Genomic DNA, 72,089 nt, shown 5'->3' on the forward strand with positions numbered 1-72,089 from the left:
CTTGCAAAAACCGAGCGCTCCCGGCTGTTTTTAACCAATCACGTTAGGGTGGAGGAATCCTACCTGTCAATCACAGCTTGTGCACACGCTGCTGAGCGTGAGTCTGCCCCAGCTTGTGTGCGCGTACCCTGGTGTGAACTCACGTGCACAACCTCGTCCACAGAGGGGGAGGGGTTTGGGGGGTGATTCGGAGCTTGTTAGAGGTTGGGGGAGGGACCTGAGAGTTGTATCAGTTCAAATTTTCCGACTTTAGACTCGCAATTTTGAAAACCTGCCGACGGCAGCTTTAACAGAAGCGTCCAAGACATGTTCTTGAAAGTGTCCCCTGTCTGTAGGATAACGTTCTTCCCCCGCTCCTGTCCTGTCCAGCTCCTGTTCTGTACTGTCACTGCCTGACGCCTGTTTACCACAGTTTCGTCTGCAGACAGGTCACCTGCGCCACTGACTTCATCGCTAGTTTCTGGTTCTTTCTGTTGAGAGCTGCAACAAAGATTATACGAATCGAAATTTAGAATGAGCATCCAGTTTACTATAGGTCTAGGCTAACAAGCGCTAGTGTAACGGATGACAATTACCAACTAGAGTTTGGCGTAGAACGTTAGTAAACCTCCCTCCCGAAGCCTCATAGTTCTGTCGGTAGGCTACACTGTAACATGCTAACGTTCAAATAGCTAACACTTAGCTTATCTTGTGATTCTACTAGCAGCGATCATATTTTCAGATCTGTGTGATTATATGTATCTCGGTGGATTCTACATTCTACAATGAATACCCTTTCTATGTTGTTGTAGGTAAAATCCAACATGTTTGATCCTGAGCTCACACCTGTTGCATGGTTCTTCACAGTCGCCGCTAGGTGTAGATGTTGTTCTGTTCTTCTCACTGCTCTTGGTGGTAAACCCGAATTTGTCCAGTTTTGGCAGTTTTACCACCCTGTCCTGTTCCTCCCTGCGCTCCTGTCGCTTCTGGGAGCCGCTTTTGTGTTTGAAGGACTTTTGAGAAAGATAATGACAACAAACAATGGTGACCATTTCATTTTATTTCACCGGTTCACGATCTGAAATTTGGATAAACATGTAGGCCTATGCTTACATCTTCGTTCTTGTAGAGAACGGCCCGGCGGCAGCCGGCTTCTCGTGATCGTGCGGTTCTCGCGAAGAGAGCCGTCCGAGCGGCTGACAGATCATGAAGTGCTGCACGGGGTCCGCGGGACGTGCGGAGAAGCTTAAAGGATAAGACCGGTTTTTTGACATTGGGCCCTTGATTTCACATTATAACATGATGTTTATAATAAATAAAGCATAGTTTATAATAAATTATAAACTATGCTGTTTATAATTTATTAATTACTCTACACCAGCACTGATAACGTGGAGGTGCGTCGCTTACTTAAAAAAATCCGGGTTACTAATTTTGAATTTTAGCCGAATGAATAAATAGGCAGCAGGTCTGTGGGCTGTCTGTGGCAGTAGCACCACGATGACGTCAGTAACACCCACTTTACGACAAAAAAATCAAAATTACAATAACCCGGATTTTTTTAAGTAAGCGACGCACCTCCACGTTATCAGTGCTAGTGTACAGTAATTAATAAATTATAAACAGCATAGTTTGTGCCTGTATGAGCTTGCCCATAGGAAACCGTTTCATGGCCGAATATCTCAAGAGAGCAGCCAGACGCCTCGCGAATATCTTCGGAACAGCTCCAAATGTTCAACAACAAGCAGGGGTGATTAGAACATCATGCTATAATGTGAAATCAAGGGCCCAATGTCAAAAAAACGCTCTTATCCTTTAAGATTTGCTTGCGACGGGCAAGGTGACCGTCGCTGGCCAGGGTACTGAAGTGCCACTGACTGAGAGCTCAGCGGATGACGGGTGAGCGTAGAATAAATCCTGCATCGTGAATTAGGGGGGTGCCGAATTTCGTTGCACTGAAATTCCACCGAATGACAGCTCAGTGGAGAATAAACGGGCCCTGCAACGGCCACGGGCCCCGGTGCGGCTGAACCTGCTATAGTTACGCGCCTGACTACGGTTAAGTTTTTATCTCGGCTCACCTTTGTTGAACCCCTTTCACTAAACGTGCAGCTAAAAATTGTTCAAAGGACAAACTGAAAAGCATACAGACACGAAGAGGTGAAAGCAGCGAGGCGACGTGATGGTGGTAATATGTGTTTGGGGTCATTTTTGCTGGCGCGGTTTAGATTAATTTGTCTCTTTAGTGGGAAGGGCCGCTGCAAATTTACACTTGCAACATGTATCAAGAAACGTGAGGAATGACTGTCTGCAAACAGATTTCTTTTGGACAATGTTGAACCTTTTTTGTTACAAACCACGCTCGGCAGCTGTGCTGTTATCACAGTTGAAGGATGAGAAAGCATCTGTGACAGACAAAACAAGAGCCTTGGAGGTGGCTTAATTTCAAAATTATATAAGAAATAGGAGCACACTTTGTGCCAAAGCATTGTTTTAAAAAGACTTACTTTCTGAAGTTAAGATTTGAGACACATTTGAAGATACACCACAAACTTGAGGGCAAGTTGAAAAGCCCTTGTGTTCTGTATGTGTACAAAGAGCAAAGGTTTTTATCCTGCAGTGCAGATTTAATCAGTTTTATAACCATCTCTTTGAATTATTACATGAGTTTCCCATCATGGTTGCTACGCACACATTTTTCAGCCTCTTAATTTCCTGGTCCCTAACTTCAGATGCCAAAGCTAATCTTTGTACTCTCTGATTTCATAATACCAGAGAAATGCAGTAAATTCTGGCGTCTGCTGTTCTCTGAGAAAGTTGATGCGAATGCTTTTTTTGGCCCTAGGAGATGCATGTGATTCACAAATTCAAAGAGGACTTTTATGGGGAGATTATCAGTGTTGTCATGGTGGGCTACATCCGTCCAGAAAGGAGCTACGACTCACTCGGTACGCCTTGCCTTAAAGTTCTTATCTTTCACACCTTCGTATTTTAGTTGGTGTTTGGAGATGTTTTTGCTTTTGTTTTTTTTTCCTCCACAATGCCCACTCTTAAGTTTGTTCTCCTCTGCACATGTTTACCTGTCCTAACAGAGGCTCTCATTGTGGCCATCAACAATGACATTGAGGAGGCCAAGATGAAGCTGGAGCTCCCAGAACATCGCAAACTGAAAGAGGACAACTTCTTCACCAGCACGACCAGCTCGACTTCAGTCACACCCTCCACCACTGCATCCACGTCTCAGACTATTACGAACGGTCACTGACAGCTGGCAGTGACAGCAGCGCTTTGTGCACGCACTCACACAGACCAGATGAGCACAGTTGTCTATATACACACACACGCAGACACAGACAGGTTGTTTATATGCACAGCCTTATTCTGAAACCTGTCAGCGGGCGCAACATGCATATAATCATAAACAGCCAATCTGTTTTGATATATTTTTCTTTTTTCTTTGTCAGTGTTCCTGTTTGAAAGAGCTTGCTGGAATTATTTTTTTTTCCTTTTTTGCAGTCAATTATTAGATTACTGTTCTCTTCTCTTTTTTTGTTCATCTTCACACCAGACTGCCTCTTTGCATCTCATTGGTCCTGCTGAGCATTTTATAAGAGAACACTGGTAAATTACAGATTTTTGGCAAGATATCGAACAGAAAAAAACAGTTTTGTAATAGCGCACCAAACAGACTGTAAATTCAACTCTGTGAATGCTGTCCTCCTACCTTAAGGTGGTTGAGAGAAGGTTTCAGCATTATTATCTGTAACGTACTGTGGCCTCGAAGTCAGAAAATGTTGTGTAACATTGTCCCCCTGGTTTTCTCATTTTTCACCCCTCTTCTAGAGCCTTATTCATCACTTGCCCTGAAAACCTCTACATTGGACCAGAGATTTTATTTGTGGTTTTGAGGCATTAAAAATAAAAAATAAACGCTTGCTAGATAGGACAAATTCAATAACTTGCAGCATGGTTATTTTTTTATGAAAGCTAAGCAAATGTGTTTTGATAGACAGGCTTTTTTCCCACTGTTTCAGCATATTCATTTGCTGGATTTAAGTATCTTGACACTTGGTCGTTGATAATCTAAAGAACACAGTAAAGCTTAATAACAAAGCAGGTGCTTCTGCTCGTGGTTTATTCACTCACAGTTCTAGTGACACATTGGTAGATGGTAGTACGAATTAGAAAAAAACAACAACTCACCAATCCTGTTAGACAACCACAGGCTTTTAATTGCACGAAGAGCAATGTTAGAAAGTTGCTTAGAACTGGAAATTGTTCAACATGTATACGACTCCTAATAACTCTCTCTACAGCAAATATACTACACGTATGTTTTGTTCAGAGGGACTTTTCAAGTTCTTAACAAATATATTCCAAAACAGCTGGCAAAACCCTGAAGGAGTATCTCTTTATAGTGTGTGTGTGTGTGTGTATACTTGAGAGATTACATGAAATTGTCAAAGATAAAACTACAAGTCTCAACAGTTATTTGAACCCCCTGTAAAAAATAGTTTTAGGTGATAAAATATTTAAGTCTGCATATGTGATTATTGGATTTTAAGTCTGTTGGATTCATTATTTTTGTTTATTAAAGTGTTAAATAGGCAGCGAAAGATGTGACCACATTTTCTGAATGTTGACTTAATCATGCAACCGGAGGTGCGATCCTGTTTTTCGGCCGATGGCTTTTCTTCTTCTTCTTCTTCTGCTCTCCGTGTACATTGTTTTCATTACTTTCTTAACCAGCCAAATGAAAGCGGTGTAATCGGATGTGTCGCTTCGTCAAATCTTTCAAAGATTTGAAGAGGGCAGCGCTCGTAACCCTGAAACGTGTTACTTTACTTTGTCACTGCGGTGAGGCTCGTGTTTCCAGGTCCCATTTGTTGGAATAATTCGCTGTAGTTTACACAGGGACCGGGGTTGCTGCACACTGACTGAAAGCTCTGTTTTAATCCATCGTGTTTTACATCATTTTATTAAATGAAAAATTTGATCAAATATATTTCAAAGTTCATTTTTGATGTTTTTACATGTTAAAAAAAAAAAAAAAAAGAATGTAAATGATGCTTCAGGAAAAATGAACCTTATAGAAAATACTTGTGGCCTTGCTGTTTTGGGACTTTGCATCCACAGTTGAGACCTTTCTTTTAGCTTCTGCCATGTTGCACAGATGCGAATTATAGTTGATTTATTTTTTATCTTTTTTGAATATATAATTGAGATGATCGTCATCTTCCCTTTTATTTGTGCTCCTGAAAGGAACTGTGAAGTGGAACACTGTAAGCAAAACAGATTCCACTGTGTGCGTCGAAACAAGCGAAACAATGAAGTGCATTTTGCGTATTATGTTTCTAATCCAGACACGACAAGTTCTACTGGAAATCAGGTATTTCTAACTGGCAAAGCGAGATTAATGCACGTTTAACATGCACGGCTTAACAAAAAGTCAGTTGAAAAAAATATATAGTCATTACATAAAACATTCAGTTGTTCACAAAGGCAGAAATTAAATGCAAACAGAAAGAAAATAGCATAAAAACTACGAAATTATGAACCATCTCAAAGGGTTATAGGCTAGTTTGAAAAAGTGATCAAATAAGTGCAAGTGGCATACAACTTTAAATGATATATTTGAATATATATATATATATTGTTTTTGAACAACCACTACTAAAATGTTATGTTGTCAAATGAATGAATGGAATTAAAAAAAAAAAAAGAATAAATAAAAGTATCTCAGACCCATTTATTAACACCCAACACTGACATTTCATTACAGCCTCACAAACTTGTATGTAGCCGCCCGGAGGCTTCTTGGATCCGTCTGCTTTGTTGTAATCGCATCATTTCCTCAAATAAGTCAGAAAGCCGTTAGACTGACTAAAGTTCCTACAACCTCAGTGAACCAAGACATGATGTTAAAAGGGTCTGATTTATTCCAGTGTCTTTATCACGGTGGCAAAGTCAGGAGAGCAGTCTGAGAACATCTGAAAGGCTTTTGTGAAAAAACTATTTCAGAAGCCACATGAAATTCACCTTAAAGTTCTCGTTTCAGCACTTTTTGACGCCATGGTTTACTGCTGAGCTGTGTAAGGGAAAAATTAATTCCTATATACATTGTTTGAGTGTTACTCTGTATCACCCGGTAATAACTCATTTAAGACACTTGTTTTTCTCTTTTCTCCCTCTTTCAATGAGGGTATTGTGCTCTTATGATTTAACAACTTTAAGGAGTTTGACAGGGAAGATGGCACGGTACCGAGGTGCCTTGGCTGGAGAAAGGGAGGAAAGATAGATAACAAAGTCTTGAACATATCAAAGGAGTGACTACGTATTAACCTGTATATTAACTGACTTGTTTTCGCCTAAGAGTCAGAGCAACTCTGAACTCTGTTCTGTGTTGTTCTCTCTTGCAAGATATTATTAAAAGCATCTTATCTCCTCAGAAAATAACTGACTCTGTGCCTTACTAAAATTTCCGCAACAATCTTGGCGTCACCAACAGGATCCCTCGACTGGTTTACCTGGACCGGACCGCAGTGCCTGATCAGCCTGGACTGAAGCTCCAGCCTCATACCTCCAAGGCCTTTCGGAGAGAGAGGGCTGACGGGTCCGTTTCCTGGATATCAGCGCTGGGGTCATCTTTTGAAACACAGTAATCTGGGGCGGTAAGATTGCTTTCTGTTATTATTTGGAAAAGAGGGTTTTCCCGGTTGTGTCATTAGCGAGACAGAGATTTCACGGGTAAGTGAATCTTAAATCAGTCCGAAGAAGTGTGACTGAATCAGTCCGAGGAAGTGTGACTGAAGTAGTACTCCGAAGAAGTGTGAGTACAGATTAAGGTCCTCATTGGAGACGTCCTTTGAATGAAGGAATATATTCCCCCATTCCAAGTCCGAGAATGGGAAACAGTAAGTCTCGGGCTTCTGACCCTCCCGGGGGACCCAAGTATGATGAAATGATAAAAAAATATGGTCCGGAGAGTGTAAAATGGACTACTTATTAGATAAAAAATTGGGGTTTTCCCCCTGAAGGTTCTTTTAAAATGTCTGAAATAAGAAAATTAGAAGAGAAGATTTGCAAATGTGAGAAAGATATGAAAAAAAAAACAGTGAAGGTTAAACAGTGGGAAAAATTGGAAGAATGTAAGAAAGGTATAGAGTGTTGGAAAAAGGAAAGTGAAGTGAGAGAAAGAAAGAAAAATGCTAAACAAATGCCAGGACGGAATGATGATGATAATGCAGTATGTGGACGAAAAGATAATTTATCTCTGACTAAGACTGAATCTCCTTTTAAGCCACCACCATATTCTACTGGTAACATTTTTTCTTCTCCCTTTTCATCCGCACCTCTTTACCCTACACTGAGCGCTCTCGCTGTGCCGGATCCGGACCTGGACTCCTGCCCTCCACGACGCCTACAACAACAACAACTACAGCCACAACAACAACTACAACAACAACAACAACTACAGCCAGACACACCACAAACATCGGTTTATGGGAAGAGGGAAATTCTCCAAACTTCTCCAGGAGAAATCTCTCCTCACCCACAACATCTGTCACACCAGTCTGAAGATGAAGAAAAGGAGGAAGTTGAATTCTACAGTGTACCAGCCCAAAACCTTTTAATGCAAGTAAAAAAACTCCTCTCCCCACAATCTGGAAGTCGGAAATCTCAACGTGTGAAAAAACCAACCCAGATCCAAACCATGCCTATGGTTGAAGTTGCAGGTCCAGTTGGACCATTACTGGTCTATCGACCCTGGACTGAGACTGACATCATCGAAGCATCACGAAGTCTCCCGGATCCAGAGAATTCTGGACCCTGATTTGCTGACGAGTTGCGAGGCTTCTGCGCACAATTCCGCCCGACCGGAGTGGAACTGCGTCGCATATTGACAAGAAAGTTTAAACAAACCGACCTCTGCAAATTAGAGGCGGGTTTGCCACAACCGGATCTGCAACCTACTAACAGTAAGCCTGGACATAATGACAACATTCATTACGAAGCAGCCATCCAGAGACTGTGTCAAACCATCACCACTCAGTTTCCGACCAAAATCAACATGTCCCACATTTACACCTGTAAACAGAAACCCGGTGAAGGGACTGAGGACTTCATACACCGCATCCTCGAGGAGGTGAGCAAACACAGTGGTCATCAGAGACCAACGGATTTGGGCCATGAACCAGGACCATGGGAGAGTATTGCATGCGATGCAATAATTAAAGGCCTGATGCCAGATGTCGCCTCTGAAGTAAAAAACATCTACGTGGGATGGTGTGAGGGTCCTGGTCTAATTGACGTCCGCCGATATGCCCGACATGCCCAGAACCAAGTTGAGACCCGTCAAATAGCCAGAAAGGACAAGACTGAAAAGGAGCTGCATTTGGCAGCCATGAACATGTATTACGCAGTTGGTGATGTGACAGGTCACCCCGGAAACAGAGGACGAGGTCGGGGACGTGGACGTGGACGTGGAAGGGGAGGTCGACGTGGACCACACCTGAACTATGACTCAAATGTTTGTTTTTACTGTGGCCAGACTGGACACTGGAAGCAGGACTGTCCACAGCTGAGAAGTGATGAAACTGAGCAAAAGGCTGACTGAGGGTGGGAGGCGGGTTCCGGACGTCACACGCCAGCGGAGCCTCAACAAATGGGTGATAACACAACACACACACATGCTTTTCCTGCTCTGTGCAATGAAGAGACGCTTGCTGACTGTAACTCACATAGTAAAGTTTTGCATGCTATTTCTGTCCTAGAGCAAAGATGTTCACCTCAGGTGATAGGAACTTATGCTCATTTGACATCTGAAGCCTACAAGGCTTTTCCAACTTTTCAGCTTAGTATTTTGGGGAAACAAGTAACATTTCTGGTTGACTCTGGGGCTACATCATCAGGAGAGAAGTCAGGGGAATTTGATCGTCCTCCAAAGCTAAGTTGAAACTACGTCTATTCCATGTCTGCATCAGGTCAGGTTGTGAAGGAGAAAATGACAACGCCCATTGCGTGTGTCACTCCCGATGGGCTCTCCTTCAAGCACTCATTTTTGTTATCAGAGCTGTGTCCCATTAACCTGATGGGCCGTGATCTGATGTGTAAACTGGGCATTATTTTAACTTCCACACCAGAGGGTGTTAAGGTTATGTTGCAGCCTGAGAAGGTTTTTACAGCGGTGCAGTTTGACTCATCAGCACTTACATATGCTTATGAGTGGAAACTTCCCAGCTCTCCTTCCTCACAACAGCTCGTGGAGGAAGCAAAAGCTTTAGTTTCACCCCTTTCTGATTTCATGCAACCTGCTGATCTGCACTGTACATCACACATTTCTTTGGGGCCTGACTATGTCTATGAGAAGAAGTGGTTTCGCACTCCTTTTGAAAAAATATGTACGTCTACTTTATTTTGGAATTCACAAACTGCTGCACTGGCTGTGTGTCTCACTCCAGAGCAGTTAGAGTTTTTTAATGTTTGTGGTACTCGCCCTCACATCTCCTTGGCCAAACCTACACATTGGCACTGGCAGTGTGTGGGAGAGTTTTTTGCAACCTGTAAAAAAGAAACTGATTGGACAGTTTCACCTGCTGATCCAAATTTGTTGTTTTCTGAACGATTGTCAGCATACAAGAAAACCTTTTTGAGCACAATGCATTGTCAAAAAACTGTGGAACTAGTTTCCACTACAGAATCACATTTTGAAGCATGTTTTTTATCTGAAACAGATCTGTCTTCGTTACCCATGTTGGCTGAAGTGCCCACTGATCTTTGGGCTAAAAGCAAAAATGATGTGGGGTTGATAAAAGGCTGTGAACCGGTAATTGTCACCCCTAAATCGGACTTTCGCCCGTGTAAAAAACAATACCCTTTGAAGCCTGAAGCAATCAAAGGGATCAAGCCTGTTTTTCAATCTTTTCAGAAAACAGGCGTCATTGTTCCCTGTGAAAATTCACCTGTGCGCACTCCATTATTTCCTGTTAGAAAGATTAGAGATGCTGGCCAGCCAGATGAATGGCGTTTTGTGCAGGACCTCCAAGCAGTGAATGCTGCAGTTCAGCCACGTGCTCCCACTGTGCCCAGTCCACACACTATTTTGTCTCAAATTCCATCAGATGCACAGTTTTTCTCAGTTGTTGACTTGTCTAACGCATTTTTCTCTGTCCCTGTGCATCCTGACAGCCAGTTTTGGTTTGCCTTTGAATTTGAGGGGGAATCTTGGACTTTTACCCGGTTATGCCAGGGATATTGTGAAAGTCCCACTATTTACAATGCTGCCCTCAAAGCTAGTTTGGAACCACTCCAACTAACCCAAGGCTCTGCTCTTTTGCAGTACGTAGATGACATCCTTTTATGCAGCCCATCCAAGCAACAGTGTGAAAAAGACACAGTGGCCCTGCTCAAGCATCTTCATTCTTGTGGCCACAAAGCCAGCCTTTCTAAATTGCAGTTTGTTCAGGACAAAGTCACCTTTTTGGGCCATGTGATTTCCAAAGAGGGGCGCTCACTTTCTCCTAAACGCGTTGCTGCTGTTCAGAACATTCCTAAACCAGTTACTAAAAAACAGCTCATGTCCTTTTTAGGCATAACATCTTACTGCAGGAACTTCATTCCTAACTACTCTTCTCTCGAAGCTCCTTTAGGTTCTCTTATCCACGGGAAAGGCCTCCAGTCAGCTGATGGTGTTCCATGGACTTCTGAGGCTGAATCAGCCTTCACTCAGCTTAAGCTGGCTCTTCAAACAGCTCCTACACTTGGTATCCCAGATCCTCATAAACCTTTCACACAGGCAGTTGATGAGAAGCGTGGTTGTATGACATCTGTTCTTATGCAGGAACACGGGGGAAGACAAAGGCCAGTGGCTTATTTCTCCGCAAAGTTGGACCCTGTGGCTGCAGGTCTGCCTGGTTGTCTTTGTGCTGTTGCAGCTGCAGAGAAAGCTGTCCTGGCCTCCCGAGATATTGTAGGCTACAGTAATTTGACTGTTTTGGTTCCTCATTCTGTTGCCATTATTCTTCTTGAGCAGAAAACCTCACATCTTTCAGCTGCTCGCTGGCTCAGATACACCTCTGTGCTCCTTGATATGCCAAATGTCACTGTTAAACGTTGTACTGTTCTGAATCCGGCTACGTTGCTTCCCACTCCTGATGATGGGGAGCCGCATGACTGCGTAGTTGTTCTGGAACAGGTTTGTACACCCAGACCTGATCTTTCTGACATTCCTCTTCCCAACTCTGACATGATTCTTTCTGTAGATGGATCAGCTTTGCGTGATCCAGCCACAGGTACTAACTGTGTTGGGTTTGCAGTATGCTCTTCACATGACACTTTGCTGTCTGGCTCCCTTCCTAAACACTTCTCTGCCCAAACTGCTGAACTCATTGCACTCACTGAAGCATGTAAGCTGGCAGCTGGTAAGTCTGTCACCATTTACACAGATTCCAGATATGCTTTTGGTGTTGTTCATGACTTTGGTGCGCTGTGGAAACACAGACATTTCCTTAAATCAGATGGCAAACCCATCTTGAACTCCTCACAGGTTTCTGATCTTCTTGATGCGATCCTTTTGCCTACAGCAATTTCGGTCTGTAAGTGTGCGGCTCACACTAACTCAGATTATCCTGTTGCTCGTGGCAATGCTAGAGCTGATGCTGCAGCTAAGCAGGCAGCTAACTATTTTCCTGTTTTCACTTCCCTCTTTTTGCAAGCGGAAGACACGCCCACAGATTTCCATGCTTTGCAAAGTTTTGCTTCTGCAGATGAAAAACGCATTTGGTCCTCAGCGGGTGCAACTCATACAGATGGTGTTTGGCTGGGACCTGATGGTAAACCCTGTCTTCCTAAACATTTTTTTCCTCACTTTGCTAAATTGACACACGGGTTGGACCATGTGTCAAAAGGGGGGATGCTGAATGCTCTCACTGCTCATTGGTTCACAAAAGGGTTCAGCTCATGTGCACAGAAACACTGTCAGTCATGTATGGTTTGTGCTACACACAATGCAGGGAAAGCAATACACACTTCACAAGCTGCACATCCTCCACCAGAAAGACCTTTTGAACATTTAATGATGGACTTTGTTGAACTCACACCAGCTGAAGGAAAGAAATATGCACTCGTAGTGCTACTGTTCTTAATGAAGCAGCTCCCCCAAACTTTAGTTTTATGGATAAATGCCGAAATGGGAGGAAAGGTGGGGGGGAGGCTGCCTTATTTAAAGATACATTCCAGTGTAAAGATATCTCATTTGGGGAATTCACTTCTTTTGAATATCTGAGTTTTATTTTAAAGGGTGTTCCTAAAATCCTGTTTTTAATCATTTACAGATCCAGGATACTGTGCAAGTTTTATTGATGATTTTTCTGAATTATTGTCTGTTATTTCGACTGATTTTAACCATTTTATCTTGACCGGGGATTTTAACATTCACATGGATAATATGACAGATGGTACTGCCAAAGAATTTTCTTCTGTGCTGGACATGTTTGGTTTGTGGCAACATGTAACAGAACCTACCCACCTTCGAGGTCACATTCTGGACCTGGTCATTTCTAAAGGTGTTGATATTTCTTCTGTTGTTGTTACTGATTTGGCCTTGTCTGACCATTTTTGTATTTTATTTGATTTACATATTACTCAGAATGTTCAAACAACCAGCTTCTCAGTTAAGAAGAGCTACATCAATGAGAAAACAAGTGCTCAGTTTAGGGAGGCCATAGCTATGTTACCAACAATGAGCGCAGAGTCGGTTGAAGGAATGCTGGATCATTTTAACTTGAAAATTTTTAATGTAATGGAAGCTGTTGCACCGATAAGAATCAAGAGCACCTTGATCAAACAGAAAACCCCATGGAGAAACACCACTACGGTCAAAGACCTGAAAAGAGAATGCAGGAGAGCTGAATGTAAATGGAGGAAAACAAAGCTTCAGATTCACTATGAGCTGTACAAAGAAAGCCTGCGTAGTTATAACAATGAGCTGTGCAAGGCCAGACAGCTGCATTTATCTGAAATGATTAATAAGAATGTCAACAAGTCTCGAACTCTGTTTGCTATGGTTGAAAAACTCACAAATCCTCCTAAACAGTCAAACCCAGACCTCCTCTCCACTGAGAAATGCAATGAATTTGCCAACTTTTTTAGCCAAAAAATCAAAACAATTAGACAAAACATTAACGCAACACAGACAAACAAGAAAACTAATCTGTGTCTAAAACCTAGAAATAACTCTGATGTTATGTCACAATTTAATATTGTAGATTTAAAAATCCTAGAGGAAACAGTTCGGCAGCTGAAATCAACAACTTGTTCTCTGGACATAATACCATCCGACTTTTTAAAAACTGTTTTTACCTCAGTAGAAAGTGATCTCCTACGAATAGTTAACAGCTCACTGGCATCAGGCATTTTTCCCAAGTCACTAAAGACAGCTGCCATTAAGCCACTCCTAAAGAAGAGAACTCTAGATGCCTCTATGATGAACAACTACAGATCTGTCTCTAATCTCTCTTTTATATCCAAGATTATTGAGAAAGTTGTATTTAACCAGCTCAACGACTTTCTGAATGAAAGTGGAAGTCTTGATAACTTTCAATCAGGCTTCAGACATCATCACAGCACTGAAACAGCTCTGGTCAAAGTGTTAAACCACATCAGGTTGAATACTGATTCTGGTAATGTTTCAGTCCTGGTTCTGTTGGACCTCAGCGCTGCGTTTGATACTGTAGATCACAGAATCCTGTTGCACAGGCTGGAAAACTGGTTTGGGCTTTCTGGAGCGGTCCTTAACTGGTTCAGGTCCTACTTAGAAGGCCGGAGTTATTTTGTTACTATTGGCAGCTATGAATCTGAGCGAGTGGCCATGACTTGTGGAGTCCCCCAGGGGTCAATTCTTGGACCTCTTCTGTTTAACTTGTATATGCTCCCTTTGGGTCAGATATTGCAGAATTTTAACATCAATTATCACAGTTATGCAGACGATACACAACTTTATGTGTCTCTGTCAGCGGACGACTGCAGCCCAGCAGACGTACTGTGTCAGTGTCTGGAGGAAGTAAACACCTGGATGAGAGAGAAGTTTCTACAATTAAATGAAGACAAAACTGAGATCATTCTGTTTGGTAGCAAAGAGAAGAGGGTCAGCGTTGGTAAATATCTTGAGACTCGGGACCTTACAATCACTGACCAAGTTGGTAACCTCGGAGTGTTGATAGACTCAGATCTGACTTTCAGCAGCCACATCAAAGCTGTCACCAAGGCAGCTTTTTACCATCTCAGAAACATCAACAGAATTAAAGGTTTCCTCTCCCAAACAGACCAGGAGAAACTCATCCATGCATTCATCTCCAGTAGACTCGATTACTGTAACGCTCTTTTAACTGGACTTCCCAAAAAGAGCATTAAACATCTGCAGCTCATCCAGAACGCTGCTGCTAGAGTTTTAACCCGGACTAAGAGATCTGAACACATCACAGCAGCTTTAAAATCTTTACTCTGGCTTCCAGTCAGTCACAGAATAGATTTTAAAAGCCTGCTGATGGTTTACAAATCCCAGAATGGTTTAGGCCCAAAATACATCTGTGATCTGTTCAGAGAATATAAAGCCAGCAGAGCTCTTAGATCCAAGGACTCAGGTCAGCTGGTCCAGTCCAGAGTCCAGACTAAACATGGAGAAGCAGCATTTAGCTGTTATGCTGCAAACAAGTGGAACAAACTGCCAGTGGAGATTAAACTTTCACCCAATGTAGACATTTTTAAATCCAGGTTAAAAACATTTCTTTTCTCATGTGGCTATGCATGAAATATCTTTTAACTTATCTAGACTGTTGCCTGATTTTAAATTAATTTAAATGATTTTATTTGTTTCTCTTTATATTATTTTATGTATTTTTAATGCTTCTTGCACTCCCTGCTGCAATGCTTTTATTTTATGTAAAGCACTTTGAACTGTTTGTACATGAAATGTGCTATACAAATAAATTTGATTTGATTTGATTTGATTTAGTGGTGGACATGTTTAGTAAATGGGTTGAAGTTTTTCCTGCAAAACATGCAAACAGTCATGCAGTAACTAAAGCACTGCTGACAGAAATCATTCCAAGGTGGGGCATTCCAGAGAAGATCAGCAGTGATAATGGCAGACACTTTGTAAACACAGCATTGACCGAGGTTGGTAAGTTCCTGGGAATAAGCTTGCGTACACATTGTGCCTATCATCCACAGAGCGGAGGTGCTGTGGAGAGAGAAAATGGTACTTTAAAGTCCAAGCTAGCCAAATGTTGTGAAGAAACGGGTCTGCCATGGACAAAAGCATTACCTATTGTGCTCACCTATATGAGGATGAGAATTAGAGCTCGAGTGAACCTCAGCCCATTTGAAGTTTTATTTGGCAGACCTCCTAACCTGGGAGTGGGACCTGTAACCAGACCCCTCCCCTCCACAACTGTTTGTGATGATGCAATGTTGTGTTACTGTCAAAACCTTTCCACTGTCCTCTCTCAAGTTTCACAGACAGTGAAAGCGGCACTTCCAGCCTCAGCGGACACACCCCTGCACCCACTCCAACCAGGTGATTGGATAGTGGTGAAGGAATTTCGCAGAAAACACTGGAAGTCCAAACGCTGGCAAGGCCCGTTCCAGGTGCTACTGGTCACTCACACAGCTGTTAAAGTCGCAGAAAGAGCAACCTGGATTCACGCCAGTCACTGTAAGAAGGTGCCAGAACCAGTAGATGACTTCCACCCTGACATACATCAGCCTAACCAACTCGCCCTGAAGGACAAAGAAAAGAGTCAGCAGTAAAAGCTGTACTCCACCGGTGTGTTAAGTGCTAGTAACCTCTGACACCGAAGATTGAGACATCCTCACCGAGACCTGCGATGAAGCGACGTGATCATCACACGTGCGAACAATGGCAGAAACTGTTTGTTGTTTGTATTTTACTATTTGTAACCAGCATGTGTACATTTTATCTTGATTTCACAGGCAGCAATAATGCAGATCATGTTAAAGATGCCTCTCCTGGTGGCAAGTCCAGAAATGTTTTACAAGAACCATGGGTGACACGCAACGTTTGGTATCAATTGGCGAATTATTAAATCTGTCACCGATGCTTCTTGTGTGGTTTGTATGAAAGATGCACAGCCTGTTGCTTTTACAGGTGTGCCTGGGGAAGTTCATCCTTTAACTTGTACTTCCTATGCCATCTGCTCTAAAGGCATTCGTAATGTGACGCTGTACCTGCCTGAAGTTGACCCTGAGATGACAACATCTCCATTCCGTGGTATGAATTGTACTTATCACCTGTGTTTGACACATTGTTGGCTGATGAGAGGAAGTTATTTTAAGGGCGTGGATGGCAAATATCATAGTAAGGGAGACCATTATCCTTGGAGTACTGAATGTCCGCCACTCACCGGTGGCATTATTCCACCACCGCCACATTTTAAGTTATCTAGAGCACGAAATACTTATATAGTTTGCTATGAATCCCAACCTGAACCTGCAAATGAATTCAACAGACATGCCCTGGGCAGTGTCCCACCTGACATGTGTAATGTTACTGTCCCTGTCACATGGGGAAGAAGTAGTACTCAGAATTCAGTAGCTTTTCATTGTATTTTTACTTATTGCCTATTTGATTCTCCCTCCATGTCTCATTGGATTTTTAATGATACTTTGCATTCCACTCGCCCTGTCCCCGACATGTTTTGGCTGTGTGGCCGTCACAGTAAGCTACATTCTAGTTTGCCTGCCAATTGGACTGGTAGGTGTGCCCATGTGATGTTGGTGTATAATGTCCGTATTGCTGTTGATCCTTTTGCTCCTCAACCCACCCGCTCAGTACGCAAACGCTCTATTCCTGGCAGTTTTGATGATCGTGTCTATGTTGATGCAATTGGAGTTCCCAGAGGTGTCCCTGATGAATACAAAGCCAGAAATCAGATAGCTGCTGGTTTTGAGTCCATTTTCTTATGGCCTACCATTAACAAAAATGTGGACTGGATCAATTATCTTTTTTATAACCAACAGCGTTTTATTAATTACACTCATGATGCTATTGAAGGACTGGCTGAACAGCTAGGCCCCACTTCTCTTATGGCTTGGCAAAACAGAATTGCTTTAGATATGTTGCTAGCTGAACGCGGAGGGGTGTGTGCTTTGATGGGTGATTCATGTTGCACTTTTATTCCTAATAATACGGCTCCGGATGGCTCTGTAACCAGAGCTCTGGATGGCCTCCGCTCCCTTAGAGAAGAACTGGCTGAAAACTCTGGCGTTGACACCTCCCTTACTGGTTGGCTTGATTCAATGTTTGGCAAATGGAAGACTCTTATTCTCTCCCTCCTCACAGGGTTAATTATTGGATTGTGTCTATTAGCTCTTTGTGGCTGTTGTATTATTCCCTGTGTGCGAGGCCTCATTGTGCGCGCCATTGATAAGTCTGTGTCTTACCAAATGATTCAACTGACTCAGCAAACTCCTTTGCTTTCAGGTTGTCCTTTTAGTGACTCTGATTTGGACATGGATGACGATGTTTCTGTTTAATTGTTGATGTTTTTATTGTTCATCATTGGACCCTTTATCACTATGATGCCTGCGTTTTAAACTCACGTTGTGTGTGAATGCAGACTGATGTTTACTGATAAAGTTATTATTTTTCTTGCTTCTTTTGGGTTGATTAAAATAATGGTATTATTATAATCAAAAGGGTGGAGTGTAAGGGAAAAATTAATTCCTATATACATTGTATGAGTGTTACTCTGTATCACCCGGTAATAACTCATTTCAGACACTTGTTTTTCTCTTTTCTCCCTCTTTCAATGAGGGTATTGTGCTCTTATGATTTAACAACTTTAAGGAGTTTGACAGGGAAGATGGCACGATACTGAGGCGCCTTGGCTGGAGAAAGGGAGGAAAGATAGATAACAAAGTCTTGAACATATCAAAGGAGTGACTACGTATTAACCTGTATATTAACTGACTTGTTTTCATCTAAGAGTTAGAGCAACTCTGAACTCTGTTCTGTGTTGTTCTCTCTTGCGATATTATTAAAAGCATCTTATCTCCTCAGAAAATAACTGACTCTGTGCCTTACTAAAATTTCCACAACAGCTGTAAGTAAGAATGAAGAAATAATCTTTTTTAACGGTGGAAATGTGCTCAAAAAACAGGTTGGGGTGTGTTTCACCAGGGAATGGGGTGAGGCAGGGATTATGGAGTGATGACGCTTCACATAACTTTCTGTTCTTGTGAAACTAAAGGAAAAGGTTGCACAAATCATCCTTAATTAAGAGCTTCGAAGTTCACATTTTGTGTGTGATACACAGTCAAGTTTAATAAAGGTACCAGCAAAATGATGACATTGCAACACTCTGAGCTGCGGTTAAGTCTGGCATTTGATATCATGTTTGTGATTTACAAAGTAAGTAAGAAGCCCAATCAGAGGACCAGTCTGCTTAATCCAACACTAAACCTTTTTATTGTTTGTTGTGAGGCTGAAGGCCATCGGTAAGCTCACGTCCAGCTTGACCTCGCAGCGTTATGTCGGATTTCTCAGATGACTCGGTGACTTTCACAGTGACTTTATTTGCAGACTCCAACTTCTGGGTCAGATATTGTCTGGGCTGTAAAAACCTCTCTTTTCTGTGTCCCTTTCAAATATGTTCATGGATATGTGGCATGCAACAGCAGGGTTGTTTAAAATTTTGTGAATACTATCAAATTTTCTACATTTGAGCAAAGATGCGTTGTGGAACACCACTGGATCTTTAGACTTTTTAAAGATTAACAAACACTAAATTTATTTAGACATAGACTAGACTTAGACAAGTCGTTTCTCTACTGAGGAAAGTGGCGTTACATACTGTATCTTAGTGGCAAAAGCTTGTGGGACCTTTGCCTTCAGGAGGAGGTAAATTCAGTGTGACTTGGCAAACCTTTTTTATTCAAAGAACTGAAAACTTCACAAAATGTTCAATTCAAAGAAAAGTTCAATTCAATTTGATCTAACTTAGCTGTACTACGTTGGTGGAGAAAGGAAGCACTGTTGTATATTTGAAACATTGCGGTGGTGGTGCTGTCATGCTTCAGGCATTTTTAGTTTTGTTTTTTTACGGCATCTGAACTGCATACAAGAGGTTTTACCAAAGCCTAACCAGCTTAACAAGAATAAAGTCAATGTAATAACATGGCCAAGTCAAAGTCCTGATCCAAAAAGGCATGTTGTTGCAGGGCATAAAGTAGGAATTCATTTGAGGAAAGTCACCAACATCGCAGAGTTGTATTAACAACTGCTCAAGAGTTCTTCAGCCAAGGCTCACAATCTGCATCCGCCGAGGAACTCTGCTACTCGTTAAATTGAATAATTTTCCTCAATAAAGGTGTATAATTGTGTCTCTTGTTGTACTGGGTTCTCTACAGCTATGACAAAGACTTGTGTGATCATCTGATGAAGTTTCAGGTCACATTCAGTGAGGAACACATTTAACTTGTTAGTTATAGCCAGAATTCCTAGATGAATACAAATCGCCCTGCTTTAACCTAGAAATGTGCTAAAAGTCGGAAGGAATACAGGTTAAAAAAAAGGATTCATTAAAGATCAAGACGGTTTATTACATTGATGTTTGGTTTCCAAACAAGTAATACATTCACAACAAATTCAACTGCAGAAATAGGCGAAGAACTGTGTCCGTCCACTGAAGGTCTTTTTTGTTTTCTTTTCACCTAAATGAGTAGCTCTCATCGTCATACTCTAGCTCCATGTCATCCTCATCCAACAGTCCATACTTAAATTTACGATACACCATGCCATCTTTTGTCATGTACACAATATCCTCATCATCGTCTTCTTCCTCTTTATCTTCACACTCAATTATTTTGTCACCGTACTCCCCAAACATAGAGGTGGTGGCTTGTGGCACCTGTCTTTCACTGGTGTCCAGTTTCTCATACCCTCCCGCTCTGGTTTTGTGAGTCATGGCGGCAGTTTTAGATCGAGCACTGAGGAAGAGGAAGATCCCTCCGCCCAAAGACAGGATGACCACAACACAAACAGTGACAAAGAGCTTAGCCGTGCCGTCCAAATCGTCAGTCGTCACCATCACAAAGTTGACACTGAGCATGCACTCCACTGGGAAGAAGAAAAAGAAGAGCTTACAGTACATTGCTGGGTGTGACCAGCTTATCTTAAATTGTTGTTGTTGGATCAGTATGCATGACATCCGTCTTCCTTGATTAATTTTGCACTTCTTATGTGGGGAATTTCATCGGCCAGTTCCCCATATCAAAAAATGTCGTTATTGTAAACTTATCTAACAAAAAAAAAAAAAAAAGAAAGACGATTCAATTCTTTGTACATTCACTTATATTCAACATGTTTCCATGAATAAGTATGCGTACTGTTTTTGTGCACAAATACTGGAACTTCCTCAGGAGTTTGCACTAATGAATGTCACAAGATGTCTTGTTGCACCTTCAGTGTTCATCTTGTTTACCTTTTGATGACTTGCAATCACAGCACTCCCTGGGTATCGGTTTATTATCGTGCAGGGTCTCATTTCCACAGCAGCTCAAGCAATGGCCATCATCAGACAAGATCTGGCTCGCAGGGCACAGAGTGCAGTCCCTCATGCTGGGACCATGGCAGCCCTCGCAAGACAGGTCGCAAGCTTTGCAATTTGGTTTCTCACTCTCTGAATCCTGGAGCAACAACAGAATACAGATTAGACTGCAGCGCCACACTCTTGTGAGTGAATTTGACCTGCGGATACTTCACCAAATCTTGACACAAAGCCAGGATGTTGTTTTTATTTTTTCATGAAGCAAAACACCCTTTTGTACATAAAGTAACACAAAAGCTGTCTGTCACCTGTGAGGCAGCATAGAAGCCTACGAAACAAGGGTTGTAACGGATGCCTCTCTTAAAGTCAAAGCCATCATAACAGGATAGGCAGGCAAGAGCACCCTCACCTGTTAGGAGAGGGATATAACACAAAGAAGAACGCGTAAACACATGACTGAGCTGGAATTTACAAACAAAGAAGCACAACAACTGAATCAAAAAGCCCAGCCGAAGTATATCATATGATGGGTATGTTGCCCTGTCTTTGCCCCGTCTTTATAATCAACATGTGTTAACTTCTCACCACATCTCATATCCCAAAAATACAAAAAAGCTGGGTAAATAATAATAATAATACAGAAAGCCACAACGGGCTTCTTTTACCGCTGCAGGTCTTGCAGGTAGGGTGACACTTGTGACAGGTAGTAGACCTCCTGCCTTTGTAGTAGCCTGGAGGGCAGCTCTTCAGGTACTGGCCCCACTGCCCCAGGTAGACGTAGCCCTCCCGGCAACTCAGGCAGTTTCTGTTACTACTACCTGAACACTGGCTGCAGGAGGGGTCATATCGCTCACAGACCATGGTGGCCATGTTGCCAAAGTGACTAAAAGAGAGGAAGAACAATTGATAGGTGTCAGTAGACTAGTGGGAAGGCTTTCGTTCAGTCTGTCGCGTGTCCTCTAACCTCTCTGAGCAGGTTTCAACACAGCTGCTACCCAGCTTGAAAAATCCAGGTTTACAGGTGACGCACTGCACGCTATGATGACCAACACAGGACTGACAGCTTAGGTGGCAGCGCTCACACACACGCTCATCCTTGTCCTCAGCATAGTAACCCACAAGACACTCTTTCACACAGGTGATGTCTGATGGACGCACACACAAAGTCAAGAACTTTAAAGTTAAAAAGATTGGAAGCACACCTGAATGAGCACAAACTACAACTCTGGCATTTTGAGGACTCACTCAGCAGGAAGCATGGCTCCTTGCAGCTGAGGCAGAGGTCTTTTCCAGGCCCGGAGCAGCGATTGCAGAGTGCGTGGCACTGTTGGCATTCCCCATTCTGATTCACGTATGTGTCCGGGGCGCACTGACTGTACCACGCACAGTGTCCGCTGGCGTCTTTCCGTCTGTTGGTATCACAGCTGAGGCAGTTTGAGGGCCCGTGTCCTGAGCAGGTCAGACATGACTTGTCACAGTCTGTGAAAAAATGAGAAGGCATTTTTTTTTTTGGAAAGCACCTGTAACACATTACAGGTGCATTAATATCATGAATATTACTGTGATATCAGTTTTGGAGTTCCACACCTCTGCATTCATTGGTGTTCTTTTCATAGAACGTGTTGTTTGGACACTCAGACAGACACTCTCCGTTGTAATGCACAGCTTTCGGGTTGTGACACACTTCACAGTCATCAATGTCCGGTCCGTCACACGAGGCACAATCAGCGTGACACCGCACACACTCCTGTTGCTTCTCACTGGCAAAGTATCCAGTGGGACAATCATCCACACATTTATCCTCATGGAGGAAGTAGTATTCCGAACACTCTGGGAGATAGAAGAAAAGAATATGCAAGATAATAAAGGAGAGGTTGTGTTTGTCACATTGTACTGAAGTCTCAGCTGACTCAGTGTGGGCTTTTATTTGTGTTTCGTTTATTTTACTGTCGAGAAAATACAACAATTTGAATTTTGGTTAGGTAGTTTAAGTTAAAAATAAAGTCTATTTATAAATGATTATTGCTTTTCATAATATGCATGTACTTGGTCTACAGGACCAGTTTGGCATATATGATTGAGACTATTGTCATATACAAGCAACTCACTCTTTTTTCTTAAACTCTAAAGTTCCACTGCTGAAAAGCTGAAATTTGATCTGTTATCGCACTGAAAATTAAAATTTCTACATAATGCAGCAAAAGCTTTGTAATCATTTAGCTTTTTGTCCAGACATTTTTCGTCATTTTCAGGCACTTGGAAAGAAAATCTCTAAAATACACATTTTTATGTTTATTTTGTTACATGAAACATGCAGTTGACGGTTGGAAAAATGCTTCCATTACCATTACGTCAGTTCTCCGTAAACCTGTAAAGAGGATTTTCTATTGAAATCTGTCAATAAGAGATAAAAAAAAAATTCTAGTTCACACACTTTGTGTTTCAGAAACTAGAAATCAACTCACAGATGAGGACGCTTCCTGATACCTGCCAGGTTAAACTTTGACCCTGTTCACCAGCCGTTTCTCACTTTAACTGAATATTTTCCCCATAATATTTTCCAAGCAAGACAAATTTATGAAACAAATTTCATGGATAAATATAAACGTTTTTGCAAAAAAAAAGATTTGGGAATTAGAATTAATTTTCATAAATTCAGTATTCAAAGGCAAATCAAAATAGCACCGGAAAAGACATTTTCAAAACAAAATATGTTAAAGTGAAGACATGAGCAAACAAAGGTCCAGCGGGAGCTAATACCAGGAGATGGCAGTATAATGACTAAAAACGATCTCACCTTGTTGGGTTTAAGGAGGGAAATAGATTGGGCTAACAAGAAACAGCCCATAACCTCTTACTGGTTTGTCTATATTATCCAGGATTCACTTCTGGAACACGATGCAGCCAAGAAGAACGATTTCAGTTTGTCTCGGTGTTAATCATTTCTAAACTGCTCAAAGCAATCCTGTCCATTGAGCTAATCAGTTGACCTTTTATCAAGTCAAACAATCTTCCAATTCCCAGAAGCTACGCACTAAAGCCTTGTGCATTATATGAAATCCAATCATAATGATATTCAATATGCCTAAAATACACACAAAGGTGTCACTACTGAAACTACTCTAATCCTAACAAATGATGGTTTTATATATCCTGTATTCATGTTAATCATTTCTGCTATGTTTTTACTGTGGTTCCTACAACCGGCCCCCCCTTCTGCTGTTAAATTTAGGCTGAACCACTCGCAGAGCAGGGAGCAGAGAGGGATCTCGCTGTCCTTGCTGATTATCTCTCTTGCGCATCTCCTCTTCATGTTCCTCCTCTCTTCAGCCAGCCACTTCAATTCTAAATTAAATCACATTTCCAGTCCGCATCTCTTTAATCTTCATCCTCACATCCTCCATCATTCTACCCTTCACTACTCTTCTGAGTGCACTTCCTCTTACACAGGCCGTCCTCATTGCACTTGCTACAGTGATCTGAGCAGCGATGGCATTCTGTGTTGCTGGCATAATAGCCCTCTGGACATTGGGACTTGCAGGAGTGGTCCAGCAGCAGCAACAGTTTCTCACAGCTCAGACAGTGGGAGGGACTTTCCTTTCAGGATCCACACTCTGGGGCACACGGTTGGCATACATCATCTCGTGGGAACCCTCTTTGAATGAGGAAGAGAGAGGTGTCAGTGCTAATGCATGGCGTGTGTTTATGTACAAATTAAGAAATGAGACAACACGAGAAGCACCTCTGACATTCAACCACACACGCTCCCTCTTGCAGATAAAGTCCTTGGCCACACTGCGGACAGACTTGGGCCTCCTGACATGTGATACACCCCTTCAAGCAGTCCTCACACTTGCCAGATGTCTTGCTGCCAAATGTACCAGATGGACAGTGAGACACACAAGTCTGATGAGCAGTCAAAAATCGACCTAAAGGGGGGGAGAAAAAAAGAATCTAAACAGCGTTTCAAGAAAAAAAAATAGCTGGATAAAAAGGTTGTCAGCAGTTAATATCTCGGCTGCCGTGTGAAGGTTTGTGTTTCCTTTGAAGCATGTCATGACATGCAATCAAGGTAGATGCTGATCTTTATCGCCCTTACACACACCGCCACCTGATAAAAATATTTGTGCTGTGAAGGAATTTTTTCCAGTAGCTTATGACAAGACTAAACCTTTCCTAGTTTCCAAGGCACTCCAACACAACCTATAGATGGAATAAGCGTACCTGTGTGGCAGCTGCTGCAGTTCTCCTTCCCTGCAGCAAAGCACGTCTCACAGGATGAGTGACACAGCTCACATTCATCCTGACCTACAGGAAAAATACAACAGAAAACAGCACAAACAACTATGTCAGGAACTACATAACAGGAAGGAGGAAACAAAAAGAGAAGCATCAGAGGAACAGAATACAGACTCAACAATGTGTTATTGTGTACATATATATTTCATGGCAACATGTCTGAATGGACATCTGGATTCACATTCTTATTTCAGTTTATCGTTAAGAGAAGAAAGCACAGGGTCAGCTCCACAATTTCAAAATCAGAGACATGCTTCAGTTAATCAAATGCCTTTGTGTACAAATCGAAACAGAAGGTCAGTGTTGATGGCATTCATTACCGAAGTAAAATTAACATGTGCCATACTGTTTCTGAAGTGTTTCTCAGGACAAGCTTCCAGCTGTCTGCCCTCTAAGCACTCCCCGTTTTTCAGAGTGACTCCATCTTCGCAGGTGTCACAATCATCATATTGTGGCCCTCCGCAGCTGCGACAGTTGCGGTGACAAGGCTCACACTCTCGACTCTCCTTGTCCACAAAGAAACTTTCCATACAATGATCCGCACTCACTGTTGTGATTGCATTTCACAGCCGGGGATTCGGTTTCTGATTAAACTCAGGCCTCCGTGTGTATCGTTGCTTCCACAGGAATGAAACAGAAAGATCTATAATATTGTGTGCGACTTTAATTTCATACCTGCCTGGAGTTGTGTGTGTGTGAGTCAGTATTCTGATGCTGTCATGCTCTTTGATTGACCATCTCTTTTTTTGTTATTTCATCTGAGTTTGTTCCCTGTCATGCTCCCGTCTTTACTTTTTCCTTTTGAGTGACAGACGTAGAGCAAAGCGTTACGGGTTAGTATCAAGAATTGTCTGCTCAGTATGTGGCGGCACCTTCTGCACGTATATGTGTGTGTGAGAGAGATGGGCTGAGATAAGAGAGGTTGTTTTGAGAAAGAAACAGCATAGAGAGAGATAGATAGAGAGTCTGTTCATGCTATTATTGTTATGTCTCATTGAGCCTCAGACAGAGCTGCAATTAAATGGAACCACATTTGCAAACAGAGTTTGATAAACTTTCCAGCTAAATGAAAGTGTGTGTGCACAAATGAAGGTGTGTGTGAAAAGAGAAAATCTGGTGCTAATTTTCTCTTGGCTGTCTGGTATCTGCAAATGTGTGTGTAGGTAGGAGTGTAACAGTATATCCCCAGTGTAAATACTCTCATTCCTACAGCCATAATACTGTCTGTAACTGTGTGATAAACACAGTCGTTCTTGACATTAACAGGCCGATATTTCTTCAGCTGTGATCCAGTAATGACGTCAGAGCTTTATAATAATACGAGGGTGTTTTATGAGGGTGTGCATCTTTGTTTAAGAAGATAAAAGAGGTCATCGCACACAGACACAGTTTGTCCTTTAACTGAGATCAAATGAGATGTTAGATAAAATCTTGAGATGTTCAGGGATCTCTAGATCAGGATGCAACATGCGAGTGAATAATTCCTCTTTTCAACACATCTATCAACAGTTCATAGCTGAATTACTGCTTAATTAGATCCAATTACTTTCAGAAGATGGATTGGTGGTGTCTGACACAAATGAGCCTTAGCTTGATCCAAGAGCATGATTTCATTTCATTACAGTTACAGCTACATAAATTAATTTTTAAGAGAACACCAGTGAACCTCTGCAAAAAGCTACCTGTGTCAGTTCAAACACAGAGAGAGTTCATGTTTTATGAGCTAGGGGAGAAAAAAAAAAGGGAAACTCCATGCTCTGTAACTGGGGCAGCTGGCTGGCATACCTGTGTCACAGCTGGTGCACTGGTCAGGTCCCTCATCAGTACACGCCTGGCAGGTGTGGTGACAGAGGTTGCATTGCCCTCCCATAGCATAACGACCAGTTTGGCAGTGGATAACACAGAGTCCTTCATCAAACAACCTGCAGGGTGCGATTCACAATTGATGAGCACAATCAGATTGAGCTGCTGCATCTGATGTACATATCACCATATAGAACAACAAGTTTGATTAATCTACCTAAATGAACAAGATTTTGCAAAAGCTGGACCTCTGCATGGATTAAGAGCCCAATTTATACCAAATGTAATCAGATGCACTGTTACTTTACATCTTTTGTATGTGCAGCGCAGATGGAAAGTTTTCAAACCCTCTTAAAAGTTCCACATTTTCTTGTGTTTGAGGCGAAAGTGGATTCAGATTGTTTTTCTCCCTCGTTCATTTACACGCAACAGTGCAAAAAGACAAAGCAAGAGCAGATTCTCGAGTGTTTTGTAAATTCTTTAAATAGAAAAACTGAAATGCCCCTTTTGGCAAACCTTTCTCTTGGCAGAATCCTTAAAGGTCAATCAGGTTGTACGGGGAGCATTTGTACTCAACCATCTTCAGGTCTCCCCAACAATGCCCTGCTGGGTTTAAAATCTGGTCACTCAACCCCTTCACAGAGTTTTTCTCAAGTTTCTCCTGTGTTTTCGTGATGGGATGCTTGAATTGCTCTCTTTTCTCACTAATCTTCCAGACCTTGTTGTAGAGTGTATGGAGGACGGTGTCCCGGAGGTGTCTAGTTCCTTGCTCTCGTCTGAGAATTATGGCCAAGTAGTTCAATCTTTGTTTCATCAGGGCAATGCTTCTCATCGCCTCAGAATCGTTTAGATGTCTTTTGGCAAATTCCCAGCAGGTTTTTATGAGCCTTTAGTGAATAATAGTTTCTGTCTACCACCACCATAAAGACTTGGTTGACTTTCTCCGTTTCCACAAAAGAACTTGCATTTGTAGTGACCATTACCTTGTTTTCTGTCCGACCAGATTACTAAGCTTGGCTAGGAACCCAGACATAAGAAATCTGTTTCAGGGCAATTCAGGTCACAGTGCTTTTGGGCTCCTTAAAACACTGAAGAAATGGCCCGGTATCCTTCCCAGAGAAGTTGCCTTGACTTATCTGGTCTAACACACTGACAAATCTATCAATCTCAAGGTTTGGTTTTCACTCAGAAATACATCATCAACTGTTACATTAACAGATCGTATCTAACCAAATTCAATCAAGCACTGATGGTCTCTGAGTACTGTGTCCAGATCGACAGGGTACAAAAAAACCCAAAAAAACACAACCTTTTTAAAATCAATTTGATGTGGAAAACATTCAATCTGCTCAGTAGATGCTCGCATGTCAGTGGTGGTCACCTTGTTGCAGGGCAGCTGGTGCAGTCCTCACTCTCTGGACCTGTGCACTGCAGACAGGTAGCATCACACAGGTGGCACTTTCTTGATTTACTCAGGTACTCTCCTGCTGACAGAGAGCCACACTGAATAACACTGCATTATACCTGCTGCATACTTTTTGTGTGGTAGCATTTTGGTCGCTTCATGCCTTTTTAATTTGTTTACCAGGTTGGCTTTCTTTGTGCTCATTCTTTTTTTTTTTTTAATCTACTTGAGTGATCCTATTTGATGCTATGATGTTGCTCAGTTGAACCAATCAGCCAACACACTGTTTTCACTTTAATAACAGGCCCACCTCATTGTCCTCTGGTTTCTGACACCTCCTGCAAAATAAAGACTAAATCTTTCATCTGTCTTGTCATCATGTTCGGCGCAAATCAATTTCACAGATCAAAAATCCCTTTTGAAACTATCACTCAGATGGACTTATTGAGTTTTTTAAATTGATCTATTTTCCATTATGAGTTCTAAGATAAAGGTTGATGAAATAGATTATCATCATTTTGAGACCAGAAATGATCTTTGACAAGCACAAAATAAAATAAAAACTCAATTCTTACATAAACTTAAATTGATGATAATTTGGTAACTCACTGCAGAAAGTTTTGTTCGTCATGGCTTTTTGTGTCATTTGCCATTTCACTTCACATTTCTGGGGTTTCCCTTCATCGTACAAAGAAATACAGTTGATATAAACTTTATGCTACCCTGGGGCGGTCTGTGGCGTAGTGGGTACAGCAGACGCCCCATGTACAGAGGCTAAAATCCTCGCTGCAGCTGGCCCTTTGTTTGTTTTTTCTGTTTCTCTAGGGCATTGGAGTCATTTTAGGACAGGTAGAGGACAAATGGTTAAGAATTTAGCAATAAACAAAATCATCTAGACTGAAACCACAAAAGAGGCATTTTCTTCTGATGATTAGTTTTTGTGACCAGATAATGGCGGCATCAGCAGGCCTCTGAAGGAGAAGCAAATTGGAGCAGAAATCGGCAGGATCATCCACCACCTTTCCTCGAGCTCCATGGTCACATCCTCCACTGCTGAAAATGCTGAAATGTGCGTGGGCAGTCTGGAAATTGAGTTTTGGATGCCAGAAATCTCCACACCTGGCGGAGTAATTGTTGAGTCACTGCACTGATTGAAAACATTATCACACTCCAGGTGTATTTGTAATTTTTCATTCCACACTATGTAGCAGTGAAATGTACTCATTGCTCGTGTATCAAAACAATCCTGTTCGCCAAATTCGTTTTTCTCTTTCAGGAGTGGGTAAACTCTGCTCCCACAGAAAATAAATTTGACCCATCTTATCCATTGTGGAGAGAGAATTGAGTTTCCAAAAGTCTCTTCAACCTTCAGCTTTACACTTGGCTGCATTGAAACAGCCATAACAAAAGAGGCATAAACATTGTCTACTATCCCACTTTGGTATTAGACAAAGGTGACAGTCACTGGTTCAAGCCTAAGGATGAAGCTGTGTGTGTGTGTGTGTGTGTGTGTGTGTGTGTGTGCGTGTGTGTGTGTGTGTGTGTGTGTGTGTGTGTGTGTGTGTGTGTGTGGAAGAGCATCCTTCAAGGCACCGGCGTGGTTGTCTGTGCTCTCTGGCTTTCTGTGAAAAGCTCAATTGTGTCTTTGAAAAACAAAAGAGCTTCTTTGTGTACAAACACAACAGGCAGTGGCTTCCCATTCAGCCGAGCTCTGCTGAAACCATTCAAACAGCCCCCGAATAAACGCCGTCACTCTTCCTCACACACACAGATTGTCTCCCCTCCTCTCGCGCTAACAAACAAACGGCGAGCCAAGCTCTCGGGGGACAGAAAGCCGCACAACTTCACTCAGCAGAAATAGACACTTTGGACTCACACTGCCAGACGGAGCAAAGAAGAAAGAGAGGCTGTCACTCAGGGGAGTAAAACTTTTCCTCCGTTATAGACTACCCTGACCTTGTGACGATATGACAGTCTCTGTCAAGAAAGATAATTGTGTTGCCAGGTATCCCACTGACACCACCCACTCTTAGTTCCGAATCCCAGTTTCCTGAACCCTACTCCTCCTGAACCCTGCTCATCCCTGGTCCAAGCAGAAAAAGAATAACTTCATTCGGCCCTGCAGGTCATCTGGATAACATCATCCACCTGGTTTATCTACTACTGTGCACCTATTAACTGACATCAGATATACTTTATCAATCTTTATTGTACTCGCTGTGCAGGAGGTGAAGAAAGTTTCCTCATTGGCTGCCCTCACTTTGAATGAAACTAGATATAAAAAAGTGGAGGCTGATTACAGCTGGAATTGTCATCTGAGAGAGATCAAGCAACAACAAAAGAAACATCCTAATGGAATGTAGAGAGGACTGAAATCAACATTTGTCTGCACAGGGAAGATTAGTTTCAACAATAAAACAGCTTGCTTGATGAATTTGAAAAATTTGCTTGTTTTAAAGATAAAGTTGATCAGAAACTAAAGGTTTCTTAATACATTACCTCTGTCTTGCAACTACACTGCACCCCATGCCTCTCTAAACACGCGACCCCAGAGGTTGTGCTGTGGTAGATTCCAGAGAGTGGCCGTTAGCAGCACATTGCTCTTTCTATATCCTCATTTTTGGGGAAGTTAGAAGCCCAGGTCTGCGTATTTGGTTTCATGTCCACTGAGCTGTTCTTATTTAGTTTTAGCATGAGGGCGAGCCACAACAATGTTTTGGATCATAAGAGAGCAGAATCCACATGAATGCAAAGAGCCAGAGTTTCTCAGCAGAACAAAAATGATTCTCCAAATCTAGTGTGGAAGAACTTAACTGGCCTTAACAGAGCCCTGACCTCAGCTTTATTGGTCATCTCTGGGATGGACGGGAACAGAGACTACAAGACTTGTCTTGTGCCTAAATGGGATTGCTCCCATTTAGGCACCACCAAGTCTCCACCAAAGTCTTCCTTGAAGTGTGTAGTAGCGGACGAGTGCCAAAAGTTATTGTATTGAGATGTGCAGCATTCGCATCGAGGCACGATGTCAGCAGATCTATCCTAAAACAGACTTTACGCACATTTTTGACTCGCGTGTCAGAAAGTCGGATAGCTTGTTTGAGCTTGTGCCTGTGTTGTACCTGATTTGTCGGTCAGCGCTCTCCACGCAGATGTGCTGAGCTGGGACTTGCTTCCATCCCTCTGCCTCCTTCACCATCGCCTCAGCGTCCATCAAGCCAAAGCCGTACAGGTACAGGTACTGCAGAAACGGTCAAACAGTGGAAAGTCACAACTGATCAGACCACTCCTTTGCTGACTCAACTGTTTTGCAGACCAATGAGGATTTACCGTTGTTAGAGCTCTGGGACAGATTGTGAAATTTACTGACTAAACTCACGTCGATCGATCATGTGAATGAAAGGGTCAGTTTAAGCATTGGTGCGATTCCAGCACAATTCCAGGCTAAAAATGTTTCTTTATGAGGAAAACTCCAGATCGAGTTGTTCTTCTTAAACAGATTCTTTATTATGCGTATTATGAAATTACTCTGAAAAATTAACTCTCCACTATGAAAAATATAGTTTGGAAACCATACAACTTATCTTATGGGTACAGCTAATAAACAATGAATTCTTTTCATACTTCTCCACCCCCATTCTCTGCTTTGTCACTTGGAAGATCTCCAGGTACACTGAGCCTGCAGCCTGGCTGACCCTTAGTTTTCACTCTCTTGGTTTCTCTCCAACTCACACTCACAACACACACGCATTTATAACACACTCAAAGTTACAAAATAGCACCCACCACATGGACCCTGACAGATGGCAGCTGGCGGCGCAGTAGTTAGAAAGCAAGAACTAAACATTTTTGGAAACAGCTCATCACCCCTCCTCCGTATGGAATGATAGGAGTGCCACAAAAAAGACTAAATCTGTAAAAGAATAAGAAAATAAATGAGGAAACATATACAGAAATATATCAAATAAATGTGGAAAGATAAAGACAAATACCTAAAAGAATAAATATGGAAATATATTTTAAAAAGAAAAAGACGAAACATAAAAGAATTAAAGTATTTTCATTTTTATTTTCACATTTATTTGTTCATTTTCCTTTATATTTACACATTCAAATCTTTTTTAGATAAATATTTTTATCCCTCGTATGAAAGTTGCTCTATTTTCCTTTACTTTCAAATATGTCATTTACTTATTCCTTTATATTTCCTCATTATTTTCCATTTTGCTCTTCTTTTCTTTCTTTTTTTTTTAAAATACATTTCTCATTGCTTTTTCGTTAAATAACTCCAGTTAGTCTTTCCTGTTTTCATCAGGCTTTTTACTCTGGGCCAGTCAGGTTTGAGCCACAGTTGCCTCGTCCACAGAGCCAATAGGGTTTGAGCACGAGCGCAATCATGTTGAATCGGACTAATTAATCTGTCACCATTTCACCTTGACAGTATATCAAAATCCATTTATGACCACATTTGAAGGGAGAGATTAACAGTACCGTTACCAAATAATTCGGCCATCAGATTATTTCACAAAAACAGTAAATTGTGCTGTAAAAGTTAACATTTATTTCTCACCTCAAACAATTATCAAATAGATTTTGTTTGATAAATGAGGGAGAGATTAATTGGTCTTCTCATGCAAAAACTCCTAAAAAAGAAAAGGAGTTTAGTGCTCGATCAAACCCAATTGGCTGACAAGACGAGGCAGAGGCCGACTGTGGCTCGAACCCGATTGGCTCAGAGTGAAAGCTTGATGGAAAAAGTTCAAACTAACTCGAAATGAAGCAATGAGCAATTAAAATCAATCCAAATGGAAAAGAAAAATGAAACTAAAGGGATAAAAATAAATGAAAAACATGATTTAAAAAAGAAAAAAAACATGGAAAGAAAATAGAGCAACTCGCATATAAGAAATAGAGATTTCATGTCTAAAATTAAAACAAATCAATGAATAAATGAACAACCAATAAATGAACAAATAACTGAAAATAGATGAAAACGCTTTTCAATGTTATTTTGTCTTTTGCCGTCTTAATATTTCCACATCCATTTTTTCCTTTGTCTTTTTATTTCCTCATTCATTTCTGTATAGATTTCTTCGTTTGTTTTCACATCTTTTTTAAGATGTGTTCCTTTTTTTGTGGCAATCCTAGGATTCCATTTGCCGGACTAAAGAGAAAATGATGCAACCAAACTCCTCTGAAGCTTTTCTACCCAGACTTGTCTTAAATATGACTAAATACGGATACGTTCATTTCTGTGACGCTGTCCACATAAATGAACTAAAGTAATGACTTTTCACGTCCAGCTGATTAGTTCTGTTGTGTCGCACTGGAATTATGGTATGAGCATATACATGCTTGGATGCAACATCGTGAGTTTTTCTGCTTTTGTTTCAAGGTTTACGTCACCTGCAGCCTTTGCAGGACCATCTGCGTCCACTGACAATAGATCTTTGAGTTATGTGTTGTGTCAAGTAGTGTGTGTGTGTGTGTGTGTGTGTGTGTGTGTGTGTGTGTGTGTGTGTGTGTGTGTGTGTGTGTGTGTGTGTGTGTACCGTTGTAACCAGCAGCATTAGTCTTCCAGTCAGGAGCACTAAGGTAACCAGCTCTAGAAGTCTTTACAATGATGCGTTGGACATCTCTCCAAGTTAGAAGAGCAATAAAAGAGGAAACAGACACAGAAGTTTGCTCAACCATACATCATCATCTTATTTATAATATTATATATAATATATCTAGCAAGTGTAGGAATGAATAATGTTGTATGAACTAGGCGGATGAGTGACACTGTGCATAAATCCACATTCATACAGCACAATGTAGCGCAGGGGGATGATGCAGATGAGATGGTTATGTAAAATTCATTGTATTGTGAAAGAATGAGCAGAGCCTGGTGTGTGGATGTGTGTGATAGTCAACACAGTATTACAGGCAACACTTTTTCTCTAAGAAGAGCTGTATGAGGGTGAGTGAATGTGGCTTGTAGGGTAAAAGCACATTGAGTGGTAAGCTAGACTAGAGAATACAGTCCATTTGCCAAATAACATGAAGATGTAAACCTAAAGTGTAATAAGGACAGTAGGAACATTAACTAGCAGACATAGCTTTGTTAATGGGAGTAAATCTAGACAGGAAAGAGAAAAACAGAGGAATAGAAGGGGCAGGGGATTAAAAACACAGCAAAGGCAGGGACAAAGGATGAAATGTAAAATAATGTATAACAATGAAATACTGTAGGTAGAAGATCACTCAGAGGAAAATTACAGAAGGCATAAATAAGAGAATATGGATGCGCGTTCATCCACTCAGTTTCTCAGATCTCACGTGAGATCCATTTCAAGATGGCAGCCATGTGTCTTTTGATGTCCCAACATTACATTAAAAGGAAAAACCAGGAAGAAGTGGGTCACCAAGTTTCCTGGGATTCCCTTCTATCTCATATGTTGGCCAGATGCTCCGTTCCCTCCCCTGGTGTCACTGCCTCTAGAATTGGCAATACTCTAAAGCAGACCTGGGCATTCTACGGCCCGCGGGCCACATCCAGCCCGTCGTGCATCCCTGTACGCCCCGCGAGGCCTATTATAAATTACCAAAATAAATGGGGGAAACCCTCGTATTCCAAGTGCAATATAATGGTGCGACTTTTATTTTGAAATTGTTGCGCACGTGGTTACGTTCTAACGTGCTAGCATAGTCGAACTTTGGGGTGAACGTCTGCAACAAGTGAGGATAGCCATTCCCAGCACATCGCCGTCATGTCAGCTAAAAAGAGGAAAGTTGATATCGAAGGTCGCGTTTTCAACAAAATATGGACTGCCAAGTATTTATTTACTGACATCCAAGGTAATGCTGTGTGCTTAGTTTGTGGGACTCAAGTTGCTGTGCTGAAAGATTATAATCTGAATTGCCACTTCGTGACCAAGCATGAGGAGAAATACAAGAATCTGTCGGATGAAGAGCGTGCACGAGTAGCTGATGCATTGCTAGCCAATGCCAACAGAGACGCTACCGTCAAAACAAGTTTTGTAATTGCTCATAAAATCGCCTGGAGAAGCAAACCGTTCTCTGACGGAGAGTTCGTCAAGGAATGTTTAGTGGACGCTGCTGCACTGATGTGCCCTGAAAAAAAGGGTGCTTATGAGAACGTCTCGCTCCCCCGGCGCACTGTAACGAGGCGGGTGGAGGATATTGCAGAAAATTTGGAGCTGCAGTTGAAGGAAAAAGCTGCCGAATTCGACTGTTTTTCCCTGGCTTTGGATGAGAGCTGCGACGTACGTGACACCGCCCAGCTACTCATCTTCTTGCGAGGCATAACGAATGACTTCCAAATCACAGAGGAGCTGGCATCGATGCAGTCAATGAAAGGCACAACCACCGGCAAGGACTTGATGACCGAGGTAAATGCATGCTTGGACAAATTAAAACTTGAGTGGGACAAATTGGCTGGCGTAACAACAGACGGTTGTCCAAATCTGACGGGAAAAAATGTGGGATTGTTGAAAAGAATGCAGGATAAAGTAACCGAAATTAACCCCGAGCAGAAGTTGACATTTTTGCACTGTATAATCCACCAAGAGGTGCTGCGTAAGACGGTGTTGAAAATGAACCATGTCGTGGATGTTGTAACGAAAGTAGTTCATTTCATCAGAGCGAGAGCACTAAACCACAGGCAATTGGTGGCTCTTCTGGAGGACAGCGAGAGCGGGCATGGTGACGTAGGCTACCACTGCGCTGTCAGGTGGCTCAGCCTCGGCAAAGTCCTGAAAAATGTCTGGGATCTGAGAGTGCAGATTCAGGATTTCTGTGCCAAGAAAGGACATGACATTCCCGAGTTTTCAGATGACGAGTGGGTGGCAGACCTCGGATTCACAGTAGACGTGACTTCTTTGATGAACGAACTAAATGCCAAACTGCAGTGCAAGGGTCTGTTTGTGTTTGTGCATCAGATGTACAGCGCGGCGAAGGCTTTCATGAGAAAGTTAGAGCTTCTCTCAAGCCAGGTGAAGGAGAAGGTTTTGACTCACTTGCCAACACTGAAAGCAGCGACAAAGTCGGCCGATCACCTCCAGAAATACTCAGAGATGTTGGATGCACTGCATTGTGAGTTTTCGAGGCGATTTCAAGATTTCAAAAATCTTGAGAGTGAGATGCTATTGGTCTCCTCTCCCTTCAACTGCAGTGTGGAAAAAGCACCAAGTGATGTTCAGATGGAACTAATCGACCTGCAGTCTGATTCACTCCTTTCAGACCACTTCAGGTATTATTCAATAACTGCTGCTTGTGTGTGTGTGTGTGTGTGTGTGTGTGTATTCATGTAAGATGACAGACACCTTAATTTCCTTCAGAATTAATAAAAGTACTCTACTCTACTCTACTCTACTAGGTCAGTCTCCCTGCTGCACTTTTACTCCTCTCTCAAAGAGGAGAGCTTCCCACATCTGAGGAGGCATACTCAGAGGATTCTAGTCCTGTTTGGATCCACCTACGTCTGTGAACAGACATTCTTAGTGATGAAGTTCAACAAATCCAAACACAGATCCTCCATCACTGATGAGCACCTGTCTGCTGTCCTTCGCATAGCAACCTCAGACATTCAGCCAGATTTCAATGCTCTTGTTCAGGCCCAGAGCAGACTGGATTATTCTCACTGAAGAGTTGAAATTAAGTGGTAAATAAATAATAAATAAATTGCACTGATTCAATGACTGTTTTTGCTTTCTTCTTTATATATAGCCTACACCACAATTCCACATAGCCTATGAATAAATATAATACTAATATTAAAGATGTATTGATATGAATATAAAGAATATTAAAAAACCTTAATGATTCTAATAATAATAAAAGGTGAAAAAGGTAGGGAAGAACAACCATCCCTCTTCAACAAGAGTAGTAAATAATTAATGATTTGGCGCCCCCTAGTGGCGGACTGTGCTGGATAATGATTGATTGAATTAAGTGTGACCGTGGTACCCAGCTTTATATTAGACTCCCCACCACAGGTCAGTTCCTGTGCTTATTCCAGAACACTTTGCTGTAAGATTTCTCACAAAGAGCTGCATTGAAATGATAGTCATTAAGAACAATGTGCCTATTAAAAAAAAACATCAGCTTTCCAACAAATGTGTTTGAGTTTCAACAAGAGTTTCAAAAAGAGTTGTTAAGTGTGTGGGCCATTTGTTGCTCAGGGCCAATGTAGGATGTGTGTCAAAATATTTTTCTTTTTTCCCTTTTTTGTAATCCGGACATATTGTTATTTACCAGCCGCCACTGATGGTTATGCTTGGTCAATGAAATTACCACCTAAATTTATCGTGGCCCTCTGACATAATTTTGGTTTCTCATGTGGCCCCTTGAGAAAAATAATTGTCCACCCCGATCTAGAGTAACTATATAGCTAGACAATTTCTCCCTGAAGCGCTCAGGTCCAAAGATAACGACTTCAGTTTTGTCTGAATTTAGAAGCAGACAGTTCTGAGTCATCCAGGTCTTTATGTCTTTAAGACATGCTTGTAGTCTGACCAACCTATTGGGTTCATCTGGTTTTATAGATAAGTACAGCTGAGTATCATCAGCATAGCAATGGAAATTTATGCCATGCTGTCTAATAATGTTCCCTAATGGAAGCATGTATAAAGTGAAAAGAATCGGTCCAAGCACAGAACCCTGGGGAACTCCATGACTTACTCTGGTGTGTGAGGAAGATTCTTCATTTACAAGAACAAACTGAAATCTATCAGATAAATATGACTTAAACCAGCCTAATGCAGTTCCTTTAATCCCAATAACATGTTCAAGTCTGTGTAATAAGATACTGTGATCGACCGTATCAAATGCAGCACTGAGATCCAACAGGACAAGCACAGACACAAGTCCGCTATCAGAGGCTAAGAGGAGATCATTGGTAACTTTCAGCAGTGCTGTTTCTGTGCTATGATGCACTCTGAATCCTGACTGAAACTCTTCAAACAGATTATTACTGTGTAAGTGATCACAAAGCTGAGCTGCAACTATTTTATAAAGAACTTTAGACATAAAAGGGAGATTGGATATAGGTCTATAATGAGCCAACACTTCTGAATCAAGAGTAGGTTTTTTAAGTAAAGGTTTAATTACAGCAACCTTAAAAGTCTGAGGTACATATCCTGTCAACAAAGACAGATTGATCAGATCCAATATGGAAGTGTCAATTAATGGGAAAACCTCCTTGAACAGTCTGGTTGGGATTGGGTCTAAAACACAAGTTGATGGTTTAGAAGAGACTATTGCTGTCGTTAGATCAGAGAGATCAACTGGGCAGAAGCTGTCTAAATACAAATCAGGTTCTAAAGATACTTCTAAAGCTGCTGTACTTGATGATACATCACTGATAATAGTGGGAAGGACTCCATCAATCTTCTCTCTGACAGAAACAATTTTATTAATAAAGAAGCTCATGAAATCATCACTGCTGAGAGTTAAAGGAATAACTGGCTCAGCAGAGCTCGGACTCTTAGTCAGACTGGCTACAGCGCTGAAGAGAAACCTGGGATTGTTCTTATTCTCTTCTATTAATGATGAATAATAAGCAGTTCTAGCTTTACGAAGGGCTTTCTTATACATTGTTAAACTATCTTTCCAGACTAACTGAGACTCTTCCAAATTAGAGGAACGCCACTGTCTCTCCAGCTTTCTTGCAGTCTGCTTTAAAGCACGCAGCTGTGAATTATACCAAGGAGCCAGCCTCTTCTGACTGATTACCTTCCTTTTCAGAGGAGCAACATTGTCCAGTGCTGTACGCATTGAAACTATAGTGCTGTCAATGTTATGGTAAATTCGATGTCTGCTAACCTTTTGTCTCTTAAAAGACACTTTGTTGTAGACCCAATGTCTGCAGACCATGTGTCTGTTGATTAACACATTGACAATAATCATTCAAATGACCATTGTCTCCGGATTCTGCATCTCCCCAAAGTGCGAGACTTTCCCCCAGGGGGTGTGGCAAGGAGACAGTTGGAGAATACACACGGTGTGTTCTTTCAGGTGTCACCTGAAAGTCCAAACCCTCCTCTTTCTGTATAAATGCTTCTGATTTCCTTTGTTCTGGGTCTCTTCTTACCACGAACGCTGACTGGTGAGGATTGACCTCTTTTGCAGAAGAAAATAAACACGTGGCCGGCCGGCACAAACATTGAAAGTCTATATTTCACTTCTCATCAGATGTTATAGGATGGTAAGCAAAATCTTAATAGGGAGTTAAGACAATAATTCCATAACAATTTGGCGTTGTCGGCAGGATTCACGCGCAATCGTCAGGGGCAAAACACGGGAAGCGATTGGCCGTCCTGAATTATATAATTCAGCCTCTGAACGTCTGTTTAGTTTTTAAGACGGGAGGGCTTAACCGTGTATTTGTCCTGAATCGTTGCCGCTGAAGTCCAACGAACATAGATCAGCGAAAAACCATCTGGTGAGTACTGAAATATTGACTTCTAAATTATTATTTCAAATTTGGGTTTTAACATTTCCATTTCTCATGATCTTAGCAGGTGGCAAAGTTTTTTTTACTGCTTGGGAACTTAAGACAGACGAAGCAGAGGGTGTTAAATGTTCGTAAAACGTTTGTCTAATGTAGTTTTTTGCTGCTTGTAAACTTTAAGAAAAACGAAGCAGAAAGATGAATGTGTTTGTCAGAAGGGTGAATGTGTTTGTTTGTAGTTTTTTGCTGCTTGTAAACTTTAAGAAAAACGAAGCAGAAAGATGAATGTGTTTGTCAGAAGGGTGAATGTGTTTGTTTGTAGTTTTTTGCTGCTTGTAAACTTTAAGAAAAACGAAGCAGAAAGATGAATGTGTTTGTCAGAAGGGTGAATGTGTTTGTTTGTAGTTTTTTGCTGCTTGTAAACTTTAAGAAAAACGAAGCAGAAAGATGAATGTGTTTGTCAGAAGGGTGAATGTGTTTGTTTGTAGTTTTTTGCTGCTTGTAAACTTTAAGAAAAACGAAGCAGAGGAAAGTTCTACTTGGAGAATAATCAGTCGTACGACGCTTCCTAGTTGGGGTGGGAAGCAGGGTCCCCGTTGAGGGAGCGCGGCCTCCGGGGAGGGCCACTTGTTGACGTTATGAGAAGGAAATGTGGGGAAAGAAGTTTAAAATATCTAAATGTTTGGACGAATGAGTTTGGGTTTCCAATAGGGGGATCCTTTATTTTAAAAGACATATCAAAGTTAGAAAAAAAAAACTGAAGAATAGAGAACAGGAAATAATAAGACAGAACAAAATTCAAAGAGTTTACTAGAGAAAAAAAAAAAAAAAAAAGGAAAAGTGACATCTGTGTGCACACCCAAAGGAAAATCCAGCTGGTAACTAAAGCACTTCTAAAAAACTTTTGTTGTTTGTCCAAAGAAAACACTGTACTCAAACAGCCTTACAGGAGGTCTTCAAGTCACTGTGGACTGTCGGTAAGTATGATGTTTTTCAAAGTTTGTGAAAATGTTGTCATCACTCCAAAATCAGACTTTAAACTTAGTAATTCAGTTAAACAAGAAGCCATCAATTCTTTGAGCCTCTTAAGACAGCAGGAGTCATTGTCCCGGATGATGATTCTCCAAAACACACACATTTATTTCCTGATAAGAAGATCAGAGATAAAGATCAGCTAACACAGTGGCGTGTTGTTCAGGGTCTGCAAGCAGGTAATGCAGCCAATTAATACAATATTTGTTTCAATGGTCAACTTTTTCAGACATCTAATTTGAGGCTCCAGGTTTACACAGGAAGCTAATTCTGGTTTGCTTTCAACTTCAGCACACGAGGCCATACATTCACACGTCTGTTTCAAGAATACTGTGAAAGCCAATGAAGCGCTCAGACAGTCTTGAATCCTTTGTTTTCTCTCCAGACACTACTTTGTTACAATATGCTGATGACCTAAAGATTTGCATCCCACTTTGCAGGTCTATTCTGATGTTGATATTCTATTCTCACACTAACAACATTCAGATCCTGTCTCTCTCTAGGAAATGCAGGCGAGGATGCCGCTGGCTGCAAACAGAGCGACATTCCAACACACTGATCCTTTATTTGTATCAATTCCTGTTACCATTCCCAACTTTCTTACAGCAACACAGCCCTTCGCCACACCACAGGAAAAGACGCTCCAGTGCCACACAGAAAAGGAAGCTGTGTGGTGTGGACCTGACGATAAATCTTTCCTGCCTGAACATTTCTTTCCTCACTTTGCATAAGTGACACATGGGTTGAACCATGTGTCAAAAGGGGGGAATAATGCCATAACCCAACACTGTTTCATTAAAGATGGATGCCATAACCCAACACTGTTTTCACTAAAGGATTTTCAGATATTCTTCAAGTTTCATCAATCATGAATGGTTTGTGCAACGCATAACAGGTAAAACAAAACGATCACACCCACTCACCCACCACAGACAGACCATTTGAACACCTGACGATAGATTTAATAATTGCTTAGAAATAGATCGACATGTGGTCGAACTGAATTGAAGTATTCCAAGCAAAATACCAAAAAGGCTCTGCTAACAGAGATTATTCCCAGCTCACTTTGTCAATTCTGCAATAACCCAAATTAATACATTTCTTGCTATTAACCTCAAACAACATTGTTTATAACACCCTGCCAGAAAATGACACTCTAAAATCAAATTAGCGTAGTGTTGTGAGGAAACAGGACTGCCAGGGACAAAAGCCTATTGTCCTTATGCATATTAGAATAAGGAAAACATTTAACATACACATAGACCTTTTGCAATTCTTTTACACACGGAGTTTGTAACCAGGCCACTCCATTCCACTCACACAAGGAAATATGTTAAAATATTGCAAAACTTATTCTGTCTCTCTGTGTCAGCAGGTAAAATCACCACCAGCTTCCACTTCACGCCATGACTTCCAGCCTGACGACTGAGTGGGGGTGGAGGGCCTGAGAAGGAAGCACCGGCATTCCAAAGGGTAACGAGATCCATCCCAGGACCTTATGATGACGCATACCGCTGTGACGATGGCAGAGAAACGACGCGGGTTCACGCCAACCACTGAAGGAAGATCCCCGAGCCAACGGAGGAGCCAAGCTGCCAACCGGAACGACAGAGGAGGAACACACGCCGAGGAGGAACAACACGAGGACGAATGGTTTAAGGACGCACAGACGCCAAGGAAGATGGATGACATCAGGAACGAACGGTGCAAGGACGCACAGACGCCAGAGAGGACGACGCAAGGAATCAACTCAATAAACGCCAACTAGACGTGTTTCAACAAACTACACCATGGCACGTATTGGTGTGGAATTAAATATCCAAGCTCGGATATGTACAAACAACTCAGTTTTAGTCAATGGGTCACCCGACCCACATGGCTCCCAATTTAACATGCTGGTAGATTTTAAGACGGTCAAGCGGACCTCTAGAACTGAAGACAACCATTCTGATGAATATGAGAACATTACCAGCATCATCAAAAATATGCAAGATGCCATTCAACCCCCACCAGCAGTGAATGACTTTCTAGGCTAAAATCTTAGAGCCAAAGATGGCCATCACGGTTTTTAATAATAATTTTCTTTTTGCTCTGCATCTTAATTCCATGCGTGTTAAAATGGCTGTTTGATGTGCTCATAACAAAGATGATTTACTCCTCCACGTATGTTCATGTGTATGCCAATAAGGCCGACCAAAATTCAACCTCTGTTCACATTCCTGACACCAAATCAGACTTTGATGATAACATTTTGTAAATGTTTATTTTTATTTTCTTTGTTTTGCTTTGTGTTGGTTTGGTTTTGTTTGTTTGTTTTTATATTCCCATTATTTTCTCTCTTGTAGACAACCACCAGGATGATATATTTTTCAATCTGTGTGAATTAGTGATAATAGTTATGACTATTTTTAATTTTGTTCCCTTTTATTTTTTTAATTCCTTTTTATTTTTCTTTAAGGTTGTTTTGTTTTCTATTAGTGATTAGGTCTACTCAATTGAAAGAAAGTGGTTGATGATTTCTAATTTTTATCTTTTTAAAATTCTATTTCAATATTGTTTTCCTTTAGTTTTACACTATTTCATTTTTTTTTTTTTTTTTATGGTTTTCTCCTATTAATGATTAATTAATAATCAAAAGGGACAAGTGTTATGGTAAATTCGATGTCTGCTAACCTTTTGTCTCTTAAAAGACACTTTGTTGTAGACCCAATGTCTGCAGACCATGTGTCTGTTGATTAACACATTGACAATAATCATTCAAATGACCATTGTCTCCGGATTCTGCATCTCCCCAAAGTGCGAGACTTTCCCCCAGGGGGTGTGGCAAGGAGACAGTTGGAGAATACACACGGTGTGTTCTTTCAGGTGTCACCTGAAAGTCCAAACCCTCCTCTTTCTGTATAAATGCTTCTGATTTCCTTTGTTCTGGGTCTCTTCTTACCACGAACGCTGACTGGTGAGGATTGACCTCTTTTGCAGAAGAAAATAAACACGTGGCCGGCCGGCACAAACATTGAAAGTCTATATTTCACTTCTCATCAGATGTTATAGGATGGTAAGCAAAATCTTAATAGGGAGTTAAGACAATAATTCCATAACATCAACAAGAGAGTCAAGTGCTGCTGGAGTAAAGTTTAGGTAGTCGTCCTCTGTCATATCTGCACATGGCAGTGAAGAAAAGGATGATGGAATTAACTCTTTAAATCTGGTTACAGCATCCTCTGATAGACACCTTCTATATGTACATTTCTTCTCAGAAACTGTATAGTCAAGTAATGTAAACTCAAAGGTTATCAGAAAATGGTCAGATAAGACAGAGTTATGAGGGAACACTGTTAACTGTTCACTCTCAATGCCATAAGTCAGCACAAGATCAAGTATTTAAAACATTACAACAATATTACTGGGCATGTATTGTTGTAATGTTTTAAATACTTGAACGCAGTTTTTCTAGAGAATATAATTGTTTTGTATATGGGATTATCGTCCATCGACTCTTTTGGGCTTTCACATGCGCGAGCCTACAACCAGCCGCTGTTTCTAAAGTTGTTTTGTAACGTCCCCATGCCAGTAATGTGAGAACCATGCATATGGTTTTGATGGTAAGGCTTGTGACTTTATTGTCGGATGGTTTATAAAGTGGTGTGACGTTTCTGCAGTGTGCAAGTTGTTGTTTTACGTGGAAGGGTTAGCGCTTGCCCCTTAGCCACCACGTATTAGCCTCGCATGACAGGCTGAGCGAACAGAGCGATCTCCACACAGGGAGCGCAGATTTGCACCAGTCTGTGTCCTACTGTCAGTATTTGACAACCTCTAGCAATGGAAACATGCTTCAAATGCCCCGGAGTTCCCCTTTAATGCTAACATGATCCTTCTGCTGCAGCCAGGTTTCTGTAAGACTAAATATATCAATATGATGATCACAAATCAACTCATTCACTAACAGAGACTTGGAAAGGAGAGATCTGATATTCAGCAAACCACATTTAATAGTTTGATGTTTTTGTTCAGTTAAAGTTTTTGTTTTAATTTTTTTTTGCACAAGAGGATTTGCTCCTTTTGTGTTAAAGGTAGGTTAGGAGATCCTGGATTTTGAGTCCAGCGAAGCTGCATTTTGAAAATACAGAGGTAAAAAGTCCCAACCCTTTTCTTCACTTTCCCCCGAAGGCACGCCTCTAGAGTACATGAACGCGCACGAGCACGAAGGTGCACGAGCGCTGTTCTGACAGCAAGCATCGATCGTTGTCGTATTTAGTATTTAGTTTATGCTAACTATACGTTTAATAATGCTAGGTGCTAGCCAAGCTGGCTCTAGTTTAGCTTCCTGCCAAGCTTCGTTCACGGAGCAGGGTACGCGCACAGGGGGAAGGAGGGGGAGGGAGGGGGAGGGGGAGGGGAGGGAGGAGCAGGTTGCAGTTTGATAGACGGCATCAGAATCCAATCATTCTGAACGGTCCGTTCAGAATGATTGGATACTGTTTTTCCTAGATTGTACGTTCTAGAGGCCACTAAAACTTTTCATATTTGTGTCAAAACTTTTAATTAATTGGTTGCAATGAGGGTGTGAAGAGTATTTCAAGCAATATGTAAAAAAATGTTCCAGAAAAAGATCCCCTACCCCGCCTTTAATTGATTGGGTGGGTAGCAGCAGGTGGGAAGCTGCAGAGAAGTGTGTAAGACTACAACTCTGCATCCTGGTCTGAGCCCTGGATTGTCATGTTTTAGGGTGGCAAATAAATTCATCCATATTTCTAGAAATGAGAGCAGCTCCTTCCAAAGTGGGATGGATGCCGTCTCTCCTCATCAGACCAGGTTTTCTCCAGAAAGATTGCCAATTATCTATGTAGCCCACGTTGTTTGCTGGACACCATCTAGACGACCAGCGATTGTAGGACGGCATGCAGCTAAACATGTCATCACTGGTCAGATTTGGCAGGGGTCCAGAGAAAACTACGGAGTCCCACATTGTTTTGGCAAAATTACACACCGATGCAACATTAATTTTAGTGACCTCCGATTGGCGTAACCGGGTGTCATTAACGCCGACGTGAATAACTATTTTACCATATTTACGTTTATCCTTAGCCAGCAGTTTTAAATAGGATTCTATGTCGCCCGCTCTGGCCCCTGGAATGCATTTGACTATGGCCGCTGGTGTCTCTAATGCCACGTTTCTGACTATAGAGCTGCCAGTTTCCAGGGTTTTGTCCTCAGCGGGTGTGTCGCTGAGTGGGGAAAATCTGTTTGAAGCGTGGACAGGTCGATGGTGAACAACGGGCTTGACTTTAGAGCTATGCCTCTTCCTGACAGTCACCCAGCCACCTTGTAATCCTGGCTGCTCAGGTTCTGCTAGGGGGGAGGCTAATTGAGCTAGCTACGCTAGGTGGCTCCACACTGGCTAAAGGGACCTGGCTCGCTATCGGTTGATTTTCAACAGTGCAGAGCCGAGCTTCCAATTCAGATAACCTCGCCTCCAAAACTACAAAAAGACTACATTTGTTACATGTACCATTATCGCTAAAGGAGGCAGAGGAGTAACTAAACATCTGACACACGGAGCAGGTGAAAGCAGGAGAAGGAGGAAGAGAACCGGTAGCCATGCTACGCTAGAGAACCAGACACACCGCTAAAAAGTGACAATAAAGATTAAAGATCTGTAGGAGTGTGTTAGAACAGAACGGTAAGCTATAGAGTTTAACTATGCAAAATTGTGTAAGTTATAGATCGAAATAAAGTGATTATCAGTACTCCAAGCGGAGCAAGAAATTCCACAGTGCACAAGCAAGGTAACAGGAAGTGATGCAACACGTCTTACTGCAAAGCAAAGCGTATACATATACGGCCGTGGGTTACAGTTAGGTGTTTATATTTACATGTTTCAGAACAGAATATCACAGAGTATGTTAAATTATTCTTGCTTCCTGCTTCTGAATAGTGCAGACGTGTCTCCTCCTGCTGCTTATCGCTTTATTTGCTTTTAAATCATTTTACTTCTTTCCACAAGTCTTGGATATCATTTTTATATCCTAAAACCTAAAACCTAACTATCAAGTTAGAAATCTCGGGGTAATATTGGACTCAGACCTGAACTTTAACAGCCACATTAAATCTGTAACATCAGCAGCTTTTTACCATCTGAAAAACATTGCCAGAATCAAAGGAATATTGTCTAAAGCAGACTTAGAGAGACTGATCCATGCGTTTGTCTCCAGCAGGTTAGACTGCTGTAACGGCCTTCTCACTGGGCTCTAAACGGGCTGTAAGACAGCTGCAGTACATCCAGAACGCTGCTGCTCGAGTCCCAGTGGCGATTCTAGAGATTTATACATGGGGGGGCAGGCATATATTGTAGGGTGGCAATTTTTTTAGGAAGCCCATCTTACTTTGTACTTTATATGAACCCATATACAACAGTTTTTTCAACACCCAAGTGTGATTTCACTTCAATATTTGGTCTACATACATGCATGAGCATTCCACTTTTAGTACATTAAAACAGTGTTTCCCTTGGGATTATTGTAGCAGCAGAAATGTTGCTCATCCCAAATTTTTTAAAAGGCTTAGACAGGCTGGATATAGTTAGATACTGTAGCTGGCTAGTTAGATATATGCCTACACAATTGAGTAACTAAATGTGTATTGATACTTCAAATAAGTCTTTGATACGTTTTGCTTTATTTTATAACAGCATTTAACCTACAGAAATAAAATGCAGATGATTGCGCGTTCAACTTAGCCTACCTACATGTCTTTTACAGTCATTAAGTTCGCAGTGGACAATACTGAAGTCACTACTGCATACAGTGCATCTCGCACGGTGTCATCATTCTTCATCTTCTCTAGACATGGATATACTTTAGTATATTCTGCTGTAAAATGAATCTTATATTTTCGTTTTTTACTCGAGGATTCACGCTCTGCCATTTTGCAGGATACACAGTTTTGAGTGGTAACTTAGGTGACTGTCAGAGAGTAAATCGAAGCCCTCCCACACCGAAGGTTTTTGGCTTATTTTGCTGACTAAACCAATCAGCCTTCTGACAAGCAGTCGCCCTGAACGTTTGTTGAATCGCTTTGGACAGATACGCACAGGTTTCACAAGCAACCTCTCACACCCCTCTCTCTCTCGTGCATGGCGCACAAGTTATCAAAGTCAAAGTCAAAGTGAACTTTATTGTCAATCCAACTATGCAATCAGTGCAAGTAATTACATAGAGGATCGAAATTGCGTTCCCCCATACTCCAATGTGCAGCAACATTATAACACACTCAAAATACGCAACATACAATAATGCACACAGGTAAGACAAAATAAACACACAAGTACAGACAAATGGACGGGTGAATAATTAGAGGTAAATAGGGATGTGCAAAGGTACAGTAAGTAAAGTGCAGAGTGACAAAGTGTATTGCCTGCACGCTCTCACTCGCATTGAAAAAAAAAAACCACTCCCTTGCATAGTCTAAAATCCGGGATATTTTATCCGACTTGCGGGCATCCGTGATAAACTATCAATATCAGGGAGACTCCCGGAACTTCCGGGAGACTTGGGATGTCTGTGAATGAGACCCAGCTGGCTTGAAAATGATAATAATAATACTTTTATTGTGTACAGCGCCTTCAATCTATGAGGAATTATAAACGTTTCCAAACCATATTACACTTTGATGCATGTTACCCACCTGTGAACAGACTCCATCTGACAGCTTGTGTCCGTACTGACTCCACGTCAGTACGGCAAAGAGATTCTGCGATATGGATGCAACCATTCGTGATGGGGAGGGGAGGGGAGGGGGGTGGACCAACGTGTTTCTTTTTCAAATTTAACATTCTGCAGTTTGACACCAATTTCGGATTGTTTTGCATTTGATTTGATCTTAAAACGATATTAATAAATATAGCTGCAAGCAGCAATATGGGGGCCTAGCAGAATGGCACAATAGGCAAGGCTTGGGCTGCTCAGGAAGGGGTCATGAGTCCATGCACCAAGTTTGGCATTGATACATAAATGCATCGCAGAGATACGGCCAAATGTCCCATTTGCGTGTCGGCGTAGAGTTTGATTGGCTGCCGCGGTTAAACAGAAGTGAAATAAAAATATCCACAGGGTAACTTTTTTGCGGCTTCGTCTGCAGATTCTATGTGCCAAGTCTCGTGGAGATTGGACAATATGCGTGGCCTGAAATGCTTTTTGAATGTTTTCAAATAAATTCAAAATGGCAGAAAATCCAATATGGTGCTCATGATGTCATGAGGTACGTTGGCCTCGTCTGCATCCAGGGATTCCAGCAGTACCTTATTTGTGAAATTTGGACCAAGGGGTCCAAAGATATGAGCAAAAATGCATTTTTGAAACATATAGCGCCACCTATAGGCCAAACGTCACCAAACCTTTGTGCCTCTTACTGTAGGGGTCTTGAGTCTCTGTTAGTAGTTTGACGTCATAACATCAAATGGTTACCAAGATATGGCCTCACTTCCAGTTTGGAGGCGTCAACCTCAAGTTTGATTGGCTTTTATGGAAAATCGGAAGCCTAATTAAAAATTCCCTTGAGTAACTTCTGTGCGGCTTGGTCTTAAGAGTCTATGTGCCAAATTTCGTGAAAATTGGACAATCTCTGTGACCTGAAATGCTTTTTTAAGCTTTTTGATTTAATTCAAAATGGCGGAAAATCTAAGTATACGCAAATTGACGTCATAGTTGGACTCGTCATGATCCAAGGATTCCAACGATGCCTCATTTGTGAAATTTGGACCCCCGGAGATTCGGGGCTGAAGCCCCGTGTAAGGGAAAAATGAATTCCTATATACATTGTATGAGTGTTACTCTGTATCACCCGGTAATAACTAATTTAAGACACTTGTTTTTCTCTTTTCTCCCTCTTTCAATGAGGGTATTGTGCTCTTATGATTTAACAACTTTAAGGAGTTTGACAGGGAAGATGGCACGGTACCGAGGTGCCTTGGCTGGAGAAAGGGAGGAAAGATAGATAACAAAGTCTTGAACATATCAAAGGAGTGACTACGTATTAACCTGTATATTAACTGACTTGTTTTCGCCTAAGAGTCAGAGCAACTCTGAACTCTGTTCTGTGTTGTTCTCTCTTGCAAGATATTATTAAAAGCATCTTATCTCCTCAGAAAATAACTGACTCTGTGCCTTACTAAAATTTCCGCAACACCTGAATGACCAGGTCTCTCGACGCCCCTGTTACTTTCAACAATGAGTTGTCCATGTTCTGTTGTGCATAAGACTCTGGTTAATGACATTTGCGGATCATCACAATGTGTTTTTGTTTATATTTCACACAGCGCCCCAGCCTTTGATACATAGGGGTTGTAATTAGATTTTTATACTTAAAAACTGTAGTCATTATACTTGAAAACATATTTCTTTAGACATATGAAGATATCTAGGTTTTTTGTTTGGCCTATTTTTTTGGATTATTTATCTCTAGTATAATTACCACTGTATATCCTTTTGGGTAAAAAGAATATTTGTTTACCAAACATTGAGCGGGTCCTTCTGTTTTGCTATATATTCTCTTTATCTTTCTCAGTTTACAGTGTGTACTTTTGTGGCCTTTACTGTGTGAATTGGACAGCTCGTGGCTGCATGTTTTCTGCCTCCAGATTTCCATGTGGGACACTTTCATGTGGTGGTGGGGGACCGAAGAACTTGGAGCAATAAGAAGAAGAAAAAAACCGATCGTCAACAAAGCAATCCTGAAGCCAAAAGCTAAAGAGTAACACGGGAAATGCACACGGAAGGTCATCACCTGTTCAAACAGCAGAACACAGACGTTATTATGTATACTTTTCATTTAATCTATAAAGATTCAGAATGCTACATTCAACCAGCTAAAATTTTTTACCATCATTTAATGAATCATACAGAAGACGCCATATTGAGACATTTAAATATCTTATTACACATGATTTGGAAAATTAAAAACTAAACTCACTGTAAAATTATCTGACATTGCCATTAGAAATAATCATCTTATATAGTGTGGTCTTATAACTCTGTTAACATACATTGTACGTGAGCCATATATTGATTGTAATCCCATAACAAATTTCAGAACAGATAACACTGTATAAAGTGAAAGCACCTCTGTGTTAACTTGCATGTACTATAACTGTACTGCATAAATACTGCACACAACAAACATTAAGTGACACTTTTTTCCCCACTAAACATGTGACACTCAGCAAGGGTTACGGCAAACAAGCAAAATATCTAAAGTGGTCTCCGAGGGGCGAACGGCTTTAGCGACATCCACACTCTTTCACTATCATATCTGGCTTGATGGAGAGAAAAGAATTTTCCTCGTTCCAGTCTATGACCTCCAGGTGGTCGTAGGCCACCGGCACACAGCAGGGGGCCCGCTCGTTCGCATTGCCGCTCTCGATGTGCGAGTTGAGCAGGACGGCGTGGTTGTTGCCGTTGATCAGTGGGAAAGCACACGAGCCTTGGCAGTTGTTGATGTTGGCCGTCCGTGGGCCCAAAAGAAGCTTTTCGAAGGACACGGTGAGACTCCTCAAGCCACATTTGTTGCTCCCCGATGGACTGTCGAGTCCGGCTCTGGTGGGCCGCAGCTTTCTCTGCATGTTATATGCATGGGCCACCGTCTGCAGGGCCTTCAGCAGGAGAAATGCACAGTACTGACTCTCACCTGTTCAAAGCAGAAGAGAAAAGAGGAGCATGAGTTGAAAAGAGATTTATTATGTCTGTGGGTTAAAAAAAAAAAAGGTCAGATTCAAGTCTACAGTGGTCCGTGCCTTACGAAACGGTTATCTCTCCACATCACCTGCTGCTGTTTCCTTCCTTTGAAAAGCACTGAGTCCTTTGAGCCTCCCTAGCCTCTCTGTGGCTCTGGGATCCACGTTTGCCTCACTTATAAACTCCAATATCTGCATCTCACTCTGCTCCAGCCTCTGCCCGAGCTCCTCTAACAGTGCGGGAGACAGGGCCAACCGTCCGTGTTGCACCGGAGATTTGGAGCCCCAGCTAGTGAAGGAGAAGACAGTAGGGGCAGAGGAGGTGATGATGCCTGCCAGCATTGTCTCGCTGGAGGATAAGCCAAGTGCCAGGGGAGGCAGGGACTGTAAGGAATCCATTGGGAGCAGAGGGAGCTTGGTGTGGTCCTGAGGCAGGACGTTATCCAGGAACCGCCTCAGCTCACAGAGGAAGAAGGTCTGTGAAGAACCCTGCGCAGGTCTGGAACAGAGCGTGAGACATGTCACTGAGCACCACTGTGACAACACTTATTTTCAAAGGAGGGATGTGAGAGCAAAAGCAACCTTGTTTCAGGTCCAGTTTCCCCTGAGAAAAGCAGAAGTGGTGTTATGGGGATGTTACTTCCTGATTTTCCACCAATAAGGACGTCTTTAAGGTTTTGCCCTGCAATGAGACGAAGCGTGACGAGGGTGCACACGACATATGACCATGAAAGCAAATGAAAATCATATCTCACTCATATTGGGGGATTTCGCCTCAATAGAAATCGTCCATTTCTGCTCATCACTGTCCTCTGATGGCTTTCCTGTCAGCAGTATGTGTTGGGTTCCTTGTGTAATGCACACAGACTGGAACAGACAACAGGTAAACTTCTGGTTAGTGTTAGCCCGATTCTTTATATTGGAAGCCCAAGAACCAGTTGGATCAGTCTTAAGTTAAACAAAGTATTTATTGGAGGTCACAGGTCAAGTATCAGCGCTGGACTTGGAGAGACAGAGTTCTCGCATGAAATCCGTCCGACCAAGTCCCGAGATACGGAAACATTCCATATTTATGTTCATCTCAGAGGTTGTACCTACATTTGATGACGCATCATTGAATATTTACTCATGATGTGAGCAGGCCATCCACCGTCTTTGTCATGTTCTTTGGATGTGATAAGCGATGTGTGTGTGTGAGTGCTGTTTCAGGCGTGCATCTACTGTACCAGACCTATCTGTCCTAAGAGACGCTTTATCTGACCCAGTTATTTTATCCCGCTACGTCATCTTAAAGTTTTGAACATACATTCGCGTTGTATGAGCAGAGTGTAACGTACAAACTAGGAAAATAGATTATCTAGAGAACTACAGAATATGAATACATAAAGTCTAAGAATAAAGCCAATTTATAACATTAGCAGGTGACAGCATTTAAAATCTACAAGTTCGATGCCTTTCGATTTTCTCTTTGGAAACTTTTTTTTGTCTCCAACACTGTTTTCCTTAAGCAATGAAATATCGAAAAGCAATTGTCCCATTCTCACATCAGATTTAACAGCATAGTCCATGCAGTGTTCCCGCCTGGCCTTTCATCACCTGTGTGTGAGGCTGTAGAGTCTGACCAGTGAGCGCAACATCCAGGTCACCGCCTGTGAGGGGACTTTCAAAGGTGAAGAGCAGCACCGGGTTAAGCTTGAGCAAAGGGGATCGAGGGAGGTCAAAGGTTACCGCGATGGCTGCTCGCTCATCGTCCTGCTCCGACACCAGCACTGATGGAGAAAACAAGATGCAATGTGTGATAAAAAAAAAAAACAAAAAAAACCCATTTCAGCAAAAATGACATTGCAGCCAGAAAGAACTACTACCTGCAGCCGGATGCAAAACTTCCAGACCGGCTCTCCTGTTCCGCCTCAGTGCTTCAGCGAGCCGTGACAACAACAAGCGTGATGAGTTATCTGAGGCCCTGCAGACTCCAAACAGAGACAGACTGCTGTCTGCGAGGTCACCATCGTTCCCGACTGCTTCGTGCAGTGCAGCAACTATGTCATCCACAAAGCAGGGTATGAGGTTATGAGGTGCTGAGGAAGCTACGTTTGCTGATGGGAAGGCGTGCTCTGAATTGAAAAAAGTTTAGTATTCAGTTTAGTTTTTTTTTGCTCAAAACTAAATGAAAACCAACCGAATAAGGCAACGATGCTGCACAAGATTGCATCAATCAACTGACACCGCCTGACCTGATGCTCCGGGGATGGGAAGTGGACTCTGCCGATGCACGACTTGCACTGCCACCCCGAGCCAGCTCGAGAATATCACCAGCACGGCCAACATGCTTCACTGTCTGCTCAAAACTCCGACCTCCGACGTGCAGACCTCCGACATGCCTTTCTCCGAAGTGTCTATGGCAAGCCGAAAGTGCCTAAATGCGCATCTAAGTGTCACGTTAATGTGGCAGCCGAGCAGACTAGGTTAAGCTCAAATGGTTTTCGGTGTGATCCAACAACGCCACTCCAGGAATTTCACCCAGAGAATTTACTAAGTTTAGGTTCAAAGACACGCAGATTTAAGATACAATGAATGTGGAGATGTAGTTCGATGTTTATACAAAAAGATATAGCTTTTACAGGGCTCTCAAGTTTTCAAGTTTGCTTGGAGTGAGATTCGGGCGGGGCAGGGGCCGGGCCGTGTGCATGGGGGGGTTTCTTTCGGGGTTTTTTTTTGGGGGGGGTCCCTTGCAGTATCCCATCGCCATAAACTAGCTACTTAAAGAACAAAGAAATTGTTTTATTTATACCAAAATCACAAATCTTCACTTTTACACTAAATTCTGCTATATTTTAAAATAAATTGTTTTAGGTATGCAAAGTCTTAACAAACAAAAAAACAGACAAATTAAATTAAGAAAAACAAACATAACCCCAAATGGGCCCCTTGAGCAGCCCCTCTCTGTGTGTGTTTGTTTATGAGTGTTGTTGGAAGTGTTTGTGGCAGATTTTGATGCTTGATGACTGATATTGGGGGCTCCCATTTAAAGCACTGTGGCTCAATGTCAGCCATTTTCACAGTCATGATGGATGGCACAGTTCCATTCAGAAACAAAGTGTTCCTGCTCTTGGTTTTATTGAGCCCCACCATGGAAAAAACCCTCTCTGCATCAGCATTTCAGTGTGGCAGAACTAATACCAGTTTGGCAATTGTAGATAGCCTTATTGGGAATCTGCTCATACCAGTCACCTTTGAAAAGAATTAACCACGGAAGCCTAATTACACTCCTACATATTTTTCATTTTTCATTAAGTTGCTCATGTCAAAGGGTGTGTGCTGAATATTTAGGCCTACTACTCCAACGAACACTTTAATCGGCAGGTATTGGTCTTTTACAAGGAGTAGGAAAACTATAGTAACTAATAAAAGATTCAAATAAATGAAGATATGACCTGCTGATGATCCTGACGGTTCTCTTCCACCTCCAGCTCGTCTACAACTTCTGCACGCATTCAGAGCATAATAGGCAATGTCCGCTGTGCATTCATGGGACGCGTGCTTGCAGCTGAAAGCTATTTCACACCCGGCAACAAGAACTTCTGTTTTCTGATTGGCTGAGAAATTCTGTTTTGTGATTTTCCGATGGGTTGCTAAATCAAGACAGCTGTACCAGAGCTATAGTTCTGAGCTGTACGAGCGCACAGTAACCTGCCATTGACTCGTTTATAGTATCGGCCATTCTCAGCGTGAGAAATGGCATGTGTGGCGTGTGAGCGTGTGAACTTTTTGAAATGCGTGTGTCTCACCCTCATTGCGTGAGACTTGAGAGCCCTGGTCACACTCAAACCAAAAATACACAAATTAACATAACTCAACAAAATTAATGAAGTCAAATTAGCAACTGAGAAAGAAATAAACAAAACCAAAATACAAATTTACTTTTAGCAGTCAAAAATCTAGTAAAGATCTAGCAAAGATTTAGCAAAAATCTAGCAAAAAGCAAAATGGTACACAAGATAAATGTAGCTTACGAATTCTGGATGAATCAAGAAGTCCACAGCTCCTCCAGAAGGTCAAACACACTCAGATAGTCACAATACGATCTGAGCTGACTAAGGTGCCGTTTACACATACCCGGGTATTTTGAAAAACGAAGACCTTTCCCTTCGTTTGTGCCTTTCGTTTACACACAAACGGAGTTTTTTCCTCCGAAAACGAAGCTAAAAAAAAACTCCGGCAAAAGTGGAGATTTTTTAAAAACTCCGTTTAGCGTTTGTGTGTAAACTGGTTGAAAGACGAAAACGGAGTTTTCAGAATGGAATGCGGAGTTGTCGTCATAGTACAGAGCCCCGCCCCTATCCACCATAGTGGCAGGATAACGCCATTCATTGTTTATCTGGCAAGCATGGAGGTACTAGCAGCATTTATTTTGTTGAGAGCTATACTCGCTTGTGTGATTTTGAAAATTACACTCCTACAAAGTATTGAACAACAAAGGCGCATTACGGCGCGGAGGGCAACAATTGCGGAGCTTCTGTTGGCAGACAGAGCCCGGCCATACCACCGCCAGCGACGGCGATTCTGGATTAGACCCGGACGGACTGCTTTATGGTGGGAAAATTTTGAAAATGGCTTTGTTGTCCCGGAGGAATGGAGGGAAAATTTCAGGATGTCACGATTTTCACTCCTTTCCCTAGCAGAACTGCTACGCCCGCACATCCAGGGTGAGAGTACTCACATGCGCGCTTCTGTTGATGTTGTGAAGAAAGTTGCCTGTCAGCGGTTCTCTATTAGGCTTCTGATTGGCTTGTGTGGAATTCTCATTGTTCTAACACTGCCACCGTCAGGCTTGGCGTAATTTAACAGCTCCTGATAGCGTATTTCTCCGGATCAATGTAGACGGGGTTTTTTTTAAAAACGGGGCTGTGTGCACGGGTTTTTTTTTGAAAACGAAGGTTAGAAAATATGCGTTTTTCAAAATACCCGGGTATGTGTAAACGGCGCCTAAATAGGGGTAGGAAACTACCTGACTAAATAGGTCATGCAAACCCCTCCCACAGATTAAAAGACAAGTGGCCACTCAGGGCTGAAGCTAGTTTCAATGGGGCTGTTATCACACAGTGAAAACAAGCCTCCGGCAAATTTACTTTTAGCAGTCAAAAATCTAGTAAAGATCTAGCAAAGATTTAGCAAATATCTAGCAAAAAGCTAAATGGTACACAAGATAATTGTAGCTTACGAATTCTGGATGAATCAAGAAGTCCACAGCTCCTCCAGAAGGTCAAACACACTCACACTCACACTCACACTCACACTTTATTCAGTTCACTCTTGCTTACATCCAAGGAAACATTTTCTTTAAAATGACCAACATTTCTGTGGAGCTTACTCTTGAATTCTGGTCTCACTGTCATCTGAGGCACAATTCTAGAAAAACTAGATCTGACTAAACTAATAACACACAAAGAGTTGTACTTTTCAGACCTGCTGAAAACTGTTATTGAACAAACCGAGTAATCATTTACATTATGGGCTGGAAAATGTAAGTAAACATCTGTTTTAATGACTTCAAAAGCTACTTGGAGACAGGTGTTTGAAATAGAGAGCGGAGAGGCAAAGTGTGGGTTGCGGAGGTTAACCCCCCCATGATTAAAAAAAAAAAAAAAAAAGTCATGTTGTCTAAAATGAAGCCTAGCAGAGGTGGGATGATGCAACAAGATGATATTCCAAAGTACATACACTCAGCTGCAGAGTGCTTGAAAATGAAGAAAATGAATGTCTTGGAATGGTCAAGTCTTCTGAAACCTGACTGAGACAGTGTGGTGCACGATATGAAGAGGACTGTTTAATAAAGACATTCCAGAAACACTAATGGACTAGTATCCCTCTTCATCACAGTGTGTGTCTGTTAGCTTAAGTCTGTTGAGCAGCTACTGGAAACAAATGATGGTTTTGTGATGTTATGATGCTGTGAGTTTCTAAGAATAAACAGGTTAAGATAAGTTTTGATTACATAATTTTTGATAGTTTAGTTTAGAATGTGTTTGTAAGTGTGCCACATTCCTGTGAGTAATTAGCACAGACATCCAGGCAGTTTTCTTTCTGTAATCTTTTCTTTGTAATAACTAGACTTTGGTGGACCTTGTCTCTTTGAAAAGGCCTTTGCTGCTGAGAAAATCAATAGAACTAAATTATCAGCTGCTCTCACTGTAAATTTGAAGTAGCTCTCTGTGTAAATACCAGGAGAGTTACTTTGAAATAATGTTAACTCCACCAATAGTCACCCACATTTCCACTGAAACCTCTGGACCTTTTTTTTATTTATTTTTTTTATATATACATATTTTCACCTTTTACTGGAGTAATTTTCTTTTGGCCTCAGAACTCGATCAGCACATTGATGATTGCTGCTGAAATTGTTTCGGTTCGAAAATAAATCTTCTGGATTCTGGATAGTTCTTGTTTAATTTTTGGGAAACTCAGCAAATCTTCCTCATTGGGACCAAACTTATGTTCACTGTCAGCTACAGAGATTCAGTTTCTTTTCTAAAAAGGCTCTGGAGTTCAGTTGATACACACAAGAGCCGGAAAATTCAGGTTGTGAGTTTGATCCCTTCTTGTCTTCAGCCACTAAAGCAAAATTCTATGAAATTCTTTACATTTTACATTTTCTGCCATTTGTGAAGTCAGTCTGCTGGAAAATGAATGGCAGTAGGAGAGGATTTGTGCTGATGGGAGAGCAGTACTTAATTTTCCATCGGACCACTTTGGGAGTGCCAAGTTGCGGAGAAGAGCAGATAAGTTATATTGCTTATCAAAGACTGTGGTTGTTGCTACGCTAATCTATGCAAATTGTAATGACACACCAGTACTTTTGAGCAGATACATTCACGCACAATTCCTGATGACAGTGTTATTTTGAAGCTAATGGCGTGTGTAAACGGTCGCTTGGAAGCTGATAGTGCTGCCTAAGATGTTTAAGTGAAATGAGCTGAGACCTTGGCAGACGAGAGGAGCATCAGGCTTTTACTGGCTTTCCACTCTTTACATTTCTCCCTGCCCTGGATTTCTTTTTCTTTCTTTTTCTCCCCATCTTCTTGGAGTCTTACATGGGAGCTTCCAACAGTTACTAAATTACATCACCTATACAAGTGTTTTTTTTTTTTTTTTAATTCTCTCTTTCCCTCCTTCATAATCAATGAGTCATCTTCAGCCAAGTCAGCCTTCTCTTGCTATCTTTTAGTCTCTCTTGCTGTTTGTTTTCACATCCCTCCTCTTCCAGCTCAGCCTTCTTTTATCGACTCCTGGGACTCGTTCTCTTCAGCACTTTATTGCCTCCCCTCCTCTCATCTTATCTTGTCTTGTTGCCTCGCACTCCAACTCTCCGGAGATCCTGGCAGATTGTTTCAGTGCATGAGACCAGATAATCACTCCTCAGTGATCATGTCAGCTATTCTCCCCCCCCCCCCCCCCCTCTCTCTTCTCCTCTCAGTCCCGCTGAAGCTTTATTGATGTAGAAAAAAAATGCTTTGTCTTTATCGAGGGACTTTGTTCAATAAGCTCTAGGCTTTTCTGGAGCTGGCAAACAAAAAACACCACTCAGCGTGAAAATGATTTTATCGATTTTCTTTTGAGTTTAGTCTCTTTGTCAGTACTTCAATTCAATTCAATTCAATTCAATTCAATTCAATTCAATTCAATTCAATTCAATTCAATTCAATTCAATTCAATTCAAATTCAAAAATACTTTATTTATCCCAGAGAGAAATTAAATGTTGATGTAACTCAATTAAATTAAAGAGTTATTATAGATGCTGATGGCTGTGGGCAGGAAAGATTTCCTGTAGCGGTCCGTTTTGCATCCAAACTGAAGAAGCCTTTGACTGAAGAGACTCTGTTTTCCGATAACAGTCTCATGGAGAGGATGTTCAGGGTTGTCCATAATTCTCTTGATTTTATGCAAAATCCTTCTTTGCATTATTGTCTCCAGAGGTTCCACAGTCGTCCCCAGAACAGAACCAGCCTTCCTTATCAGGTTGTTGAGTCTTTTTAGGTCTTTGTTTTGTTAACATTCAAGATGAGATGATTGTTCCCACACCATGCCACAAAGCGGTCCACCAGCTCTCTGTACTCAGCTTCTTGTCCATCTCTGATACACCCGACAACTGCAGAGTCATCTCAATATTTCTGTAGATGACAGGAGTCTGACTTGTACTGGAAGTCTGAAGTGTACAGAGTGAAAAGGAATGGTGAGAGTACAGTCCCCTGTGGTGCTCCTGTGCTGCTGATCACCTGGTTAGACACACAATTCTTCAGTCTGACAAACTGTGGTCTGTTTGTCAGGTAGTCATTAATCCAGGTGATTGTTGAGGCCTCCACCTGAGTCTTCTGGAGTTTCAGACGAAGCAGATCAGGCTGAATTGTGTTAAATGTACTGGAGAAATCAAAGAACATGATCCTCACAGTGCTGCCTGCTTTGTCCAGATGACAGTGGGTTTGTTGAAGCAGGTGTATGATAGCGTCTTCAACTCCAACTCCATGGCGATAAGCAAACTGCAGGGGGTCCTGATATGTGCTGGTTTGCTTACACAGGTGGGTCAACAGGAGTCTCTCCAGGACCTTCATGATGTGGGATGTCAGGGCAACAGGTCTGTAGTCATTGATATCTGAAGGGTGAGTTTTCTTTGGTACCGGAACCAGACAGGATGTCTTCCACAACAGTGGTACCTTCTCTTGGGTCAAGCTAAGGTTGAAAAGGTGTTGCAGAATCCCACAGAGCTGCTCTGCACAGGCCTTCAGGACTCGGGGGCTGACACCATCTGGACCTGCAGCCTTGTTCCGGTTCAGTCTCTCCAACTGCCTCTTCACCTGACTTCTAGAAACAGAAAAGTGGGAGGGGGAGGCAAAGGGGACAGCAGCATCTCCTGATTTGGTTGAAGACAAACTAGTGGAAGCAGAAGAATCCATGACTGAGGTGGAGGTGGAGATGTTACAGGAAAGCTGTGGAAAGCAGTGCAGTTTTTACTTTATTTTTCAGCACTTAAGTTTGTTTTGATCATTGATTAATCAAACATTTTGTTTTATTCTTTTTCTTGAATCCTGGATATTGTTATGGAGTCTCTGAAAAAACAGTCGAGTAATTGGTATTGTTGTGCATTGTTGTTTGCCGTCGTCTCTGTTTCATGTTGCGTTTCGTCTCTCTCCTTTCCTTTATTCTTCCTCCTCCAGTCTTTGTTCCCCTCTTTCTTTTCGTAACTCTTCGTCACTCCCATTTGTCAGCATTTGCTCCAGTCTCATCCTCCTCTCACTCAGAAGGGCTCATGTATTACTTCCTTACAGAAGCCTTTCTTTTGAAAAGCTCAATCCTACCTTTTATTGCCCTGTACTTGCATGTGTATGTTGGGTCTGTGTGTCATGACAAGCGCTGTGAATCACAGTGTCAGTCGGCTTGTCAAGTGTCTTTTCCGCTGACTTCTGGCTAAACTTTACCTTCATGAGACAGTCGGTCCTCACCAAAGCTGTGACACCTTCTGTTTTCTTCCACTAGGTCCGGTGTTTAGATCATATTAAATTTAGCCAGATCTGGTTTCACTGTTTCTACCCAAACAAGTGGGTTTGAAATGGTGTTGAACGTCCAAAAATAATGGAGGCTGCATTTTATTTCATTTATTTATTTTTATTTTTTTAAGATCTTCTGAATACAACTGGAGTGTTCTGAAAACCTACTGAATACTACGCACAATATATGCACAACTCTTCTGTCTTTCTAGCAAACAAAGAGATTGTCATTTTCAACTTTTAGATTTACAACAAATGTAACAGAAACAGATTTTTTGAGAAAGTTCAAGCTGAAGTCAAACATCACTTTTGAGCTGAACATGCATAATTTTGACAGTTTATCACAATTTGAACAGAAAGTATCCTTATTTTTAAGCCATATTTCAGTCAATAAAGGAACTTTCCACCTCTGCTGCAGTCGAGGGAAAAGAGACTGAAATTCACCTCCCTTAACCCAACGTGTAACAAAAAAAACACCTCACTAACATCTCCGACATCTCTTAGGAGTCTGTCGCACGTTTTATTGATCTTTCAGCAATTGAATGCACAGAAATAATTTTTTAACAAAATTTATATTGCTTTTTTTTATTGTGTGTGTAAAATACATGAGATTTACAGAGCTTATTATCGGTCCGCAAAGGCAGCATGCGCTGCCTTCTCTGACATTTATATTAGACTCCTAAGGGTTAAACATGATTACTGAACTTGGATATTATTATTTAAAAATACCCGAACCAAATCAAAAGACAAGACAAAGACATCAAAAGATCTTTAAAAAAATCAAGACTATACAGCATTTTTTCAGCAGCAATTACCCTCAAGTACTGAGGAAATCTTAACCTCTTTGCTTCTTTTCCTGTCAGGGGAGAAAGGGCCGTGGCTCTATCTTTGTATGGGCTTCAGGCAACGGCGGGCGCAGCAGAGATCACTGCTCCTGTGACGGCTACACCAATTCCATCTACACCATCTCCATCTCCAGCACAGCTGAGAGTGGACGCAAGCCCTGGTACCTGGAAGAATGCTCGTCCACACTGACCACGACGTACAGCAGTGGGGAGAACTACGACCGAAAGATCGTAAGAAGTGAAGTGTCTTTGTTTGTGTGTGTGTGTGTGTGTGTAGACTTTGAGAACTGGGTCTTAATACACATGCGTTGGACCTTTTCCACCAAGGTATTTCCAAAGCTGGTTTGGAGCCAGTGCCTAATTTAGAAGCAATTCTTTCTGTTTTGACTTGCAAAGCTCTGGCTCCAGCACACACACAAACAAAAAAAAAACCTGGGGCCACAACTGCACCAACTCATTGATGGTCTAGAAGAATGAACGGCACATCAGGGGTAGTGGGTTAAGGGATTTCAGGGTTTTGAACACCAATCGGACCAACTAATACTTTTAAAAACACCATTGAGTTTGAAGATGGATGTGAGATCGAAGCAGCAGTGTAAGCACATGAACTCAGTCTTCCACTCATTTTCCTTTTGCAGCAGCATAAAAGACAGTGGTTTTCAATTAATAAACCATGTTTGCAGCCTTTTTTTTGGTTACAAATTGTATGTGCTTTTTTTTCTCTTAAATATTACCAGCTAGTGTTTCTTGATCTTGCTTTAAACAGTGTGCAGAAATCTTGTTTGCAGCGTGATCATAAATGCCGTTCAGCATTTGGAAAAGCTCGCCTGCTATGCAAAGAACATTCACAGACACAAACATCATTTGTTGTTTATCAACTTAACTGATGAAGATAAGATATCAGTTTGTAAGAAAAATGAGACGCACACTTTGATCAGTGGAGATGAACTGTCCCTCTGTGCTGCAGTGCAATAGAGAAATACACCAGAGGGAGGTTCAGACATGTATTGGAAGAGACATTTAAAGTGAAATAATGATGTTGCTCAGAATGGCTCTCTTTCTGTGGTAAGTCAACCGCTTCCTAGATCTAAAGTTGAACTAGCTCTAAACTGGCTCTTGTCCTAGCCCGGCACCAAAGCATTGTGGAAGAGTAATAATTCAAATACAGTCATTCGAGGTAAGCAGCCAAGACATGATTTCATTTAGATTGCAGCACAAAACACAACAGAAACAACTTTGATTGTAGTTTTTCAGTAACAAATGTGTGAGAAACGTGCTTGCAAATGTGGGTCTCTTTGTAGGTTTGCACACACAGTGTGTAATTTTAGTTTAGAGTGCAGCATGACACAACTTGGCGTTAACTTGGCCTTGTGTGTTTGTACTTGCTTGGGGGTCTAGCGGGATGACCGTGACTTAAATTGACCACATCTCTCCCATGACCTACTGGGATGAACGGGGATGGTTGGCCACTTTTAGCTAACTTGTCTGCCAGTGTCTTGCTACATTCCTCATATTGATGCTACAGACTGGCACACACACACACACACTTTCTTTACAATTCACCCACAACTTAGCACAATTAACAATAGAACCTCATATATCAGAAGTTCGGGCTGTCTGCTGCAGCACATACTGGCCTGTCTACTTTGATACTTTTGGACCAATTTAATTTCTTACAAAATCATTACATCATCCCGTCACTTCATCCCTTTGCACCTTGCTTAACCTCTAATGCTCTTCTATACTCTGCCCATGATGGGGACACGTGAGACTTTTTTTTTTTTCTTCTCATAATCATAATTGCAGGAATGCCTTTATCTGTTTGGAGGAGTTGCAAAATTTGTGCAGAGATTTGTAAAAAGGATGCACAAGGTTTCAGAATATGCAACTGTCTTGGTGGAAAGCTGGACTAAATACCCTCATATCGGCCTCTTGTTTTCAGTTAAAGCAGTCCAACAAATGTGTGTAAATGTACAGCTGAAGGCTGCGCTCCCTTAGCACAGATGGTTAGGATGCAGTGTTAAAGCTCAGCTTTGATACACAAGGGTTGAGTGGCACAAATACAGTTTGATTCTATATCTGGGTACAAGTGATGAAGGCAGAAAGCTCAGCAAAAGAAGTTAGCAGCTGTTAATATTTACCTGTTATTTTCACCCAGACCGACGCAGTCAGTGGGAAGCTTGTCGATGATCAACAGTTTGACCTCCTTGGGTTTTAAACAGGTCTTTGGGATTGTTTTGAAGTAGAGGCAGATTATACAGAGACCTTCTTTCAGTAAACAATGGCTGCTTCTCAGGTTGTGGTTTGTCATCACACCTCTTCAGTGGCAAAAACGTTTGTTTACATTCTGCTCTCTATTGTGTCGAGACAACCATGTTTGGCAGCAGTGTGTATGTATTGTAAGCAGAGTTAACTTGCTGCGGTATATCCCGAGGCAGGTGTAAAATACATTTGCATTTCTGTTGTTTACTGCACACACTTGGTTGATGTGGTGTTCTGCCGTGTGGCCTTTATTTGGCACAAGGTTTCAGCTTTGAGAAACGCCTCGACTTCAGTAACACTGACAGTAATCGATTAATTTAGAATATGAATAAATGCTCATGAAACGACAATTTCCAAGAGTACCTTCGTATTCAGGAACACCCAGACTGTGATAAAAGCAGATGGTTGTCATTTTTATGCTATATTACTGTGGGAAAGTAATGGGATATCATGACCACTATTTTTTACACTTTTTTGGACATGGCAGTTCCCTTTTGAAGATTGAAAGAAAAATAAAACCTTGATTGATTTAGAAAGGGTGCGTTTGAGCAGGGCAGCATTTCGCTCTTGAAATGAGAGTAAAATGTAAGAAAAGTCTTGAAAGCAAGTTATTTTTCCACTATGTTTTAGTGTCCTGTCCCCATCCCTTCAAGACGCTGTTGTTGCCTCTTCTTTTTTTTTTAAATTTCTTTTAGGGGGTACGATAGTTGCTCGCCAGCTTTTCTGTGAAATCTGTACAGTGGCTTCATGTTTAATAAAAATCAAGGATTTCACTGCAGGTAGAGAGACTGAATTAGGCCCATCACATGTTGAGCAGCTCAGATAGCCGAGGTCACATCGATTAGCCTGGATAATCAAATCCAAATCCTCCCTACAGAAAAAATTCTCGGTTTCCAGGCAGTACTGGGCACATAAGCCTGTTTCCTCAACAAGATTATCACACACGCTTGCCTGCCTGCTTTCTAGTCATCCGCTGGCTCTCACTTCCGCTGGCTCTGCCATTCTTGCTGTGCCTCCACCACTGTCACAGTGCTCCTTGCTTACTCCTCCAAGGCAAACTCTCTTCTTTCTTTCAGTCATTTCATTCAGTTTCTTGCCTGTGTGATACGTGCAGTCAAAGAGGACAGGATGAAAGAGGGGCAGGGAAACAGTTTAGACAAGCTGGCACAGTACTGATAACATGTGCTCTTATCAGGTAAATGAGGGCGAGCAAACTTTCTGCGATAAACATGACACGATACCCTTAAACTGGACTTTACTAAACTATCTGTCCTCTTGGGTTTCTCTTGACCTGAGAGTACTTTGGAACACTGGTGTACTATGTTAATTATTTGCCAAGTTTAAGATGTTGTTTAAGTGATTGATGATTAAGCACGCCAAGCTTTTGGATCTTTTTTAAAGAATCTTTCCTTGTGTCTGTAGAAATAAAGAAATGGAAAAGTGAATTAGCTAAGACGTTGAAGACTTCCTTGAGAAATTTAGTAGAAACAAACAAGAAAGTGAGAGGAGCAACCTGTCATATAAACTTGTCCTACTCGGAGGGTCTTATGAAGGCAAAACAAATATAAACGATTTTTCTTTGGTTGTCTGCTTTAGAATTAAAACTGCACCAATTTTAGAGTAAAAATTTATACTCACAAAATGACAGGTTAGAGGATAATCTGCTGTTACTGGATTGAATTTATGGGAAGTGGAGATGAAATCTCATTTTCTCCTCTCTGCTCTCTGCCTTCTCCCTCCAGATTACTCCCGGGTGTTTTCACCCATAATTACACTTGAGAGAAGTGCCGAGAAACTTATATTAGACTTCTTATTTGCTTCTGTTTTTTCCCCTTTCTGTGAGCTTCTCCAATAATTAGTATTGGTTTGTTTATGGGAAGGCGGTCATGGCCTACATGACGATGCCAAAGCCACTTTTAATTAATGACCATAAAACTTTAATGGAGCCATAATTACACAGTGGCAGCTAAGCCTATTAATATTGATGTGAACATTAATTATTCTAAATCCCTGCGCTCTAAATATTGCTGGCCTCAAATATCCTTATAATCAATTGATTCTCAGCATCCAAACTTAAATCTCTCCCGTACTGAACAAACCTGAGTTGACATTACTAAGTATTTTTCCACTGCTGCACATAAGCCTATCTGAACATTACAGAATAAAGAGCATGCACAAAAGCTGCTTTTGACTACATTCTGTGAAAGTCTGCAGCTAAATGTGTGACGGGCAGAGCCCACCCCCCCACAATCCTCCAGATGTTCATGATTTTAAACATACCTGCCCCCTTTGCACACAACTCAACAGGCAATGGCCTGTTGCTCCCTGTCTCCCCCTCATACTACACCTGTGTCATGTCTTAGATTGTGAAACCCATTTGTTGGATTACAAACCTAGAAAATAACTTTTTGTTCAGATGCTTTAGATCAGGGGTGGGCAATTATTTTTCTCAAGGGGCCACATGAGAAACCAAAATTATGTCAGAGGGCCACGATAAATTTAGGTGGTAATTTCATTGACCAAGCATAACCATCAGTGGCGGCTGGTAAATAACAATATGTCCGGATTACAAAAAAGGGAAAAAAGAAAAATATTTTGACACACATCCTACATTGGCCCTGAGCAACAAATGGCCCACACACTTAACAACTCTTTTTGAAACTCTTGTTGAAACTCAAACACATTTGTTGGAAAGCTGATGTTTTTTTTTAATAGGCACATTGTTCTTAATGACTATCATTTCAATGCAGCTCTTTGTGAGAAATCTTACAGCAAAGTGTTCTGGAATAAGCACAGGAACTGACCTGTGGTGGGGAGTCTAATATAAAGCTGGGTACCACGGTCACACTTAATTCAATCAATCATTATCCAGCACAGTCCGCCACTAGGGGGCGCCAAATCATTAATTATTTACTACTCTTGTTGAAGAGGGATGGTTGTTCTTCCCTACCTTTTTCACCTTTTATTATTATTAGAATCATTAAGGTTTTTTAATATTCTTTATATTCATATCAATACATCTTTAATATTAGTATTATATTTATTCATAGGCTATGTGGAATTGTGGTGTAGGCTATATATAAAGAAGAAAGCAAAAACAGTCATTGAATCAGTGCAATTTATTTATTATTTATTTACCACTTAATTTCAACTCTTCAGTGAGAATAATCCAGTCTGCTCTGGGCCTGAACAAGAGCATTGAAATCTGGCTGAATGTCTGAGGTTGCTATGCGAAGGACAGCAGACAGGTGCTCATCAGTGATGGAGGATCTGTGTTTGGATTTGTTGAACTTCATCACTAAGAATGTCTGTTCACAGACGTAGGTGGATCCAAACAGGACTAGAATCCTCTGAGTATGCCTCCTCAGATGTGGGAAGCTCTCCTCTTTGAGAGAGGAGTAAAAGTGCAGCAGGGAGACTGACCTAGTAGAGTAGAGTAGAGTAGAGTACTTTTATTAATTCTGAAGGAAATTAAGGTGTCTGTCATCTTACATGAATACACACACACACACACACACACACACACAAGCAGCAGTTATTGAATAATACCTGAAGTGGTCTGAAAGGAGTGAATCAGACTGCAGGTCGATTAGTTCCATCTGAACATCACTTGGTGCTTTTTCCACACTGCAGTTGAAGGGAGAGGAGACCAATAGCATCTCACTCTCAAGATTTTTGAAATCTTGAAATCGCCTCGAAAACTCACAATGCAGTGCATCCAACATCTCTGAGTATTTCTGGAGGTGATCGGCCGACTTTGTCGCTGCTTTCAGTGTTGGCAAGTGAGTCAAAACCTTCTCCTTCACCTGGCTTGAGAGAAGCTCTAACTTTCTCATGAAAGCCTTCGCCGCGCTGTACATCTGATGCACAAACACAAACAGACCCTTGCACTGCAGTTTGGCATTTAGTTCGTTCATCAAAGAAGTCACGTCTACTGCGAATCCGAGGTCTGCCACCCACTCGTCATCTGAAAAGTCGGGAATGTCATGTCCTTTCTTGGCACAGAAATCCTGAATCTGCACTCTCAGATCCCAGACATTTTTCAGGACTTTGCCGAGGCTGAGCCACCTGACAGCGCAGTGGTAGCCTACGTCACCATGCCCGCTCTCGCTGTCCTCCAGAAGAGCCACCAATTGCCTGTGGTTTAGTGCTCTCGCTCTGATGAAATGAACTACTTTCGTTACAACATCCACGACATGGTTCATTTTCAACACCGTCTTACGCAGCACCTCTTGGTGGATTATACAGTGCAAAAATGTCAACTTCTGCTCGGGGTTAATTTCGGTTACTTTATCCTGCATTCTTTTCAACAATCCCACATTTTTTCCCGTCAGATTTGGACAACCGTCTGTTGTTACGCCAGCCAATTTGTCCCACTCAAGTTTTAATTTGTCCAAGCATGCATTTACCTCGGTCATCAAGTCCTTGCCGGTGGTTGTGCCTTTCATTGACTGCATCGATGCCAGCTCCTCTGTGATTTGGAAGTCATTCGTTATGCCTCGCAAGAAGATGAGTAGCTGGGCGGTGTCACGTACGTCGCAGCTCTCATCCAAAGCCAGGGAAAAACAGTCGAATTCGGCAGCTTTTTCCTTCAACTGCAGCTCCAAATTTTCTGCAATATCCTCCACCCGCCTCGTTACAGTTTGCCAGACTCTCTTGCTTCCTTCTGGAGATTCTTAATCAGGTACAAAGTATACCCAACATCATTCTCCAAAAGCCACCTAAAAGACTTCCCTTTATATTTGCCAAACTGCAGGATGTAGTCTCCATGCGCCTCTGTCATATCTGTGACATCCCCACCTCTCTGACGGACCATACTCAGAGCATTCTGTCGCACAAGCTCTGCTCTCATGGGTGCTGATTTATCTTGAAGACTCTTATCATCCTTAATGTGCTTGGCCTCAGGAGAAGGCTCCTGGAGGAGAAAACCAAGAGGCCCCTTGCGGAAAACCACTTGAATTTTCCCAGGAAAGAAAAGAGTTTTCCTCTGCATCTTAACCTGTGAAACAGTAAAGTAAACAGTTAATTTTTGGTTTTTAGATTCCACTTTAAGAAAATACCAATGACATACATATTTTTCATGTTATTTTCACATCAACTTTAATAATCTAGCTCAAAGGATAGTCCTATTAAAAACCTGTTACTCTCCATCATCTTATCCTTAAAGAGGTCAAGAAGAGAGCAGAGGCACAGGTAGAGAGAGATAGGACAGTGTGTGCATATGAGTGCACAGACTTTTTTAGTGTGTATAAGAAAGAAAGAGGAGGGAAAAATACTTTGAGTAATAATTAAATTGTCACTCTGGAGCTTTACTCTAATTGTATTATTCCAAAAACAATCAAAAGTAATCCCTTGATAAACAGCCTACAGAAAAAAATAAACGTTCTTGTTTCAGTACAGTACAGAGTTTGATGGAATCAGTGCCTCCGCGCTAGTAATCAATATTAACTGGACAGAAAGACGGGAGTACTAAGATGCGTTAGCGACACAAGGTGGGTGTAAGATAATATACAGTAACACCGATAGCGCCAGTCTCTTACAGCTGGCGTTAAGTCAACACATCGTTAAAAAAAAAAACCTCAGTAATAATGACCAGATAGCTTACAGTTATAACATGAAAGCCTATACATGAATATGAATGAAAATTTTCATTCATCATTTGACGTATCATTACACAGCGTTACGTTGTATTTAGCCGCTTTCGGACAGGAAAGTAGTTATCAGAACTACCCTTCTCGAATTTCGTTCTGATAACTATCTTCCCCAGCGGAACTGTTTTAGTCTGCATTCGCACATGAGTCGGGACCAAGTCGGGACTGATGTTACGCAACCGATGTGACGCACCCGTCTGCGACAGTGACGTATTACTTTAGCGCCGCATTCAATAAAAGCCCGCGAAAAGTAAGGAGAGAACAAAACAACATCACAATGGAGAGCGAGGAGGCCACCGTGTTCATGGTTTGCGCGACGCTATTTTTATTAATGGAAGATCACATCAGGCATCTAACATCGAGGCTGGCAGAGCACACAGAGAGAGTCAGGAGACGAAGAATCGAGCGACAAGCGATACTTTTTAATTTCATGACGGAAAGAAGGAAAGCACAGCGCTGCTAACAAAGGAGACAACGTGTAAGTTTTACTTATTAAACACCCGCCGGTTGTGTCTGTGTCGTATGAGGAAACATTTCAGCCGTTATTGTACTGTTTGCGTTGAGCCGATTACAATAAGTGAATATTTCAGACTGTAGGTAACTCGTGTTCTGATTGCATTTCAGAAGTTGCTGCAGCTCGTTGCAAAACACTCCTCGCCGTCCGTCTGGGTTCGGAGCAAAGTTGATGAATGGTGGACAAAGGTTGTTCCCTGTTTTACTGACGAGCAGTGGATCGATAATTTCCGTATGTCCAGAGAAACTTTTCAGTACGTTTGTCGCCGCCTGAAGCCGTCACTGGAGAGAATGGACACAACATATCGTCTTGCTGTACAGCTTGAAAAGAGAGTTGCTGTTGCCATTTGGAAACTCGCCACTAACTCCGAATACAGGAGCATAGCACACTTATTCGGAGTTGGCTTGTCAACTGCCTGTGACTGTTTAAAGGAGTTCTGCTCCTCTGTGGAAGAAATCTTGTTGCCTGAAGTTATTAGTATGCCAAATGCAGAAAAACTAAAAGAACTGTCACGGTACTTTGAGCAGAGATGGGGGGTACCACAGTGTGTTGGGGCTGTTGATGGCTCTCACATTCCTATTTTGGCACCCGAAGAGTACCACACAGAGTTTTTCAACCGGAAGGGATGGTATTCTATTACTTTGCAGGCAGTCGTTGATGGAAGAGGTTTGTTTTGGAATGTGTACACTGGGCAACCTGGCAGCTTGCATGATGCCAGAGTTCTACGTTTGTCTGCACTGTGGGAGCTGGGAGAGGGAGCGAAGGTTTTTTCACAGCAGCACAGGGGCATTGGAGGACAGGATGTTGGCTACTACATCATCGGAGACGCTGCCTATCCGCTGACAAGCTGGCTCATGAAGCCGTTCCCAGACAACGGTGCCCTCACTCACCAACAGGAGACATTCAACCTAAAAACAAGCAGGGCAAGGGTTGTGGTTGAAAATGCTTTTGGCAGACTGAAAGGCAGATGGCGATGCCTACAAAAGCGCAATGACTGCAGCCTTGAGAGAGTGAAGTCCATGGTGGTCACATGCTGTGTGCTTCACAACCTCTGTGAAAGCCACGGTGAGGAGTATCGAGAGGAGTGGAGTGAAGACAACCCTTATCCGCAGCCAGATATTCCAACACAACCACCTGCTGCAGATACAGAAGGAGTTGGAGTGCGTGCAGCCTTGATGCGCTATCTTGTGACTTCCGGTTGATCACATGAACACACAGTTTCATAATGACCATCGTATTTTGGAAGTTTGTCGAATGTTCCGTAGAACTTGAATTCTTTGTTCAGTTCATTTTTTTTTTTATGTGCAAAATAAAGATGTCAATTCCTGCCTTTAAGTTTTGTGTTCATTATGAAATCAATCAAATTTATTTGTATAGCATATTTCATGTACAAAACAATTCAAAGTGCTTCACATAAAATAAAAGCATTGCAGCAGGGAGTGGAAGAAGCATTAAAAATACATAAAAGAATCTAAAGACAAACAAATGAATTTAAAAACAAGCAAGTCCAGATAAATTAAAAGATAGTGTGCAGACACATGAGAACAGAAATGTCTTTAACCTGGATTTAAAAATGTCTCCATTTGGTGAAAGTTTAATCTCCACTGGCAGTTTGTTCCACTTGTTAGCAGCATAACAGCTAAATGCTGCTTCTCCATGTTTAGTGTGGACTCTGGACTGGACCAGCTGACCTGAGTCCTTGGATCTAAGAGCTCTGCTGGCTTTATATTCTCTGAACATCAGATGTATTTTGGGCCTAAACCGTTCTGGGATTTGTAAACCATCAGCAGGCTTTTAAAATCTATTCTGTGACTGACTGGAAGCCAGAGTAAAGATTTTAAAACTGGTGTGATGTGTTCAGATCTCTTAGTCCGGGTTAAAACTCCAGCAGCAGCGTTCTGGATGAGCTGCAGATGTTTAATGCTCTTTGTGGGAAGTCCAGTTAGAAGAGCATTACAGTAATGGAGTCTACTGGAGATGAATGCATGGATGAGTTCTTCAGTTATCAAATGTT

General features: G+C 41.7%; 4 protein-coding genes across 4 annotated transcripts in view; 2 read left to right on the forward strand and 2 right to left on the reverse strand.

Annotated features, from left to right (window-relative positions):
• The window catches only part of LOC142375919 (riboflavin kinase-like), a 12,212-nt gene extending 7,492 nt beyond the window's left edge, over positions 1 to 4,720 (forward strand). Inside the window, exons 3-4 of the mRNA XM_075459903.1 lie at positions 2,825 to 2,927; positions 3,072 to 4,720. Coding sequence (XP_075316018.1) covers positions 2,825 to 2,927; positions 3,072 to 3,244 — 276 coding nt within the window. The 3' untranslated portion in view covers positions 3,245 to 4,720. The remainder of the gene's footprint in view (positions 1 to 2,824; positions 2,928 to 3,071) is intronic.
• A 14,952-nt stretch (positions 4,721 to 19,672) lies between these two features.
• LOC142375916 (proprotein convertase subtilisin/kexin type 5-like) lies at positions 19,673 to 22,506 on the reverse strand (the record flags this gene model as incomplete). The annotated part of the gene is made up of 7 exons (XM_075459900.1): positions 19,673 to 20,116; positions 20,481 to 20,685; positions 20,855 to 20,955; positions 21,212 to 21,429; positions 21,511 to 21,691; positions 21,792 to 22,025; positions 22,134 to 22,506. Coding segments are annotated over 7 exons (1,722 nt in total), but the record flags the coding sequence as incomplete, so codon positions are not given.
• A 12,296-nt stretch (positions 22,507 to 34,802) lies between these two features.
• LOC142375917 (general transcription factor II-I repeat domain-containing protein 2A-like) lies at positions 34,803 to 36,698 on the forward strand. Its single transcript, XM_075459901.1, has 2 exons — positions 34,803 to 36,304; positions 36,431 to 36,698. Exons 1-2 carry the CDS (start codon positions 34,803 to 34,805, stop codon positions 36,696 to 36,698), a joined length of 1,770 nt encoding a protein of 589 aa, XP_075316016.1.
• Positions 36,699 to 50,347: 13,649 nt separating this feature from the next.
• LOC142375918 (muellerian-inhibiting factor-like) lies at positions 50,348 to 53,629 on the reverse strand. The gene is made up of 7 exons (XM_075459902.1): positions 53,498 to 53,629; positions 53,129 to 53,377; positions 52,860 to 53,032; positions 52,019 to 52,130; positions 51,846 to 51,945; positions 51,353 to 51,762; positions 50,348 to 51,217 (listed from the first exon to the last, which is right to left on the reverse strand). The coding sequence occupies exons 1-7, from the start codon at positions 53,589 to 53,591 to the stop codon at positions 50,811 to 50,813; spliced, it is 1,545 nt and encodes a 514-aa protein (XP_075316017.1). The 5' UTR covers positions 53,592 to 53,629; the 3' UTR covers positions 50,348 to 50,810.
• Between the last annotated feature and the right edge of the window lie 18,460 nt (positions 53,630 to 72,089).

This window comes from Odontesthes bonariensis, unplaced genomic scaffold (genome assembly GCF_027942865.1).
Source record: "Odontesthes bonariensis isolate fOdoBon6 unplaced genomic scaffold, fOdoBon6.hap1 scaffold_119, whole genome shotgun sequence".
NCBI classification, from domain to species: domain Eukaryota; kingdom Metazoa; phylum Chordata; class Actinopteri; order Atheriniformes; family Atherinopsidae; genus Odontesthes; species Odontesthes bonariensis.

What these genes read in the sequence shown, in the direction of transcription:
- LOC142375918 (XM_075459902.1), bottom strand. Translation starts at nt 53,591, where the DNA reads ATGTTGGCCGTGCTGGTGATATTCTCGAGCTGGCTCGGGGTGGCAGTG. An exon ending in GAAACTGGACCTGAAACAAG is followed by an intron (nt 51,763 to 51,845) that starts GTTGCTTTTGCT and finishes GCTCTGTTCCAG; the next exon opens with ACCTGCGCAGGGTTCTTCAC. An exon ending in AAGGAAGGAAACAGCAGCAG is followed by an intron (nt 51,218 to 51,352) that starts GTGATGTGGAGA and finishes TGCTTTGAACAG; the next exon opens with GTGAGAGTCAGTACTGTGCA.
- LOC142375917 (XM_075459901.1), top strand. Translation starts at nt 34,803, where the DNA reads ATGTCAGCTAAAAAGAGGAAAGTTGATATCGAAGGTCGCGTTTTCAAC. An exon ending in CTCCTTTCAGACCACTTCAG is followed by an intron (nt 36,305 to 36,430) that starts GTATTATTCAAT and finishes CTACTCTACTAG; the next exon opens with GTCAGTCTCCCTGCTGCACT.